This window comes from Babylonia areolata, chromosome 23 (assembly GCF_041734735.1).
Source record: "Babylonia areolata isolate BAREFJ2019XMU chromosome 23, ASM4173473v1, whole genome shotgun sequence".
In the NCBI taxonomy this organism is placed as follows: domain Eukaryota; kingdom Metazoa; phylum Mollusca; class Gastropoda; order Neogastropoda; family Buccinidae; genus Babylonia; species Babylonia areolata.
The window spans coordinates 25,379,853-25,451,941 of record NC_134898.1 but is presented as its reverse complement, the minus strand read 5'-3'; the positions used below and the strand labels follow the sequence as shown (position 1 = coordinate 25,451,941).

The window sequence follows — 72,089 nt, the reverse complement described above, 5'->3', positions numbered from 1 at the left end:
TGTTTGCATTTGCCGTGAAAGTGTAATGGACCCATAGACTTTGTTGTTCGCTCTGTCAGTCCTCTCGTCCACTGCTTTCTCTTCTCTTTCCTTTGTCACACTCTTTTTCTCTTCTGTCGGTCTGTCTGTCCCTCTGTTTGTCCTACTGTCTCCTATAGGCCTCCAGTCCTACTGTCTCCTATAGGCCTCCAGTCCTACTGTCTCCTATAGGCCTCCAGTCAAGTCCTACTGTCTCCTATAGGCCTCCAGTCCTACTGTCTCCTGTAGGCCTCCAGTCCTACTGTCTCCTATAGGCCTCCAGTCCTACTGTCTCCTATAGGCCTCCAGTCCTCCAGTCCTACTGTCTCCTATAGGCCTCCAGTCCTACTGTCTCCTATAGGCCTCCAGTCCTACTGTCTCCTGTAGGCCTCCAGTCCTACTGCCTCCTATAGGCCTCCAGTCCTACTGCCTCCTATAGGCCTCCAGTCCTACTGCCTCCTATAGGCCTCCATGCCTCCAGTCCTACTGTCTCCTATAGGCCTCCAGTCCTACTGTCTCCTATAGGCCTCCAGTCCTAGTCTCCTATAGGCCTCCAGTCCTGCTGTCTCCTGTAGGCCTCCAGTCCTACTGTCTCCTATAGGCCTCCAGTCCTACTGTCTCCTACAGGCCTCCAGTCCTACTGTCTCCTGTAGGCCTCCAGTCCTCCAGTCCTGCCTACTCCGTGTTTTGAATGATTGGCAGCAGTGAACAGAGTGTGATGATGAACAACAACAAAAAAAAAGTGAAAGTGAATCAGTATTTTATTTGAATAATGGTAGTTGTTCATACTTTGTTGTGAATGTTTATTTACACATGCATGTTACTATGGGAGACTTTCAGTGAAGGTTTTATACCACATTTTGGTATTGGCTTCCTTTTTTTTTTTTTTTTTTTCAAAGCGGAGTTAATGTATATAAACTAAAAGCATACCTAGGTAGCTGTTGTGATCATAGCAATGTTGTTGGATCTCAGTATTGTGCTGTTTCAAGATGAGTGGATTTGTTTTCATGAACAGCTTATACAGGATGTTGCTTGCATGAATAAATTGTGTGCATTGTTGTTTGTGTATATATGTGTGCGTTTGTATGCTTACATGTGTGCATACATACTTGCATCTATGTGTGAGTGTGCATGTGCGCACCTATCTGCTGTTGTTACTTATCTGTATTCATCTGGTAACTTGACGTATCATACAAAATTGTGTCTTTTTTTTACACAGTGTGTTTCATCGTAACCCGTGAATTTGTCTTGCAGTCTCATGTTATCATATAGCGTTCCTCAAGAGAGCAAAGGCAAAGGATGTCCGTGTGTTAACCCTTTCAGTGCCAAGCCTGTTTTATGCTCACTGACAACTAGTTGCCGAGGGAATCTTGGTTATGGAGGCTGAAATATTTATAGGTAGGTAGATAGAGAGAGAGAGAGAGAGAGCATGCAAACTACTAAATGGAAAAAGTATACATAACCTACACTTCCTGAAATGAAAATGAACACATGCTGTCCAATCATGAGAGTTTCCACTTGCATTTAATGATTTTGTGATAGGAAAATTCCAAGAATGAATCGGACAGATATTTCCATCCAGGACCTTTTCTCTCTTTTTTTCACACCAGAAGGGAAGGGAATTTCCACCCAAGGACACTCAAATAGTTAAACACACTGTATATAACTGTGGTGTGCTGACTAACTGGTAACAAATGAAAAGTGCAACTTTTGAGTCATGCTTGAGACACTTTTTTTTTTTTTTGTCTCTCTCTCTCTCCTATTTCTCTTGACCTTCAGTGGTGGCCAGAGTGCCAGTCTTTTTGGCTGAGACAATAAACTGAGGTCCCATGTGCAGTGTGCACTCAGCTTGTGTAAAAAGCCCCCATGGCAGCAAGAGAGTTGTCCCACGGAACAATCAGTAGAAAAATCCAGTTTGAAAGATAAACCTGTGTATATGGCCCAGAGATAGAAGGATGTCACTGTACTGTGTCACACACATGCCTTGTTTTGACAAGGAAGTTGTACAAACTGACTCATCAGTTACCTCAGTTACCATGTTTTGACAGGAAAGTTGTACAAACTGACACGTCAGTTACCTTGTTTTGACAGGAAAGTTGTACAAACTGACACGTCAGTTACCTTGTTTTGACAGGAAAGTTGTACAAACTGACACATCAGTTACCTTGTTTGGAGAGGAAAGTTGTACAAACTGACACGTCAGTTACCTTGTTTTGACAGGAAAGTTGTACAAACTGACACATCAGTTACCTTGTTTGGAGAGGAAAGTTGTACAAACTGACGCATCAGTTACCTTGTTTTGACATGAAAGTTGTACACACTGACACGTCAGTTACCTTGTTTGGAAAGGAAAGTTGTGCAGTTTGACACAAGGCAGCTTTTTAGAATGGGCACTGAGAATAAGAAAGGAAATGAATATAGCACAATTGACCATCGCCACCTTCAGCATGCTTGGCAGATGTGAAGAACTTGCACTGTTTTGTGTCTTTTTGCCGGCACTGTGTGAGAAATACGTCAGCCCACTGTCTGACTGTATGAACAAGCATGCCTGCTGTTACTGCAGGCCTGTATTTGTCCTGGAAAATTGATAAAATGGACAGGGTGTCCTGGAAAAACAGGTATCTGCTGAATGTCCCAGAAAATAAAAAATCTGACTAACATTTTTTTTTCTGAAGTATCTAGTGGGTACAAGTGTACCCTTAGATGGTTTTCCAGCCATTGCCTACACCGTTAAAGACTTATGGAAATGCTGCCGAATGTAACCGAAGCCATTTCATAAAAAGCTGGAACTGTCCGAATAGTACCAAAGCCATTTTGTGAAAGTCCACTCGATTTGCGTCACCGGCGAAGTAACTTTGGCAAGACCAATGCGCATGCGGGTGAGCACCGACTTTTTGAATGCGGACAACCTTTTGAAAGTGGAGGCGTATTTCCATGTTTATGACCATTGCTTCTGGCTGTCAGACAACGTGTGTTTGCTGAAATGTTTCTGAAAATAACACCCTGTCCCTGATTCTAATGTTTATTGTTCCTGAAAATAACACCCTGTCCCTGATTCGAATATGTGTTGTTCCTGAAAATAACACCCTGTCTCTGATTCTAATGTGTGTTGTTCCTGAAAATAACACCCTGTCCCTGATTCTAATTTGTGTTGTTCCTGAAAATAATGTGTGTTGTTCCTGAACAGCAAATTTGAGGGTAGGCATGCCTGTATGAAGCAGAGGGTTGTTGTCACTGGGTCAAAATGGACAATGGGTTTATATTTGTATTGTTCTTGTAGTTGTACCGACCTTACCCCCAGGGTGATCTGTGCTGTGTGTGCTTACAGTGATATGTTTGTACTTCTTGTTACTGTGACTGATCATGCTTGTGGACATTTCTGTGTTGATATTGTTATCATGATTGTACTTTTATAAGTTTGTACTCGGTCTGTATTTCGTTTAGTTGATTGAACAAATCGTTTTGGTTGTTGTTCCCTTTTTTTCTTCTTCAATTTTCCTTTAAAACACTTGCACAAACAACACTCGCACACACACAACCCTCACTTCATCAACTTACATCAGTGTGTATTTGTATGCATGTGTGCAGCTGAGGTTTTGATGGATTATGCCTTATTAAAGTTTGCATGTGCCATTTCTTTTGCAGTTGACAAGACCTATAATTGAATTTGGTAAACATTTATCTTGAAATAGTTTTTAAAAAAGTTGTTTTGACCGTTTCTGGAAGAGCAGCAGCACAAAATTTGAACTATCTGAAACAAAGCTGAAATGCGTGTATTCAAGCTGTTTAATTTTCACAGAAACTGATTGACCACAGATTTGTCCTAATGTAAAAATAGCTCATGAAGATTTGGAAACTGACTGATCACATACTTGGCCTTATGCAAAAATGGCACATGCAAATTTTGACTAGCATTTCACATGGAATATGGGATCACTATCAAACAGAACTCTGGCATATTGGAACTCTGGCTCATGAATACAAAAATCATTGAAGTGGACCACAAGCCTCTGTCAGCATAAATGAAAACATATTTGATCTACAGTGCCAGTAATCATTATCTCATCATATAAAAAAAATCTTTCATGTAAAATGTAAATATGTTCTATGTGCAGCATGAATATTAATATTTTTATGCTGAAGGATGTTGAACGTTATGTAAACTGAAAAAGTCAATGTTAAAGGAAAAAAGGATATCTTCTTGTTCATTTATGCTGTTTTGTCAGTGTGTGTATACACTTTTGATCAAACGTTTGTCATGAGAACAAATCAGTACATTGATTTTTACCTGACTAATCTGTTCAAAATAACTTCTTTTTTTCTTTTTTTACTGTTTTATTTGCTTTATGTTTCTACACATCAGATTTCCCCAGCAGAATATTATTTGATTGAGGTTGATCTTTGTTGTGAGTTTTGTGGATACATGTTTGTGTTACTGTGTTGGTAGCTGAAGAGTCTTTATTTCTGCATTATGATTGATTGCTTGCAAAGTGCCGGCCAGGGTTTTGTTATCATTGACTACAAGTGTGAGTCCAGATACACAGACATGCATACTGCTCTGTGTTGTGCACTTAGTATCAGTATCAGTATCAGTATCTCAAGGAGGTGTCACTGTGTTTGGACAAATCCATATACGCTACACCACATCTGCCAAGCAGATGCCTGACCAGCAGCGTAACCCAACGCGCTTAGTCAGGCCTTGAGAAAAAAAAAGATAAAAAATAAAATAATAAAATAAATAAATAAAATAAAATAAATAAATAAGAAAAATAGAATTAATTTTTTTTTTTTAAAATAACAACAAAAAAAAGGGGGGGGGGGAATAATTGATGTACACAGATGAGTATGTCACAGTGGTGTGTACTCGGCCCAACAGGATTGATGTACACACACGTGCACGCCGCAGTGCCATGTTCAGGAGTGTAATCCCAGCTGGATTGTAGGGGGCTTTTCACACAGCTCGCAGTGGAGTTCTGAATGTCGTATTAACTATTAAATGGCTAGAGTTGATTCAGGAATAAAACAGGTCTAATTTTTCTGAGCAACGAGGAATAAGATGGCCAGACTCTTCCTTTGATGTCTGTCCTTGTGGTTGGTTGTTTTGTTTTTTACTTGAAAGCTGGACCATACACATTGTCACACTGACGGACTGAAGGTTCACACACTTGCTGTGTCCATTGGTCCAGTTTTGTTTCGAGTCAAATTGATCCATGAAACGTGGCTAAAATTCCCTGTCTGTGTGGGCACACAGTGTACACGTGTGTGTCCTCTGTTCTGATCTTGAATTTGGGTCAAGGTCACTGTTCTATATATATATATACAGATTGTTTGTGATAGGGTTTTGGTACAGAGTATCTCATAGAACCTGTGTCATTAAAAAAAAACCTAGCTTTTGATTTATCTTTGTTTAACACAAGTCAGTTTTTTTGGCGTTGGTCTCTGAAAATCTGGAATGGACGGAGAAGAAAATGTATATTGAAAAAAAAAATGTCTGAAGATAATTAAAAAGGAAGAAATTTCTATGGAATAATCATTTTACAAAAATATTTGTTCCTTCATGTCTGCTTCATGCCTCATGAAATTGCCAGGTTTAGAGAGACTGTTTTTGTCATGACTTTTTTCTCCCTGTTTTTCAAAAACTCCTGTACGGTGTACTTTCCATTGAGCCCTGTCTTTGTCTGTCTGTTCCTTTTCCCAGAATTTGACATGCCCCCCCCCCCCTCCTCCATTCCTCAACCCTTCTTTCACCAACCCCCCACCCCCTCTTCCACCCTTCCTCTGCCACCCACCCCCATCCCACACCCCAATAGGCTTAGATCTTCAAATGTAGCATTTGGTCATATTCAGCAGAGAAGAAAAATTATTGAAGAGGTCACCTCGTACAGTGTTGACATGTATGTTTATACCATCTGTGCAGTCATGGACACCACCACGTTTTCCTTACGGGTATTACTCAAGGCAGGACAGTGGTGATGATGAACCAATGCCTGTATAACGCTGTCAGCCCAAGTGCAGGACTTAACAGCTACACACACACAAAAAAAAACAAAACAACAACAACAGAGTTGTTGCCTCAAATGTTATCAAGACCAGAGGTTATTTATCTCTTACTTTAAGACAGACTGCTTGAGGAATTACGGCCAGCTGTAAACATTGTATGTCATTGCATAATTTCCTGATAAGAGTTTAAATATGAATTGTTAATGTTTTAACTCTACGATTTTATTAACTTTTCAAAGGTGAAGTGTTTTGGGGGTTGTTGTTTTTGTTTTTTTTTGTTTTTTGTTTGTTTGTTTTTGTTGTTTTTTTTGGGGGGGGGGTTCAGCGTTTAAATACCAATGTGGTCTTGTATAATATTAAAGAAAAGTGAATGAAGAAATGTTTTCAGTTGAGTGAATGTGTTTCTTTCTGTCTCCTTCAGCCATGAAATGGCCCATTTGTGGTCATAGGCTATAATCAATATGATTTGATTTGACTCTCTCTCTGTCTCTCTCCCCCACCATGATAACTTGTGTGTGTGTGTGTGTGTGTATGTGTGCAATCTTATGTGCAAGGTTCCATACACAAAGTATGAAAGTACGAAAGAAAACATACCGGACATCAATGCCAAGCAAGTTTTACAGCTTCTCACAACCATGCACACAGTCAACAGCCCTTCAGTATCATTCACATGTGCGCACACACACTCATGCACACACACACACACACACATGCATACACACTCATGCACACACAGCACCACCTGTTCATGGAATGTGGGAAGAGCAAGGGAGATAAATTCCTATGGGTCTTGAGACGTTTTGTTTCCCTTGATCTGATGATTTTTAAAAAAAATTTTAAAATGTATTTTCTCCTTCTTTGACTGCACATTGTTCATGGTTATTTAAGGAAACAAACTGACCAGCACACTGATGTTCTCTTGGTCTGTTACCAAACGCAATGTTTTTGTCCTTTGTCTGGTCAGCCATGGAGGCTACATCAAAGCTAAAAATTAATGACAAGAAAAAAGAAAAAAAAACTGTCCACAAACCAAAACTTTAAATTGGAAAGTTTAGACCTATGTTGAGCATAAAACTCAAAACATGCCCTTACATGATCATTCTGAAACAAAGTGCTTTTTTCCCACTGCACCAAGTACACACGTTTTACTGCCCAGTAACACACACAATGGCAAGTATCATTGGCACAGCAATTCAGTGAGATATATTTTCAAAATCTTGTTCCAATCATAATGCACAGAAAGATAATAGAAAAATCAATTACTATGCAAACAATATCATTATGAACCTAACAATACTGCCCTACAGTGAACCAGTGTAGCACTATCAAACCAGTTTATGTAACCTGTTCAGTATTTGCTTATGAACAGTGCACTAATGAATACAGTGCACATGTACTATACTACTTCCTGCTGTTCTGCTTTTTGACTCACTTGTGTAAACGAAGTTAGTCTATGTTATAACCTGGTGTTCAGGTGTGTGTGTGTGTGTATTTATGTATGTATGTTTGTGGTAAACTTGAACATTGCCATTTTCTCTGGAATTTTTTTGTCTGCCAATATCAAATTTGGCTTAAAACACAGTAGGAACAAAATCTCCACGGTCATAACAGAAGGTTGTAAGTCTCCCAAATTAAGCCGTATTTCCTTATCATTAACGGTTTATTTTGTTGAGGCTTGTTCCAGAATCCGAAAACACCATATTACCACTTCCCAGTTGCCAGAACGTAGGCTATGCTTGGTCAAAAGACAGAATGGCCTCTTTATTGTTCACAATTAAAAGAAAAGAAATACAAATCCTGGACAGAACACATACAGTGACACTAACTACACCATTGACGTGTTTACTGCATATGAATATTCTAATGTGGACACTCAATTAACAAGAATGAACATAAAAGAGAAATTGAATCGACCATGTCATAGTTTCCCAGCGAGTGTAACATGGATCTCTGCAGATCTAGAGAAAATGACTAAATTTTGCAGTGTGCCAAAGGCGATGGCAATGTCTCCTTTACCGCGGACTTTAAAGGTTTTCTTAAATGCCTGAGATATACCAAAATAACATGATTTAAACAGCATTATCACCTCAAATTATGTAACTGATTCATCACGCTAAAAAACCATCATGATTTGATATTATTTTTTAATGTCATTTGTAGACTCAGGTTAGTGCTGCGTCCAAGACCGTTTCCTATCACCTGAACATGCTTGGTTTGAATCTGCTTTTTAACTTTTGTGGGTTTTTTTTACCCAGTGCCTTATAATATCACATACAGAACACATCTTAATGATTTAAACAGAAAAATTAAATCTTTAAAATTATTTTCTTTATTTATTCTTTTTTAAGTGTGTATCACAAGTGAGCCTTGAAGGTTGTGCCTCTCTTGTTTACTTTTTTTTCTAATCTTTCAGCAAGTGTGAAGGTTTCAATTTACACCTGGTATGCAGAATCTTTAGGGTTCAGTTATTTTTTTGTGTTTTTTTTTTCTCAAAATCTGTGTATATATTTTTCAACTCTTTAAAAGAATGCATTAACATAAGGACTTTACATTGTTAATTTGACATATAAGAATTATCTGTTTGCAACTGCATTAACATAGGGCTTTCGTTACTAATTTGACATTCAAAACTTATCTGTTTGCAATATCAAATTTGCACTTTGTCCATTGTCTTTTTTCCATCAGTATCATATAATATCAGTTTAATACTGAATGACAGTCTCTCACAATAGATGGCAGTATGTTTACGAGGTCTTTAAAGTTCTCCCCTAAACGATTCTGAGAACTGACAGTCCCATAGACTGAGGCACACTGTGTCTTTTTTCTGACCTTAATATTTTCATCTATCACTGCCATACACTGACTTGCAAATTTGAACACTGTATTTCTGTCACCAGTAAATTGTGGCTGTTTTAGACTGAACCACTATCATTTTATTGACTCACTTGTGTAAACAAAGTGAGTCTATGTTTTAACCCGGTGTTCGGTTGTCTGTGTGTGTGTGTGTGTGTCCGTGGTAAACTTTAACATTGACATTTTCTCTGCAAATACTTTGTCAGTTGACACCAAATTTGGCATAAAAATAGGAAAAATTCAGTTCTTTCCAATCATCTTGTTTAAAACAATATTGCACCTCTGGGATGGGGACAAATTTTTTTTTTAAAAGAAGCCAAATTATATGCAAACTGCATTTACTGTTATATTTATATATTTTTTTTATTCTCTAAACTTGGCACTTTGATCCGATATTCTGACACAACAAGAGCAGTCATTATTATCATTTTTTGTTCAAACAGGAACTTCTTTTGCTAAGCATGGAAGTTTTATTTATTTTGCAAACGTTTTGGTGCAGATAGTAAAAAAGGGAAATTAATCTGTAATTAATGCTAGGGGGCTTAATTTGCTTTAAACTGATCTTTCTCATCTTAAACATTACATTTTGAAATTATACTCAATACATAAAAAGCTTGTGTGTTTTACTCTCAGTGTACAGGGCTTTCACTATGTTCATTCGCCCAAGTAGTCTTTTTTGGAAAATACTAAAATCAATATACGACGAGTGGACTTTATAGATCTACTGGCTGAGCCCTGAAGGTCATGGGCAAAAATCAATTGCATACACATATTTATACACATTTAAAGCACATGCTCATATTCTTCACAAACGCCAACAACACCATTTTGTTTCAAGCTGTTGTCTTCAGTTTGTCTTTCCACTTGAAGTGATATAAGACGAAGAAAAAAAACAAACAAAAAAAACGTGGGGGTAGGGGTTGTGGGAGGGGGAGGGGTAAAACTGTGTGTATATGTGGAGGGTGAACAGGGAGAGACAATGCTAGGGTGAATGGAAAAGTTATAAACACCAACATCAAACACTATAACAAATGCCCTATAGGACTACGCAGCAAACCTTCTGCAATAACAAACAACATATTGGAATTGTTAATAATACATTCAAAAGAACTTTTGGTGAAGTCTGGCAAAAAACATTTTAGATTCTGACATTCGAATATTACATGGTTGCTAGAAATATGTTCTCCACATATGCATCTGACATCTTTGCTGAACTTAAGTTATAAAAGCGTTCAGTTTTATCCTGTTTGATAATGTATGAATCTTTGTTTCAAGTTGTTGACCTGCCCATTCAATCCTATATTCAAAGGACAATACACGATAACATGTGATGGAAAGTTGGAGAAGGAGACCGTTAAATATTTATTCAGAGAAAGATTTGTGAACGCCTCATCACTTACTGGATTATGCACCAAACTGCCATAAAAATATCTACAGAATCAGTCGCAGTTCACAGTTAAAAATTGTAAACCATGCGAGTACTTGTACTTGGCTCTACATGTTATTAGTTTAACAAAGAACTAAATTTTCATATCAACTTTAAAACCATAAAACTAGAATGAACATAAAAGAGAAATTGAACCGACCGTGTTGTACTACATTCCCAGCAGGTGTAACTAAACTTGTACATCTATCTAGATCTAGAGAAAACGGCTAAATGTTGCAGTGTGATTGCGGTGATCGCCACGTCTCCTTTACCCTGGACTTAAAAAAAGTAATTTTTTATTGCCCTTAAAGATTTTTTGAATGCCCAAGATACACCAGAATAATATGATTTAAACAGCGTTCTCACTGCGAATACCGCAATTGATTTATCGCCCTTTAAAAAAGTATGTTCAAATATTAAATTTTAGAACGTCAGTTAAGGAGCCACGATAGTGTAATGGGTAAAACAGTTTCTTCTCATCCAAACACACGGGGTTCGAATCTGGTTAAGACTTTTTTTCTTTTCTTTTTTTAACCCGAAGCTTTATAATAACAAATACAGAACGCATTTTAACGATTAGATTTTTTCTTTTTTTAAGTGTATCACAAGTGAGTCTTGAAGGCCTTGCCTCTCTTGTTTCTTTTGTTTTGTTTGTGTGTTTTTCAATGTGTCCTTTCAAGTTCAGTTTGACTTCCTTGATATTATGACCAGTTCACAAACCCAAGATACACCATCTCTTTCACCAGAATCTTTTAATACGCACTTAATTCTTTCTTAACAGTAGTGTTTTTGTAGCATCTTGGTTCTCTCATTACTTAAATCCACTGTCATCTAGTGTAATGCTGTTGTCTTTATAGCATCTTGGTTCTCTCATTACTTAAATCCACTGTCATCTCGTGTAATGCTGTTGTCTTTATAGCATCTTGGTTCTCTCATTACTTCAATCCACTGTCATCTACTGTAATATTTGTTGTCTTTATAGCATCTTGGTTCTCTCATTACTTCAATCCACTGTCATCTACTGTAATATTTGTTGTCTTTATAGCATCTTGGTTCTCTCATTACTTCAATCCACTGTCATCTACTGTAATATTTGTTGTCTTTATAGCATCTTGGTTCTCTCATTACTTAAATCCACTGTCATCTAGTGTAATATTTGTTGTCTTTATAGCATCTTGGTTCTCTCATTACTTAAATCCACTGTCATCTAGTGTAATGCTGTTGTCTTTGTAGCATCTTGGTTCTCTCATTACTTCAATCCACTGTCATCTCGTGTAATATTTGTTGTCTTTATAGCATCTTGGTTCTCTCATTACTTAAATCCACTGTCATCTAGTGTAATGCTGTTGTCTTTATAGCATCTTGGTTCTCTCATTACTTCAATCCACTGTCATCTAGTGTAATGCTGTTGTCTTTGTAGCATCTTGGTTCTCTCATTACTTAAATCTACTGTCATCTACTGTAATTTTGTTGTCTTTCCATAAACAGCTGAATACAATTTTTTTTTTCTGTCAGTGTTTCAGAACTTTACAAAAATGCCAATGCTTTCTCAAAATCAACAAAGATCAATGGATCTAACATGATAGCACTGAAAACAGTTTGTTACTGACATGAACAACAAAATGTGTATATAATGCACAAGCACCACATGCCAACAAAGTCATGTGAAGTCAGCAATAACACAGAAGCAGCACTGACTAAGAAAAAAGCGATATACACTGCCATGTATCAGTATATTTACAGCGCTGTGTTGCATCAGCGCTAAAATAACCATACTATTATTCTGCTGGTGCACACTACAACAAACCATGAACTAAGTACCCAAATCTGGTTACACCTTTTGAACTTGCATCAATCACACACACACACACACACACACTCCATCATCACCACAAACAGGAACAACAACCACCACAATAGTGGTAACAGGAAATGAAAATTTTAAAAGCTTCTGACTTTTGGTTTTAAAACATTAGCTAATAAAACACCATTATAATGCATGCCATTAGACAGCAGGAAAGGCGACTGTGGCCGAGAATACCAATTATGACGACCAAGACATAACAAGACAAGGCACGTTAAAATCAGGAAACTCAATGGGGGTACACAAAAATGTTACATACTTTATGCTTCTTACGCGAAACATGAAACGTGTGTGCCATTGTGCTCACAATCAACAGTGGCCATACCAACTGGCCATGTCTGTTATCTTACAGAAATCCAGGAGTTTGTGTCTCAAAGTTATTTGTCATTCTGTCTTGTGATGTTGTCTGCAGGATTGTGATGATATTAACATCTTCAGCATTATCATAAAAAAAAAATAGTGTCAGCATGACAATCATCATCACATGCACAAATATTGAGGGATCCTCTTAGTATTGTAATCTACTCAAAGCCATACACTCTCATATTCAATATGTAACCATGAATATTCCAGTTAATTGGAAGCATCCCTATTTTCAAATGGTGAGCCTTTGGATGGTCAGTATACAATGCCAAAAAGTACAATCAAAAAAAAAAAGAAAGAAAAATCCAGCAATGATTGCAATCTACAAATGAATAATTCAGTTCAGTACGTACATCAGAATATTTTTGTTTTTACCTGTTTAAAAAAAAATCAGTAAAATTGGCTATTTCATCATGTGTCAGCAACAGCAAACTGCCTGAATCCCTTTCCAACTTGCCACTATTCTTGTAAATCTGTGAACATCTGAGTATACTGACTGAGTCTGTTCCATCAAGTTTACTTTTTGTGATATTTACAGCATCATGTCTTGATAACCAGTTGTTAACAAACCTGGATATTTAAACTTGTAAAGAATGCCCGCAAAATTTTACAGGGAAACAAGTTGAAATATGATGAATGCAAACCATGTCAGAAGTTGAGCAATGGATGGAAGAGATTTCAACACAACATGGAAGCACCAGTGGACCAAGTTTCAGTTTCAGTTTTTCAAGGAGGCATCACTGCATTCTAACAAATCCTTATGCACTACACCACATCTGCTAGGCAGATGCCCGGCAACAGCATAACCCAACACGCCTAGTCAGGTCTTGAGTGCATGAATATAATATATTTGTGTATCTATCAGAGTGGATTTCTTCGACATAATTTTGCCAGAGGACAACACTAAAGTTGTGTTTTTATTCTGTGTACCAAGAGCATGATGCACATGGGACCTCAGGGTTTGTTCCTGACAGTGGTTAGGGTTGTTCCTGACAGTGGTCAGGTCAGGGTTTGTTCCTGACAGTGGTCAGGTCAGGGTTTGTTCCTGACAGTGGTCAGGGTTTGTTCCTGACAGGTTTGTTCCTGACAGTGGTCAGGGTTTGTTCCTGACAGTGGTTAGGGTTGTTCCTGACAGTGGTCAGGTCAGGGTTTGTTCCTGACAGTGGTCAGGGTTTGTTCCTGACAGGTTTGTTCCTGACAGTGGTGTCAGGGTTTGTTCCTGACAGTGGTCATGGTTTGTTCCTGACAGGTTTGTTCCTGACAGTGGTCAGGGTTTGTTCCTGACAGTGGTCAGGTCAGGGTTTGTTCCTGACAGTGGTCAGGTCAGGGTTTGTTTCTGACAGTGGTCAGGGTTTGTTCCTGACAGGTTTGTTCCTGACAGTGGTGTCAGGGTTTGTTCCTGACAGTGGTCATGGTTTGTTCGTGACAGTGGTCAGGGTTTGTTCCTGACAGGTTTGTTCCTGACAGTGGTCAGGGTTTGTTCCTGACAGTGGTCAGGGTTGTTCCTGACAGTGGTCAGGGTTTGTTCCTGACAGTGGTCAGGGTTTGTTCCTGACAGGTTTGTTCCTGACAGTGGTGTCAGGGTTTGTTCGTGACAGTGGTCAGGGTTTGTTCCTGACAGGTTTGTTCGTGACAGTGGTCAGGGTTTGTTCCTGACAGGTTTGTTCCTGACAGTGGTCAGGGTTTGTTCCTGACAGGTTTGTTCCTGACAGTGGTCAGGGTTTGTTCCTGACAGGTTTGTTCCTGACAGTGGTCAGGGTTTGTTCCTGACAGTGGTCAGGGTTGTTCCTGACAGTGGTCAGGGTTTGTTCCTGACAGGTTTGTTCCTGACAGTGGTCAGGGTTCGTTCCTGACAGGTTTGTTCCTGACAGTGGTGTCAGGGTTTGTTCCTGACAGTGGTCATGGTTTGTTCCTGACAGGTTTGTTCCTGACAGTGGTCAGGGTTTGTTCCTGACAGTGGTCAGGTCAGGGTTTGTTCCTGACAGTGGTCAGGGTTTGTTCCTGACAGTGGTCAGGGTTGTTCCTGACAGTGGTCAGGGTTTGTTCCTGACAGGTTTGTTCCTGACAGTGGTCAGGGTTCGTTCCTGACAGGTTTGTTCCTGACAGTGGTGTCAGGGTTTGTTCCTGACAGTGGTCATGGTTTGTTCCTGACAGGTTTGTTCCTGACAGTGGTCAGGGTTTGTTCCTGACAGTGGTCAGGTCAGGGTTTGTTCCTGACAGTGGTCAGGGTTTGTTCCTGACAGTGGTCGGGTACAGGGCTGAAACAACATCAAAGTGAAGGTTGGTTACAACCACTGGAAAGTGGTCAGGGTTTGTTCCTGACAGGTTTGTTCCTGACAGTGGTCAGGGTTTGTTCCTGACAGTGGTCAGGTCAGGGTCTGTTCCTGACAGTGATCAGGGTTGTTCCCAACAGTGGTCAGGTCAGGGTTTGTTCCTGACAGTGGTCAGGGTTGTTCCTGACAGTGGTCAGGTCAGGGTTTGTTCCTGACAGTGGTCAGGTCAGGGTTTGTTCCTGACAGTGGTCAGGGTTGTTCCCGACAGTGGTCAGGTCAGGGTTTGTTCCTGACAGTGGTCAGGGTTGTTCCCAACAGTGATCAGGTCAGGGTTTGTTCCTGACAGTGGTCAGGGTTTTTTCCTGACAGTGATCAGGTCAGGGTTTGTTCCTGACAGTGATCAGGTCAGGGTTTGTTCCTGACAGTGGTCAGGGTTTGTTCCTGACAGTGATCAGGTCAGGGTTTGTTCCTGACAGTGGTCAGGGTTGTTCCTGACAGTGGTCAGGTCAGGGTTTGTTCCTGAGAGTGGTCGGGTACTGGGCTGAAACAACATCAAAGTGAAGGTTGGTCACAACCACTGGAAAATAATGTCTACGTTCCGTGTACACCACCACCCAGTGTTAGGCTGGTGCCTGCCTGGCTGCCCCCTCCCCTCTGCCTACTCGTCTCTTCTTCTTCTTCTTGCACAGGGCCATATCAGGACTGTCAAACCATGCAAATGCCCTACCGCGTCAGCACAAAACTGTCACATCTACAAAAAATCACAAAGACAAACCCACAAAACACAGTTTATGACACAGTATCCCATAACTCCTTATGGCACATACTCCTCTTCTGTACACGTGGTTTTCGTATGTGTTGTATGTGTGGTTAACATTCAAGTTGTTTGTTTCTTTTATATCTTTTGTGATCATTGCATGTTTACACTACAATACAACACATCCTGATCAATCCAGATGGAAATAATGTGAGCAAAGAAAGGCACTTCACTCACACCACACAGTCTCATGTGTATGACTGATTATTACATGCATGGTTTAAGAAAATACTGAAGCAAACTGAATTTAAAAAATGGAATAAGTAGAATACTATAATTATTGTGTTCCAAATTGTTTCATTAATTTACCAAGGATGTATAGGGCATCCAGTTTGTAACAAATGTGTTATGTGTCATATTCGACACAGAGGTGTGAATTTTCATTTCATATTTTAAGTCACTGAACAGTGGTATGACATAAATAATAATCATATTTATGGTAATAATAATAATAACAACAACAATAACAATAAGAATAACAACAAGAATAATAAAAACAACAGCACTACTACTACTACTACTACTACTACTGATAATAATAATAACAACAGTAATAATAATAATGTCTCTCTAAGAGTTCAGGGTGTTTTACATGAAAGAAAAAAGTTACAAATTACATCAACCAAGTATGACCACTCTGTCTCCCCCACTAACCCCCCAACCCCAACCCCACAATTCCCCTCACATACAAAGTGAGTGGAGAGGCACGGGGCGGTGTTGGAAAAGTAGGAGACCAAGAGTGCTCACAGACAGGTTGTGAAAAGATGTGTCTTTAGTGAAGAGTGAAGGACACAGAGAGAGTGAGATGAACGGTTACGATGTGGAAGGTTGTTCCAGATACAAGGAGCAGCAAAGAAAAGAGAGCGTCGACCATAGGTTCTTGTACTGACAGGAGGAGTTTTCAGAAGGTAGCAGTCACAGTCATTATCTATTTTACATTTGAATATATATAACAAACTGAGCTAGTATCAATACAATGTCAGAAGGAGCAGCAAAGAAAAGAGAGCGTCGACCATAGGTTCTTGTACTGACAGGAGTTTTTAGAAGGTAGCAGTCACAGTCATTATCTATTTTACATTTGAATATTAAAAAAACTAAGCCAGTATCAATACAATGCCAGAAGGAGCAGCAAAGAAAAGAGAGCGTCGACCATAGGTTCTTGTACTGACAGGAGTTTTTAGAAGGTAGCAGTCACAGTCATTATCTATTTTACATTTGAATATTAAAAAAACTAAGCCAGTATCAATACAATGCCAGAAGGAGCAGCAAAGAAAAGAGAGCGTCGACCATAGGTTCTTGTACTGACAGGAGTTTTCAGAAGGTAGCAGTCACAGTCATTATCTATTTTACATTTGAATATTAAAAAAAACTAAGCCAGTATCAATACAATGCCAGAAGGAGCAGCAAAGAAAAGAGAGCGTCGACCATAGGTTCTTGTACTGACAGGAGGAGTTTTCAGAAGGTAGCAGTCACAGTCATTATCTATTTTACATTTGAATATTAAAAAAACTAAGCCAGTATCAATACAATGCCAGAAGGAGCAGCAAAGAAAAGAGAGTGTCGACCATAGGTTCTTGTACTGACAGGAGGAGTTTTCAGAAGGTAGCAGTCACAGTCATTATCTATTTTACATTTGAATATATATTAAAAAAAAAACTGAGCCAGTATCAATACAATGCCAGAAGGAGCAGCAAAGAAAAGAGAGTGTCGACCATAGGTTCTTGTACTGACAGGAGTTTTCAGAAGGTAGCAGTCACAGTCATTATCTATTTTACATTTGAATATATATTAAAAAAACAACTGAGCCAGTATCAATACAATGTCAGAAGGAGCAGCAAAGAAAAGAGAGCGTCGACCATAGGTTCTTGTACTGACAGGAGTTTTCAGAAGGTAGCAGTCACAGTCATTATCTATTTTACATTTGAATATATATAACTAACTGAGCCAGTATCAATACAATGTCAGAAGGAGCAGCAAAGAAAAGACAGTGTCGACCATAGGTTCTTGTACTGATAGGAGTTTTCAGAAGGTAGCAGTCAAGAATCTTTTTCTTTCTTTCTTTTTTTTTTTTTTTTTTTTTTTTTTTTGCGCATCTGAATATAATAAAACTGAATGAGTAGCAATGTGAAGCTAGATTCTCATGTACTGTTTATGTGTTGTACACCACAAATTAATTACTCTTACAGTACAGTTCAGTTCAGTTCAGTTACTCAAGGAGATGTCACTGTGTTCTGACAAATCCATATACCCTACACAACATCTGCTGTCGTAGGAGGTGATGAAGTACATCTGCTGAAGAGAGGCATGTATTGTCCACTGACCGCTAGATCAGTCCCCAGTACAGTGGTCAAGGCTTTCAGTGTGGGGAAGTGTTTGTGAAAAGTCAATCAGTGTCAGCCTCAGGGTTGTTCAATCCCCCCAACGGGTGCGATGGTCAAATGGTTAGAACCTGTGTGTGTAGCCATCATTGTTCCTGCTTCGGCTTGACGTCATTTTTACTTTCAACTCATAATCAGACAGTTTCATTTTCAAGACTGCTTCGGCTTGACGTCATTTTTACTACGAACTGATAATCAGGCAGCTTCAGTTTCCAGACCGTTTCGAAGCACATGGAGTGATCCTTACATGCTTCCTCACATCTCATCAGCGTTTACAACAATAACAACAACATCAACAAATCGTAAGTCATGGTGGCGATCATTTTTTTGCCTCTATGTGATCATAGTTGGCGGCTGGTTCCTGCTTGTCGTTGCCTTTCTTGCTGTTCCCTCTGGCGGAGTTCCTCCCCTTCGGTCCTCCCTCAGACTTCCACTGCAGGCTGTCCTTGTCCCGCTGGAGGAGATCATAGTCTTCTGACTCATTCTCATTCTGCCTCACTACATCCGGTTCCGTGTAGATGGGTCCTGAAAAGTCAAATGTTCTGTCTGGCTTGGGGAGAAGGTTAACCGCTGGAGGGTCCGGAGGAGGGGTGACCGGGGGTGGGGCAGAGAGTGGGGGTGGTGGGGCGGATGGTGGAGCTGGGGGCGAGTCGGGGTCTTCGTCAGGGAAGTCGTACGGCTCTTGAAAGGAAGACTTGGGCTGGTTAGGCTCCGAGTACATGTTAACTGAAGAGTATGCGATGTCCCCTTTGATCTCCTTTGATGTGCTGTCTGCATGGTTTCGTCTCCTGGCGACACAAAAGAATCTCTGTATGTATGTATGTGTGTGTTGTGTATTGTGTGTTGTGTGTTGTGTGTGTGTGTGTGTGTGTGTGTGGTGTGTTGTGTGTTGTGTGTTGTGTGTGTGTGTGTGTTCGTACGTGTGTTTTGCTTGTTTATGGAGGGTTCTGGATGACAGACATCACCAGACAAGGCAGTAAAAAATTTGTTTAAAGAAAAAAAGACAAAAGAAAGACCCACCAAAAAAAAAAAGAAAAAAAACCACCATGTTTACATCATCCCTGTAAGTATCACCTCTAAAACTAGCTAATGCACATCTCTAAAGAACGCAATGTTGGATGACAGCCACTGAGTTAGACATCCACCAAAACAATCAATCCTGTGCCTTGTATAAATAAATTGGCAAATTTCATCTCAAAATCATTGTAAAACCAATATCGGCAAAGCAAAGTTTCAGTTTCTGAAGGAGGTGTCACAGCGTCTGGACAAATCCATATACGCTACACCACATCTGCTAGGCAGATGCCTGACCAGCAGCACACAACTGTGAGTGCATGCATTTATATTTGTGAACTTATCAGAATGGGTTTCTTCTACACAATTTTGCCGGAGAACAATACTTTTGTTGTCATGGGTTCTTTTTCTGTTCGCCAACTGAGTGCTACTCACAGGACCTCAGTTTATCGTCTCGTCTGAATGACTAGACACTCAACTTAATTTTCCAATCAAACTTGGGAGAAACGGTGAGAGCGTGAATCAAACCCAAACCCTCACAGACAAACACTGTACTGGGAGATAACCGCCTTAAAAATCTGTCACCTTCTGTCGTACTTCTAAACCATGAAAAAGGGAGGACGAGAATGTGAAGGGTGGACAGAAATACATTGTTCATTCTTTCCATAGTCAAGAAACTTACCTTTTCCTAATGCAAATTATGACAACGGCGACCACGGATACCCGACACAATGATTCCAGCAATTATGATGCCCAAGATGCCGCCGAGGCCCATACCTGTGCATGGAGACAACAGTCAGACACACAGACCATATCACATGCTGAATAATGCATTTGTGGTCCTCACATAAACAGCCAATCATATACTAACTTACATATGTAAAAGCCCCATATCCCTGACCTGAAATCATCTTCAGTGTCGACAGTTTTCAGCAGTCCATTGCTAATATATATTTGTTTGGCTTGTATTTTTCAAATCTTTGTTAAATAGTGCAGTTGGTTTACTGTAAAAGTTGTTTATTTTTCATTATAAAGATGTTCTACTGTGATCTTTTTTAACAAAACTTCACCAAATCATCTCACTAACACACACACACACACACACACACACACTTGCATATCCACACACCTGTATAGAGACTTTTTTTGCCCTTCCTCAATTTTCTTTCATACCCAGATCTGATATCACTTATAGTGAAAAGACAGAAGAACGAACAAACAAACGAACATGTTGAGTTCTTCTTTGTTCCAGTTGCACTGTTCATCAGGAAAGGTCCCTTTTTGACTCACTTGTGTAAACAAAGTCTATGTTTTAACCTGGCGTTCGCTTGTCTGTGTGTGTGTCTGTGTGTGTGTGTGTGTGTGTGTGTGTGGTGTGTGTGTGTCTGTGTCTGTGTCTGTGTCTCCATGGTAAACTTTAACATTGCCATTTTCTCTGCAGATACTTTGTCATCTGACAACCAAATTTGGCAGAAAAATAGGAAAAATTCAGTTCTTTCCAGTCATCTTGTTTAAAACAATATTGCACCTCTGGGATGGGCACAACAAAAGAAAGAAAGAAAGAAGCTGAATTATATCCAAACTGAATTTACTGTTATATTTATAATTTTTTTTATTCTCTAAACTTGGCACTTTGATCTGATATTCTGACACAACAACAAGAGCAGCCATTTTTATCATTTTCTGTTCAAACAGGAACTTCTTTTGCTAAGCAAGGAAGTTATATTTCTGGTGCAAGTCTTTGTTGCTGATAGTAAAAAAGGGAAATTAATCTGTAATTAATGCTAGGGGGGTTGATTTGCTTTAAACTGATCTTTCTCATCTTAAACATTACATTCTGAAATTATACTGAATACATAAAAAGCTTGTGTGTCTTATTCTCAGTGTACAGGGCTTTCACTATGTTCTTTCGCCCAAGTGGTCTTTTTCAGAAAATACTAAAATCAATACTACGAGTGGACTTTATAGATCTATTGGCTGAGCCCTGAAGGTCATGGGCAAAAGTCAATTGCATACACATATTTATACACATTCAAAGCGCGTGCTCATATTCTTCGCGAACGCGAATGACGCCATTTTGTTTCAAGTTGCTGACCTGCCCGTTTAATCCTATATTCAATCGACAATACACGATAAAATGTGATGGAAAGTTGGAGAAGGAGACCATTAAATATTTATTCAAAGAAAGATTTGTGAACACCTCATCACTTACTGGATTATGCACCAAACTGCCATAAAAATATCAACAAAATCAGTCAGAATTCACAGATTAAAATAATAAACCATGAGAGTTAATACCCTTGATGAAACGTAAAAATTTCCAGTTTAAACTTTTCTCAAAATGAAGTCCTTTTCACTTCATACGACGTTTAGGAGTACTTGTACTTGGCTCTACATGTTATTAGTTTAACAAAATACTCAATTTTCATATCAACTTTAAAACTATAAAACTAGAATGAAAATAAAAGAGAAATTAAATCGACAGTGTCATACATTCCCAGCGGGTGTAATTAAACTTGTATATCTATCTAGATCTAGAGAAAGTGGCTAAATGTTGCAGTGTGATTGCAGCGATAGCCATGTCTCCTTTACCGAGAACATAAAAGGAATTTCTAATTGCCCTTAAAGATTTTTTGAATGCCCAAGATACACCAGAATAATATGATTTAAACAGTGTTCTCACTGCGAATACCGCAATCAATTTATCGCCCTTTAAAAAAGCATGTATAAATGTTAAATTTTTGAATGTCAGTTAAGGAGCCACGATAGCGTATTGGGTAAGACAGTTTCTTCTCACCCAAATATGCAGGGTTTGAATCTGCCATCAGGACTTTTTTTTTCTTTTTTTTTTTTTTTTTTTTTAACCCAAAACTTTATACTAACAAATACAGAACACATTTTAATGATTAGATTTTTTTTTTTATAAGTGTATCACAAGTGAGTTTTGAAGGCCTTGCCTCTCTTGTCTTAAGTTATTATGACATAATAATTATGTGGTGAGTTCTTTCAAGAGACAGCAGTCATAAATGACTTGTTCCTTGAAGTAACGAACACTATGTATGCCTGTGTGTGCATGTGTGTGTGTGTGAGTGAGAGAGAGAGAGAGTATTTACATGTGTGTGTGTGTGTGTGTGTGTGTGTGTGTGCGTGTATGCTTGTTTCTGTGTGTGTGTGTGTGTGTGAGAGAGAGACAGAGAGAGAGAGTATGTACATGCGTGTGTGTATGCTTGTCTCTGTGTGTGCATGCATGTATGTGTGTGTGTGAGAGAGAGAGAGAGAGAGAGAGAGAGATGGATGGATGGATGGATGGGTGGTTTATTCATATCATGAATGGGGTAAACAGTGTACAACAATATAGTATCTGCATTTGATTAATAATCATAATCTTAATCCTAATGAGTTCAGCAATCATGAAGTCATTACCGATCGCAACTGGAATGCCTTGTATAAATAAATTGAAAAATTCCTTACAGTCCTTTCATTACAAGAAGCCATAAGTAAGCTTAACCGTAGTTGACTTGGATACCTATAGAATTTTGACGGAATATATCGTGTTCTCACATCAGTCAATACTGGACAATATAAAACAAAATGCAACTCATCTTCTTTTCCAGTTTTGCATAATGGACAAACTAAATCTTTTTCGGTATGCTTACTATAACGTAATCGATGTTGAGCAATTTCAGAGATACCAAATCTAAACTTAGTCATGACAAATTTCAAGTGTCTATCTAAATCCATTCGCAGGTACAATTTCATATCATGAACAGTACAAAACGCTCGATATATTTCAAATCTATCGCTATTTTTAATATGAGAGTCCCACTCTTGCCATCTGCATACAATTAATCTGTCTTTAAACTCATTTATAAACGATCTAACATCTTGAACCCCTTGATTTTCCCATACATATCCAAAACCAAACTGAAACAATTTACAACGGACATTCGAAACCCAATTTCTCTTATTTCTTGCATCTAGGTCAAGTAACATTTTATAAGCTCTACGTGGCAACCTATATTCCTCCAACCTAGTCAATTTCAGCCAGTAACGGATACAGCGTATAATACAGTTTATGTAAATAGGATATCTATTGGTTTCACCATAAATTAAATCATTGGGCGTTCGTGTGTCAACCCCTAAAAATTTCTTCAGAGCAAGTAAGTGAACTTTTTCACATTGACGGCATGCATCGTCAAGGCCCCATAGTTCTGAACCATACTGAACAATTGGCTGAATTTGATAATCAAACAGTTTCAATAATAAATCTAAGTTGTTATTTTTAAGTAGATTAAGTTTTTTCATTATACCCAGTGAAGCATTCTTTGCTTTACTCGTAAGATCATCACATGCTGCTGTGAAACTAAGTCTAGTAGAGAAGATTATACCTAAACATTTATAAGCATTTACAACAGGCATCACAGCGTTATTAAATGTCCACCTTTCTCTTTGTGCTAGATAACCACCTTTCCTAAACACAATTATATTGCTTTTATTCAAATTAACGTTCAGATCAAGGGAAAAAGCTGCCCGCTGTAAGCTATTCAATTGTGTTTGCAGTCCTACTATAGTTTCTGATAACAGTGCAACATCATCTGCTAATAGCAAAATAAAAAGTTCAAAATAATCAGTTGTAAACAGAGCGCCATGTTTGCCATTTTCAATAACTTCTACTGCTAGTTCGTTTATGAAAAGAGAAAACAAAATTGGGCTACACACGTCACCCTGCTTTACACCATATGTACACTTAATATAATCAGTCAGTTTAAACCCGCACCGTATTTTAACTTTAACATTATTGTACATACTTTTAATACAGTTATATAACTTGCCTTTTATTCCCTTTTTTGCTAATACTGCCCAAAGAATCTTCCTGTTAATAGAATCGAAAGCTTTCTCGAAATCAATAAAAGCAACATATAACTTCCTGTTCAAAGGAAACTGTTTTTGTACCATAGCCAACAAAGTAAACATATGATCAATCGTTGAATAATTTCTTTTGAATCCGGCTCGATGTTCACCAGTTATGTTGTTTTCTTCAGCCCACTCTTGTAAACAGTGGTTAATGACTGTACTGTAAATTTTACTGCTAACATCATTTAAAGTAATACCTCTGTAATTATTAGGGTCGATGACATCACCCTTTTGTACAAAGGAAGCACAATACCTAGAGAGGGAGAGAGAAAGTATGTGTGTGTGTGTGTGTGTGTGTGTGTGTGTGTGTGTGTGTGTGTGTGTGTGTGTGTGTGTGTGTGTGTGTGTGTGTGTGTGTTTGTCTGTCTGTCTGTCTGTGTCTGTGTGTTTGTCTGAGTCTGTAAGTGTGAGTGTGCGTGCGTGTGTGTGTGTGTTTGTCCCTGTATGTGTGTGTGTGTGTGTGTGTGTGTGTTTGTGTGTGTATGCTTGTCTGTGTGTATGTGTATGTTTTTTTGTTTGTTTTTGTTTGTTGTTTTTTTGGGGTTTTTTGTCTTCTCAAATTAGATTTTATTTGTGTTGTTCAGTTAATATTTATTTAAATGGTTGTGAAAATGTCAGTACAACAAACAGTTAATCTGACAATAAATGGTTTCAGTCAGTGTGTCTGTGTGTGTATGCTTGTCTGTGTGTGTGTGTGTGTGTGTGTGTGTGTGTGTGTGTGTGTGTGTGTGTGTATGTGTGTGTATGTGTGTGTTTAGTGTGTGTGTTTGTGTGTGAGTGTGTGTATGCTTGTGTGTGCGTGCGTGTGAGTGTGTGAATGTCTGTGTGTGCATGTGAGAGAGAGAGACAGAGAGAGAGAGACACACACACACACACAAGAAGACAGAGGGGGAGAGAGACAGAGAGAGGGTGGTAAGACTGAGAAAGAAGAGACAAATGGAGAGGAGGAAGACGGGAAGACAAACAAGAAGAACAAAAACAACAAGGGCATGACAGACAAACCCAGGTGTGGCTGTGTACGGGGGGACTCAGACTCGGAATGAGCGATGTTGGAATAATGTCACTGAAACAGTGCAAGTGATGATGGGGCAGCTGAAGAAAAACATGAGGCAAAGCCTTAAAGACTTACTTGTGCTTCACGCTTTATCCTGTAAAGGAATCATTAGGAGGTTATTAAGAGATTTTAAAAATGGTTGAAAAGTGCTCTGTATTAAATATGATGGATAAGCTTGGGAGAAGAAAAAAGAAAAGAAAAGAAAAAAATGTAATGTTTAAGATGAGAAAGATCAGTTTAAAGCAAAGAGTAATTTCCCTTTTTTACTATCTGCACCAAAACGTTTGCAAAATAAATAAAACTTCCATGCTTAGCAAAAGAAGTTCCTGTTTGAACAAAAATGATAATAATGACTGCTCTTGTTGTTGGGTCAGAATATCAGATCAAAGTGCCAAGTTTAGAGAATACAAAAAATATAAATATAACAGTAAATGCAGTTTGCATATAATTAGACTTCATTTTGTGCGTGTGTGTGTGTGTGTCCATCCCAGAGGTGCAATATTGTTTTAAACAAGATGACTGGAAAGAACTGAATTTTTCCTATTTTTATGCCTAATTTGGTGTCAACTGACAAAGTATTTGCAGAGAAAATGTCAATGTTAAAGTTTACCACGGACACACAGACACACACACACACACACACACACAGACAACCGAACACCGGGTTAAAACACAGACTCACTTTGTTTACACAAGTGAGTCAAAAAAAAAGGGGGAAGGGTGTGGGTGGTGGGGTGGTGGGGAGGTGGGAGGGTGGGGTGGGGGCAGAGGGGGGCAAGAAGAAAAAGAAAAGCCAGTGTGGCAGCAGATAAGACAAAACTCTAAAACCTTTGTCTTCCTCCTGTTCCTCTCCATTTTCGTCACCACCGTCCACGTCCACTGGGGCAATGTCCTCGCATGATACGATGACAGTGTTTCCCCCGTCTGCAGCACGCATTACGTCACATTCCTTTGACGTCATGAAGGGCCATCTATAGCATCATCACACCAATTCCTCCTCCTCCTCCTCCTCCTCATCATCATCATCATCTGTTTACTGACAGCGTTTGGTTGTCGCATTTTCCACATGCACTCGCCACACACAATCGTCACAGTATGTGTGCACTCATCACATACAGTAACCACACTGTATATTCACTTTGCCACGCACACAGTCATACTGTGTGTACGCTTGGCACACACAGTCATCACATTGTATGTACACTGGTCACACTAAGTCATCATATTGTGTGTACACTGGTCACACTCAGTCATCATATTGTGTGTACACTTGCAACACTCATCACATTGTATGTACACTTTCCACACACAGTCATCATATTGTATCTACACTTTCCACGGTTGTTAGGGGGTGCACGGGAGGGGTAGTACCTCTAGAGGGGGAGCTTGTCACGCTCTTCCGGGAGTGGTTCATCCTCTGTTGGTCCCCACCGGCACCCAGCTCTCACCTATGGATCCTAGAAGCTGCTAGCATGCGGCAGTGCCCAACCCCCCGGCAACGGCTTTGACAGGCTGGCTAAACTAGGTGAGGGTAGCCGACGTGTCTCAAACCCTCGGTGAGTTAGGGCTTGTCTACCCAAGCATGTGAAGACTGGATCCGGCGGACTCTGCGGAAGAAACCTTCATGGTTCAACGGAGAGGAAGGCGATTGCAGCAGAGGACTGTGGAGTGCTGAGGGCAGGATGAGGCACATAGGACATCCTGGTCATCCACTGCATCTGTTTCCATCTCCAGTCGTCTTGCCACTGGATACAGACGGTCTTGGACAAGAGAGTGAGGTTGACGGTGCGCAACTCCTCCTCACTATAAACAAAGTCATCGCGCAAGTCATCAGTCATCCTTCATCCCATACCATCATTTTCCCCAAGCCCTGTGGTGACAGGCGAGCGACAAAGCGACAGGTGTGGGTACACTGGCAGTCGTAGCCGCAGACCTGCACACAGGTGGCTCAGGCCATAGGGTCGTTTTTCACCGACTGGAGCAGCGGTGGAGATCGGCAGCCCCCTGAGCGACTGAGCAGCCCTCTTCAGGACAGCACTGCTCACCTCCATGGCATGAGGAAGGGGCTAGAAAAGGTGCCCTAAACATTGCCTGCTCCACACCACCCTAGTCAGCATACCGCGGCTGACGGGGACCCTACTCAAGCGGTCGACACACAAAGGAAAGAAAGAAGAAAACAAGGAGCACCCCACTGACCATTGCCACATGGAATGTGCATACGCTTCTGGACAGAGGCGACTCAGCCAGACCACAGAGACGCAGAGCACTCATTGTGAGTGAATTAGCCAGGTACAACATCGACATTGCTGCCTTAAGTGAAACCAGACTGGCAGAAGAGGGCGAACTCTGTGAGCGAGGCGCAGGCTACACCTTCTTTTGGAGTGGTCACGGACCTGAGGAGAAACGTGAGGCTGGAGTTGGCTTTGCAGTGAAGACAACCCTCGTTGGCAAGCTGGCTGGTCCCCCGAAAGGAGTGAACAACGCCTGATGACGATGAAACTCCCTATATGCAACGGGAAGAAGTTTACCACCATTGTCAGCACCTACACACCCACCATGACCAACCCGGATGAGATCAAGGACAAGTTTTACAAGGACCTGAACGCTGTCATCACCACTGTTCCCAACGCAGACAAGCTCATCATTCTTGGTGACTTTAACACGAGAGTTGGTTGTGACAGCACCTCCTGGGAAGGCGTGATTGGGAAGTATGGGGTTGGTAACTGTAATAGCAATGGCCAACTACTTCTCCAGACATGTGCCGAGCACGACCTTCTTATCACAAACGCCATCTTCTGCCTCCCTACCCATAACAGGACGTCATGGATGCATCCTCGCTCTGGGCATTGGCATCTCATTGACTTTGTCATTGGCAGGAAGAGGGACAGGCAGGACGTACGAGTCATGAGGACCATGTGCAGCGCCGAGTGCTGGACAGACCACCGCCTTATTGTCTCCAAGTTCAACCTCCACAACCAGCCCAAGAGACGGCCTCAGGGCATGAAAGCACCCAAACACCTGAATGTCAACAAGCTGGAGCTAAGCAACATCAAGCAGAGCTTTGCTGACACCCCGGAGGAACGCCTTGAGTCCACCGTGCTGGACAACCAAAATGTGGAGGCAGCATGGGGCGTACTGCATGAGACGGTGTACAACACTGCCATGGAGTGCCTGGGGCCTTCTGTCAGGAAGCGCAAAGACTGGTTTGATGAGAACTGCACTGAGATCAAGCAGCTGCTAGAAGACAAATGCCAAGCCTACAGAGCCCACATTGAAGATCCCAAGTCACAGTCAAAGAAAGACATACTGAAGAGCGCACGCAGCACCATCCAGCTGAAGCTGCAGCAGATGCAGGATTCCTGGTTGAGCAACAAAGCTGATGAGATCCAGGGCTTTGCAGACAGGAACGACATGAAGAACTTCTATAATGGCCTGAAAGAAGTCAACGGTCCCACCACCTCCGGATCTGCTCCACTCCTCAGTGCTGATGGTTCTACCCTGATCACTGACAAGGATGGGATCCTTGAGAGATGGGCTGAACACTTTGACAGCGTACTGAACCGCCCATCCACCATCAATAATGAAGCCATCGACTGACTCCCCCAGGTGCCAGTCAGTGAGTCGTTGGATGCCATTCCAACTTTGGAGGAGACCCAGAGAGCTATCTGTCTGCTATCTAATGGCAAAGCCTCTGGCTCAGACTCCATTCCAGCTGAGGTCTAAAAAGAAGGTGGTATGGCGCTGACTGAGAAGCTTCAACAGCTGTTCCAGCTCATCTGGCAGCATGAGGCAGTTCCACAGGACTTCAAAGACGCTTCCATCATACACCTGTACAAGTGCAAAGGAAATCATCAGGCCTGTGAAAACCATCGTGGAATATCCCTGCTTTCTGTCGCAGACAAGACTCTGGCCAGAGTGCTACTCAACCGTCTCATAGCGCACCTTGAGCAAGGTCTCCTACCAGAGAGCCAATGTGGCTTCCAGAAAGAACGCGGGACTATCGACATGGTGTTTGCTGCCAGGCAGCTCCAGGAGAAGTGTCAGGAACAGAACGCCGACCTTTACTCCACCTATGTCGATCTGACCAAGGCCTTCAATACTGTTAGCAGAGATGGCCTTTGGAGAATCATGGCGAAGTACGGATGTCCCAGAAAGTTCATCACCATCATACGGCAACTACACGATGGGATGCTGGCCCGAGTCCAAGACAACGGAGAGACTTCAGAACCATTCCCTGTCTCCAACAGAGTCAAGCAAGGGTGTGTTTTTGCCCCCACCCTGTTCAGTCTCATGTTTTCAGCCATGCTGACAGATGCCTTCAGAGACGCTGACATAGGCATTGGCATCAGGTACCGCACAGATGGCTCACTCTTCAACCTCAGGAGGCTTCAAGCAAAAACCAAGGTGAGGACAGATACCGTCAACGACTTCCTGTTTGCTGATGACTGCGCTCTCAACGCTGCCTCCGAAGCTGACATGCAACACAGTGTCGACAAGTTGTCTGCTGCCTGTGACAACTTTGGCCACACAATGAGCACAAAGAAGACTGAGGTGATGCACCAGCCAGCTCCAGGAAAGCCTTACATTGAACCAAACATCTTCATCAATGGGCAACGACTGAACGCGGTGGACAAGTTCACATACCTGGGCAGTACACTCTCTCGCACAGTTGTCATCGACGACGAGGTGAATGCCAGACTCGCCAAAGCCAGCACTGCCTTCGGCAGACTCCATAAAAACGTTTGGAACAGGAGAGGCATCACCCTGGAGACGAAGCTCAAAGTATACAAGGCCATAGTTCTCACCACACTGCTCCATGGATGTGAATCATGGACAGTCTACAAACACCACACCAAAAAGCTAAACCACTTCCACACCACCAGCCTCAGAAGACTTCTCAGTATAAAGTGGTAAGAGAAGATCCCTGACACAGAGGCACTCACTCGTGCAAACTTGCCCAGCATCTACACCATCTTGATGCAGGCCATGTAGTTCGCATGCCAGACCACCGGCTCCCCAAGAAACTGCTGTACGGCGAACTCCAACAAGGCAAGCGCTCCCATGGAGGCCAAAAGAAGCGCTTCAAAGACACTCTGAAAGCTTCTTTGAAGGCCTTCAACATCAGCCATGACACATGGGAGCTGAATGCAATGGACAGACCAAAGTGGCGTTCAGCTGTCCACAAAGGCGCCAAATCCTGTGAGGCCAACAGAATTACTGCAGCAGAGCAACACAGACAGGCCAGGAAAAGCAGTGCCAGCAAGTCCCCGACAGCCGCCACCATCCCCTGTCCACACTGCGTCAGAACCTTCTGGGCGCGGATTGGCCTGACCAGTCATCTGCGCACCCAAAGAGCCCAACCCCCCACCCCTAGGATGACTAGATGGTCCTCGTTGATCCCGACGGACGAACCACACACTTTCCACACACACAGTCATCACATTGTATGTACACTTTGCGACACACAGTCATCATATTGTATGTACACTTTCCACACACAGTCATCATATTGTATGTACACTTTCCACACACAGTCATCACATTGTATGTACACTTTCCACACAGAGTCATCACATTGTATGTACACTTTCCACACACAGTCATCATATTGTATGTACACTCTGCCACACACACAGTCATCACATTGTATGTACACTTTCCACACACAGTCATCACATTGTATGTACACTTTCCACACACAGTCATCACATTGTATGTACACTTTGCCACACACAGTCATCATATTGTATGAACACTTTCCACACACACAGTCATCACACTGTATGTACACTTTCCACACACAGTCATCATATTGTATGTGCACTTTCCACACACAGTCATAACATTGTGCATACACTTTCCACACACAGTCATCATATTGTATGTACACTTTCAACACACACAGTCATCACATTGTATGTACACTCTGCCACACACAGTCATCACATTGTATGTACACTTTCCACACACACAGTCATCACATTGTATGTACACTTTCCACACACACAGTCATCACATTGTATGTACACTTTGCCACACACAGTCATCACATTGTATGTACACTTTCCACACACAGTCATCACATTGTATGTACACTTTCCACACACAGTCATCACATTGTATGTACACTTTCCACACACAGTCATCACATTGTATGTACATTTGCCACACACAGTCATCACATTGTATGTACACTTTCCACACACACAGTCATCACATTGTATGTACACTTTCCACACACACAGTCATCACACTGTATGTACACTCTGCCACACACACAGTCATCACACTGTATGTACATGTCTGCCACACACACAGTCATCACATTGTATGTACACTTTGCCACACACAGTCATCACATTGTATGTACACTTTGCCACACACACAGTCATCACACTGTATGTACACTTTGTCATCACATATGCCACACACAGTCATCATATTGTACACTTTCCACACACAGTCATCACATTGTATGTACACTTTGCCACACAGAGTCATCACATTGTATGTAACTTGCCATCATAAGCCTCAGTCAGTCAACACTGACCATGGATAAGTAAGATACACTCCCACAGACTTATAAATAATGTATTCACAAGTCTGTGGTACACTCCCCGCATACAGTCATCGCATTGTGTGCACACTTACCACGTAATCACATTGTGTGTACACTCATTAAGTTCAATCATCACGTTGCGTGCACACTTACCACGTAATCACATTGTGTGCACACTCGTTAAGTTCAATCATCACATTGTGTGCACACTTACCACGTAATCACATTGTGTGCACACTCGTTAAGTTCAGTCATCATGTTGCATGCACACTGAGCACATAATCACATTGCGCGTACACTCATTAAGTTCAGTCATCATGTTACATGCACACTGAGCACATAATCACAATGTGTGTACACTCGTTAAGTTCAGTCACACACAGCTGCTGTGTGTACACTAGTCAAGTTCAGTCACACACGGCCGCTGTGTGTACACTCGTTAAGTTCAGTCACACACAGCTGCTGTGTGTACACTAGTCAAGTTCAGTCACACACGGCCGCTGTGTGTACACTCGTTAAGTTCAGTCACACACGGCCGCTGTGTGTACACTCATTAAGTTCAGTCACACACGGCCGCTGTGTGTACACTAGTCAAGTTCAGTCACACACGGCCGCTGTGTGTACACTAGTCAAGTTCAGTCACACACGGCCGCTGTGTATACACTAGTCAAGTTCAGTCACACACGGCCGCTGTGTGTACACTAGTCAAGTTCAGTCACACACGACCGCTGTGTGTACACTAGTCAAGTTCAGTCACACACTAGTCAAGTTCAGTCACACACGGCCACTGTGTGTACACTTGCCACATACAGTCATGACGATGTATACCAGTCACACACAGTCAGTCATCACACCAGTGTGCAGCCTGAGTCACTCTATCTCACCTTCCAAACGTTCTTCCACCTGCATCCACAGGGCTGTGGGAAAGGCGTCAGCACGGACCGTGAGCTCCAGCACCACCTCCTCTTCACCGCTGTGCAATTTCTCTAAACTGTAGTAGGCATACAGGCCCTCACACTTCAGGTCTTTCACCGTCTGGCCATCCACGGACATCTGTAACAAATAATTTCATGTATGGATTTTCCTCTCACCACCTCTCCATGAAAGCTTCAAATATCCCACCTAGCTGCCACTAACAAACACGTACCTACCCCCATAACATGTAATGTGTAACTAAGGACAATACTTGATATGACAACAACAATAATAACAAAAACAAAAAAACACACATACAAAAACCTTGCACCTGCCTGTTTTGCTCTGAACATAAAAAAAATTACACTTTATAATGTAGGCCAATTTGTTGGATTTCTTCAATATTTTCAGTAATATGTGCTTTAGATTCCCACTGGAACTGATAAATTTGATTATGTAGTGATCGAGAATTTTAATGTTTACAGTCAAAACGCAAATCTGGCACCGAAAAAAAAAAAAATTGCAAGGTGAGTTGAAAATGGAAGCATGGTTCCATGTGCATAAAGCACCATGATTCCATGTGCATAAAGCAGCATGATCATGATTCCATGTGCATAAAGCAACGTGATTCCATGTGCATACGAAGCATGATTCCATGTGCATACGCAGCGTGATTCCATGTCTGTGTGTGTGAAGCGCTTCTACTGGAATCATTCCTAAGTGTGTGGCGAGCACATCAGACTTGAATCACACACAAACTCTGTGAGAAAAGAAAGCGCATTGCCATTGTTAACTTTGACAGGCCAGCAAAAGTGTGTTGGAGAAAGAGAGGGAGCATGGGAAGGCAGTGGAGTGTATTGGAGAAAGAGAGGAAAAAAAAAAGTTTGCAAGGTGAGTTGAAAATGGAAGCATGGTTCCATGTGCATAAAGCAGCATGGTTCCATGTACATAAAGCAGCATGATCATGATTCCATGTGCATAAAGCAACGTGATTCCATGTGCATACGCAGCATGATTCCATGCGCATAAGCACACATCACTGACCGAATGTTAAAAGTGTTGTCTGTGTGTGTGAAGCGCTTCTACTGCAATCGTTCCTAAGTGTGTGGCGAGCACATCAGACTTGAATCACAAACAAACTCTGTGAGAAAAGAAAGCGCATTGCCATTGTTAACTTTGACAGGCCAGCAAAAGTGTGTTGGAGAAAGAGAGGGAGCATGGGAAGGCAGTGGAGTGTGTTGGAGAAAGAGAGGGAGTATGGGAAGGCAGTGCAGTGTGTTGGAGAAAGAGAGGGAGCATGGGAAGGCAGTGGAGTGTGTTGGAGAAAGAGAGGGAGTATGGGAAGGCAGTGCAGTGTGTTGGAGAAAGAGAGGGAGCATGGGAAGGCAGTGTGTTGGAGAAAGAGAGGGAGTATGGGAAGGCAGTGCAGTGTGTTGGAGAAAGAGAGGGAGCATGGGAAGGCAGTGGAGTGTGTTGGAGAAAGAGAGGGAGCATGGGAAGGCAGTGAGTATGCATCAAAACATTTCGGAGAAAGAACATGCAACAGGAATAAACAGGATTTTCCAGAAATTCCTGGCGGCTTTGCAGAGAATGTGACTCCGTACAACACCATCATCATGACCGGCAGTTTGTAAATTCTTGCACACGGCAAACAATTAGTTTTTTTTCTAAACTGATGCCATGCTGGCAAATGGCATTGCTGAAACAGTGACTTCTGCCTGTCCCGTACATAATCTCACTTTCCATTTGTCAGGGTAAAGCAGTACGTATACGCATATGTATGTAAGCATCTCTTTGTTCAGATGAATATCTTCACACACACATGCACACATTTGCATACAAGCAAGCAAGCAAGCACACACACACACACACACACACACACACAAACACACACACATGCACACATACAAAAGCATGCATGCACACACACACATACAGGCACACGCACACACACAACACTTATAGCTGTACACACACACACACACACTTATAGCTGTACACACACACACACACACACACACACACACACACACACACACACACACAAACACACAAACACTTATAGTTGTACACACACACACACAAACACAAGCTGAAAGAAAAAGAGAGAGAGAGGGAGACAGAGACAGAGACAGAGAACAAACGAACAAATCTTTTTAATGAGGGAAGTGGAATAAGCATGTATATGCTTTTTTACATCCAGCCCTCAGGCCAAAGAGAAATGAAATCAAAATGTTCACAAGATAACAAAAGGTTATAGAAAAGCATACATGAAATTCAAATACACTCAATTGCACAATAGCATTTACAAGTACATAATCATGATACCTGCATTCACGACAATAATGTATATGAATATAGTAATGAGACATGCAGCCATCAGGATAAAGGAAAAAAACAAATCAAAACAAATCACAAAAATAACTGAGAGAAAAAGAGAGAGAGATAGAGTACCCTACCAATCACACACACACACACACACACACACAAACACACACACAAAACAAAATACACGCACACACACACACACAGACACACACACACACACACACTCACACACACTCACACACACACACACACACACACACGCACACACACACACACACACACACAAATCCCCACCCCCACAAAACCACTCTCTCCACTCTTCCCCCACCGACCTTCAGACTGACACCCGGCTGACAGACATGGCTGGCGAAGTGCTGCAAGCGGATGTCCAAGGCCTTGACATCGAGGGCTTTGGAGGGAGTCAACTTGCACCGACAGCGGGAGGCGGCGCTGGGCACGCGGCTGCGGTTCAGGACCAAGAAAACAGAGTGGCCGGTGGTTTTGCCCTTAGTGCACATCTCCACCACCTTCGTGTCCGCTGGGCGCACTGCACCAACATACAGCGTAAGGCTGACAAGTGTTGTAAGGCCGACATTATCCACATCAATCAATCCAGCACATGGAGGGGTGTTGTAAGGCTGACGACTGGCACAATTGCCAAATGGTTAAAGCGTTGAACTTTCAATCTGGGGGTCCCGGCTTCGAATCTAGCTAACGGCACCTGGTGGGTAAAGGGTGGAGATTTTTCAGATCTCCCAAGTCAACATATGTGCAGACCTGCTAGTGCCTGAACCCCTTTCGTGTGTATATGCAAGCAGAAGATCAAATATGCCTTCAGGTTCATCATTCATAAAATTGAAAACCTAATTTTAAGAAATGATAATGTCATAGTCACAGAGAAATATCATCATGGAAAAAGTGGATTCAGACCTTTCCTTTCCCGGCTCTTCGAAGAAAAAAACCAAAGAAACTACAACACAAAAACAAGTGTTGTTGTTGTTGTTCTTCTTCTTCTTCTGCGTTTGTGGGCTCCAACTCCCACGTTCACTCATATGCACACTAGTGGGCTTTTACGTGTATGACTGTTTTTACCCCACCACATAGGCAGCCATACTCCACTTTCAGGGGTGTACATGCTGGATATGTTCTTGTTTCCATAACCCATCGAACGCTGACATGGATTACAGGATCTTTAATCTGCATATCTGATCTTCTGCTTGCATATACACACAAAGGGGGTTCAGGCACTGGCAGGTCTGCACATACGTTGACCTGGGAGACCAGAAAAATCTCCACCTTTTTACACACCAGGTGCCGACACCAACATTAGAACCCGGTACCCTCAGATTGAAAGTTCAACACTTTAACGGCTCGGCTATTGCGCCCATCAAGTGTTGTTCATTTAATTTTTATTATCTTGTTGGTGTTTAACCACTCTGTCTTGCTTATAAATATCAGCCAACAAGATAACATGAAAGGAACAGTACTTTTTTCCCCTCAAAGAATAGAAGTAAATGTCGCAACTTGGACCATCATGTTGACGAGCGCCATAGCCGAATGGTAACGGCGCCTGGTGGGTAAAGGGTGGAGATTTTTACGATCTCCCAGGTCAACATATGTGCAGACCTGCCAGTGCCTGAACCCCCTTCGTGTGTATACACAAGCATAAGATCAAATACGCACGTTAAAGATCCTGTAATCCATGTCAGCATTCGGTGGGTTATGGAAACAAGAACTTACCCAGCATGCACACCCCCGAAAGTGGAGTATGGCTGCCTAAATGGCGGGGTAAAAATGGTCATACACGTAAAAAGCCCACTCGCGCATATACGAGTGAACGTGGGAGTTGAAGCCCACGAATGCAGAAGAACAAGAAGAAGAGGACCATCATGTAGAGGGTTCTTCTTGGCACCAGCAGTGATGTGTGTGAGCCACGCATCATGTAAATTGTGTCACCAGTGAAGTGTGTGTGTGTGCCTGTTATAACGTAAATTATGTCAGCAAAGAAGTGCATGTGCCTGATATGTAAACTGTGTGTGCCTGTTATAATGTAAATTATGTCAGCAAAGAAGTGCATGTGCCTGATATGTAAACTGTGTGTGCCTGTTATAATGTAAATTATGTCAGCAAAGAAGTGCATGTGCCTGATATGTAAACTGTGTGTGCCTGTTATAATGTAAATTATGTCAGCAAAGAAGTGCATGTGCCTGATATGTAAACCTCATCAGTGGTGTATATCCCACATCTTCTTCTTCCTCATTAGCGACCACAATCATCATTTTGATTATTCTGTGAATTGTAGAGGGGAAGTCTGATCTAGAAAAAAAATTAAATAAAATAAAAAACAGATCCACGACCGTTAAGCACCTCTTGTTCAGCCAGGGTAGCCTGGGCCCTGGAAAAAAAAAGTGCTGCCCTACTGAAGTTGAAATTTGGAGGCAATGGCCGTCAATGGTCTTGGCCTCCACTACATCAACAGGTAAACTGTTCCAATCCCTGACGGTCCTTGGGAGGAATGAAGTGTGAAGGTACTGGGTTTGACACTGTGGGGGCTTGAAGTGCTGGCCACGACCACGTTGCTGTCGTGGTGGAGCAGGAACTAATTTCCACTTGATGTAGTCAGTGTGGACCAGGTTGTGGTGGATTTTGTAACGACTAGGCCACTTGAGATTCTCTTTCATGTCTGAGGGGCTGGAGGTGTGTCTGTAGCGCCTCATTACAAAGCAGGCTGCTCTCCACTGGATGGCCTCAAGTTAAATGTACTCTCTTTGAGTCAACTTCAAAACATTATCACCACTATCTCTTTGAGTCAACTTCAAAACATTATCACCACTATCTCTTTGAGTCATTTTCAAAACATTATCACCACTATCTCTTTGAGTCAACTTCAAAACAGTATCACCACTACCAATGCAACTACTGTTACCATAAGTGTTATTATGAGAATAATAAGAACTGAAATGTAGACTTGTATAATTATATGTAATACAAATACTTGACTATGCACTGTAATGAACTGATCTCTCTCTCTCTCTCTCTCTCTCTCAAGCACAAACACTGACACCACACACACACACGCATGCACGCACACGCAAACACACACACACACAGTTGATACACACATGCACGCATGCACACGCAAACACACACACACAACACACACACCGACAACAAACTTACCAGGCTTGCAGATTTTCTGGAAAGACACAAACGCCGAGGAATCTTCTTCCTTCTCCCCTCCTTCCCCTGTCGCTGTGAAGGAGATGTGCTGCACTTCCGTGTACTTCTTGATCTGATTCTTGCCGCTGACTTTCTCCAGCACGTCAAACACAGCAGCATCCAGCTGGGTCACGCTGTCCACCTTGCCACGTAGACACTGGACGCCAAGAAAGCCGTCAGCTTGGAAGGAGTCGCATCTGTGTTCCTTGGAACTGCGAGCGATTAGCAGGTCATTGACAATGAAGCCCTGGTTGTCGTCTTTGCACTGGCAGATCTCAGCATCACTGCTGGAAGGGAGTGAACGGTTGTGACACAGCTCAATGTGGTTCTTGTGCCGCTGTTTGTCATCACAGTCATCTGTTTCATACAGAAGCAGAATAACTTGTGTAAATAAGTGATAGCTGGCAAGCATAAGTGAGCGTGGGGAACAGGGTTAAGCTTAGTTCACCAACGCCTAATCAATCAATCGGGAATGAAAAAAAAAAGAGATAAAATGAACAAATAAGACCAAGAAGCAGTCAACACACAAACCCTAAACACACGCGTGCGCGTCAGCGAACGAATGCAGGAATCTCATAACTACTGTGAGGCATTTAAATGTGTGAACCACAAAAATTAATCACTACAACATAAACTATCGTATTTTGTTCTGCATCAGCAACAGAATCAAATACAACAACGATAGAAATAATAACAATGATGATGATGATGATTATAACAACAATATTATTAATGATAATGATATTAATGATAATAATAATAAATACAGTGCCTTTCTTTGTTGCATTGCACAAATTTCATCGTTCTCTCAAAGAGAATGACAATAGGGAATTCCCGATATTCTGATTCCAGGACTCGTTACCTCAACTCGAGTTCCAGTTGTGAGTAAATTCTACATCCGCAAATGACATCATGTTCGATATGAATACCTAAATTTTTGTGTGATATATCATATCATATCATATCAAGGCGTGCAGGCCTGACGAGGCCTTTTGCCCGCTTGATGTGGGGAAGAAAAAGAGAGTCCCCACATATGTCTTATGCATTTTTCAACATTGAGTGCGTGTGTGTGTGTGTGTGTGTGTGTGTCACAGTGCATGATATATATGAATTCACGCGCACACACACACACACACACGCGCGCGCGCGCACGCGTTCTATCACTCACTGCGACCCTACCAATGTCAGACGTTTGTCCAGACCCACTGCAGAAGCTCAAAAGACACCCGCAGATAAGCACAGCCGTCCACCGCGGAGCCATAACGACCAGGAATGATCGTTTTCTGGAGGGGACGCTTACAATGCTGTTCTGTCCGGGTCTCAATTTATTGCCCTTCCTCCGAAAGGTGGAATCCTGGGGTCTTCCTCGTTCTGAAAAAGAAAGCAGACGACACACTCAGAGAAAGCGCGTATCATTGGTCGAAACAATTTATGTGTTTGTCTCTTGCTTTGTGGTTGGTCTGCGAAACACTTCCAGTTTCGTGAGAACAAAGGTGTTCTTGTTTGCACATTTGCTAGCTGGTGCACGTTTGCACCTCTTCTATTTTTCTCGAAAAACGGGGTCAGAGATGTGACGCTGAGATCGCACAGGTGCACGGGATCATGACAGATGTGTCATATGGGCGTGTGCTGAGGGTGTGTTGGGTCTGGCGTTGTGTGTATCAATGAGTGCGCGCGCGCGCCGCGTGCTCTTCAGGGAGGGCTGGGGAGAATGTGTCAGTGTGTGTGTGTGTGTGTGTGTGTGTGTGTGTGTGTGTGTGCACTGTAAATTATATGTGCCACTAGAGAGAAAGTTTCAGTTTCTCAAGGACTCAAGGCGTCCCTGAGTTCGGGCAAATCCATATACGCTACGCGACCGTCGGACCTCATCTCAATGCTAGGCAGAAGTCAGACGAGCAACACAACCATTCAAACGCGCTTAGTCAGGCCTTGAGCACATGCATATATATTTGTGTACCTATCATATTGGGTCTCTTCAACAAAATTTTGCCAGATGTCAAGATTCCGTCCCGGCGTTGCCATGCCACTGGGCCGGTTCTTTTTCAGTGCGCCACTTCAGTGAAGTGCGCGTTTAGTGCAGTGCACACGCCGGGACCTCGGTTTATTGTCTCATCCAAATGACTATAGACGAACGCTCAGTAATGATGTTAGATTTTCCAGTCAAACTTAGGAGAATGGGAGAGAGCGGGATTCGAACCCGGACCAGGCATCAGGGACACCTGTCAGTATTGGCAGACGGATGAGCGTCTTAATCATTCTGCCACCTTCCTCCTCTGTATTGTCCGTATATTCTGTGTAGCATATATGGGATTTGCGGAGTGAACTAAAGAGACGGAGTGGGCCGAGTAGAAGGGGGCGACTGAGGGAAGTGGGAGGGTGAGAGGGGGGGGGGGGCATTCGGCCGGGTCTTTTCGATCATACTGAATTGCCCAACATCCTGGAGATGAAAGAAATGACCCGGCCCTGTGGCATCATGGCTTTTGGCAGAACAAACCGACAACTCTTTCCCTCCAAATGATGTCAGACATAATATATTCTGGAAAACTGCATGGTTCTTTTGTTCTCACTGTCGTCCCTGTACCCTTCACTCCCACTCGCTGACACCACACCCCCAACTGTTTTTTACACGTGTAATGAACACACACACACACACACACACACACACACTGCTGCGTAAATACATTTTAACATACCGTATGTACATAACATCTGCTCCGGCTCCGTCTACACATACGCACACATAAGCACACACAAACACATACGTCAGTGACTGCATGCCAATGCACACACACACACACACACACACACACACACACACACACACACATACGCGCGCGCGTGCGATCAAACATACAAGCACACCGGCACAAATACATATTAACGCACCTGCACTGTGTATATGTGTACACATACATATGTATACACACGTAGTCAGCGGTTAAGCACACCACACTCAAAGAAGTGGACCTGCCACAACTGAACTTATTGCTGAGGGAAGAGGTGATTTTGAAAGAGACGACTGAGGGAGTCCGAATGACGGAGGTTATGAGGGACAGCCGGGAACTTGTTCCACGTCGTTGGCGGCGACTTGAAAAGAAAACGATATGTCCGACCGTGCCGAGCCTGATTTCCGACGTGAGGCACAGCCGCATCTCGGAGAAGTCCGTCAGTTGACTGAGTATCAATAGATATGGAGAAGTTCACTTCGGAAAGATACTTTGGTCCAGATCCATCACTGACTGCAGAAAATGTCAGAGTGGATAGCTTTTAGTCAATTCCGGTCAGAAATGGTCAACCAGGGGAGAGACTGAAGGAGAGGAGAAACAGAAGCTCTGCAAATGAGTTTCGCGGCGTTATTCTGAATTCGTCGACTGAAGTCTGTCTAACTTGTATATTTGTCAGTCGGGAATAACACTGAGCTAAGCGGTGCCATGACGGATGCAGAAGGGGAAACGGAGGGGGTTGGGAGATAGCAACAGTGAGGGTGCAAACAGTGCCGGATGATTCAACTGAGAGCGGAGAAGTTCGACATTTCCGACACGGCTCCGGTCGACACACACTCACTGACAGTTAAGTGGTTCCGTCAAATCAGTTCAAACTGAGAGAGACTGAGAGAGAGAGAGATTCGGGAGAGACTGAGAGAGATTTAGTGGAGCTGACACGACAATTACACCGCTGTGACACGACATGACATTGGAACACGACATGACACTGGAACATGGCATGTGACATTGAGGTGTGAAATAACGTTGTGACACGATATTGACACCGTGACATGACATGACACTGAGTCGGAGGGATACACAATAACATTCAGTGCAACACCACGTCATTGATGACACCGGGACTGCAACACGACAGTGACACTGCAACACTGAAGACTCGGCCGGACATGACACTGCAACACGTGCCAGTGTGACATGACACTGATTCAATGGACACGACATGATACCGAACCGGAACTGACATGACACTGCAACACGACATGACACTGATTCAATGGAGATGACATGATACCGAACAGGAACTGACATGACACTGGAACAGATATGACACTGGGAGCATTGATGAGACACTGACCGGGACCGAAAACAAGGCACTAAGTTCTTTCGTATTACAGAGGGTGATCAGCAAGTACCGTGCTTTTTTTTACACTCAGCCCGGCCTCCGTCGGCACCATAACTATAGAGACAAAGAGTGAGCAAAACGAGAAAAAAAATTTAAAAAAATAAAAACACATGGTGAGACCTGCCGACAGTCTCTGTGTACCTGCAAGTCTGACACATCGAGAACACTGAGATAAAAAAAAAAATGTTTGCAGTCATTCGTAGGGGGAAGGGAAAGGGGGGGAGCTAGAAATGGATTATTAAGATCCAAAACAGCTCTGATAAATAAATAAAAAATTAATTAAAAAGGGGGAAAAAAAGTAAGAAAAAATCGGCGTCCTTGACGGCGACCGATTTTCCAAACAGTGCCAAAAAATATGACATCTCCATTCACCACAAACATACGAAACATTTTGTTTTCCTGTCTGAAGACTGATTGGACTGGGCTGAATTCAGTCTTTTCACCGGAACCAGCTTAATTAGCTCAGATAGTGACGTTCTATTTGTGTAGAAATGGATAATTAATTATAGTAATATCACTGACAACAACAACAACGATAGTATAACACTGACTTAAAGAATGTACAGCCTAAATGAAGGTTCTCCGAATTATGAAACTGTCTCACTCACCTTCGCACTATATTTGACAGACGTGCTGGCGATCTTACCGGCTGTGGACTGAGAGCAATATTCAGGTAAATACAGGGTTATATAGTTCTGCCTTGACAAGAAAACAACAAACATACTCTAGAAAACGAACACACGCTCGAGCTGGTCGAAATCAGTCTGCCAAACGCAAAGAGCGTCAGTCGAGCGCGTTTCCCGCCCCCCTCGCTTTCCCTCTCGCCGACGAGAACGATTTCTGAAAAATCGGGAATTTCCGATGACGTAAAATTACTAGTTTGGAACGGTGTAAAGGAGCCGAGCACACCTCCCAAGATCCGCTCCGATGCGAAGTGGGCGTCAGCTTCGTGTTTTTAGCGTGGATGAACCAGGTCAGCACGTTCGCGCTTCATTCTTCTTGTCTTCTTCACTGTGTCAAATTTACTTCCAAAGGAATAAATATATAAAATAAATCTTGCATCATATGATTCTAATCAGAGTACATATGACAGTTACCTAGCGCGCGCGCGCGCACACACACACACACACACACACACACACACGGCACAGCACACACACACACACACACACACACACACACACACAGAGAAACATACAGAGGCACGCGCCGCGCACGCCGGCACTCATGCACACACACACACACACACACACACACACACACACACACACATACACACACACACTGACACACACATACACACAAAGAGCCACCACTGATCACTTACCTCACCTGCATTCCGACTGTCTGAATCCCCCGGTCATTCAGTCCCCTCCACGCCGGACTTATAAATGTATATAAGTCTGTGTTTCCTTCCCATGCGCACTTCAGTTGCAGTTTCTTCAATGACCAACTACTGCCTCTTTGTCACAGGCTTTCTCAGTTCCCTCCCCACTCATCCCCATCTCTCCCTCCCTTCTACTTCCACCTATTTTTTCCATTGTTCTTGAAAAACAGACCACAGACTGCCAGACACACATAGACACCCATGTGAGACACACACACACACACAGACACACAGAGGGATATACTGTATTTCATTGTGTTTTGATTTACTCGTATTTCCTGTTGCTCACTGTCTGCTTCGTTGGCTTTTGACGGATCCTCTTTAGGGTGAAAGCTGAAGGAAAAAAAAAAAGCAATGTTACTTGCTTATCTGTTTGCCTTGATAATATAGTTTTTACCTTGTCTTGCCACACACACACACACACACACACACACACACATGCGCGCGTGCGCGTGCGCGCGAACGCACGCACACAGGCTAACGCACGCATACAAGAATAATGGGCCAAGATACCGAATACATTTGGCGGTATCTGTGGGAGCTGGACTATTGTTGCTGAAGTTTGAGAAAGAGTTATCATTGCTGCACACACACACACACACACACACACACACAGAGAGAGAGAGAGAGAGCATTATAATGAATTGTTTATTCATGACAGGCCAAGGCCCCTATATGAAGTGGAGTGTTACAAAATATTCTATCGAGCATAGTAAATATGCAGATCAAAACTGACATTCATACACATACATACACTACATCGTGAACATAGGTAGGTATATTGTAGCTGTGATTTAAAAGGTTCGATACAAAACCATAGTGAGGTTTATTCAAAGCACACTTTGACTGGCAGGTGCTGAAACGGATGAACAGAACAACGTTCTCAATAACAGTCTTTTAACAGTTATTAAAAAAATAATAACAATAAAAAAGGGTGGTGGTGGTGGTAGACAGGTGCGCTTTGTTTGTGCGTGCGTGTGCGTGCACGCGCACGCGTATGTGTGTGCGAGAGAGAAAGAGAGAGAGAGAGCTGTCATTGTGCGTAACTTGGGGTCACAAGCAACAAGTTCAGCAGTAGGTTGTTGGTTTTACCACAACCCCTCTCCCTTTCTTCCCCCCCACACCCCCCCAAACACACCACCCCCCCCCACCACCCACCCACCCCCCGTCCAGTCTCTCTCTCTCTCTGCTGTCGGTTTCAGGATTGGACATAGGTTGCACTGAGACAATTATCATTATTATCTATGTACCAAGTTGTTCACGGGAGAAAGCCGTCAAGTCTGTTCCGCTGATGCTTCAATGACACATATTGATATTGGATGTTTTGTGGCGTTCCATTTCAAGAAATTCCACCATTCACTTTTCAGGACAGGAGCAACAAGAACTGTGACGTATTGTAAACGTCACCGGTCGGGTGATAGATTGCGTCATTCCTGAGTTTCTGCGAGGAATGACGTGTTGGTGTTGATAATAGCTTGCTGGTCCATCGGTGACGGGAAAGCAGGCTGTCGTTTGAGAAACTTGGAGGAAAAGTAGACCGTCTGCCAATAATGAAACAGTCCAGTCTTGTAAATGTACACAGATTGACTGTCAAATATGGACGACGAACGACAGACAGATGAACAAATTAGGAAAGGACTTTAATATCGATCCTTTTGGACATCTATCTGTCGGAGAGTCAATTTTTGAAAAGTTCTATTCACTCCCAGTTTCAAACGAAGTGATTCTGAGTTTCGCATACGAATGGTGGACGTCCCACCAATAATTCAACTCAGTGCACGTGCCTATATTTTTGTAGCCCGACTGTAAGAAGCAGGCCCGCACATTGACGGAGATTGAAAATCACAGCAGTTTGTGACACTGAACCACAGCACCACCCTACTAGATCTGTGTGTTCTGAACCGAACTGAACCGGTCACCATGAATCCTTCGATGGTGGTGGAAGTGAGACGGGGGAGTTTCCACCATAAGATCTCGCTGGAGTGTCCCCTCTGTCACTATCAGTTCCGCTCGCCCAAGATCCTGCCCTGCTACCACTCCTTTTGTGAGGCATGTCTGTACTCCGTGGTGGCTAGCTCCAGCGTCAAGACTCCCGCTGGCACTCGCTTCTTCGCCTGCCCCATCTGCAGAGCCAAGACGGAGATCCAGAAGGGTGGCGTTCATACCCTACAGGTGCGTGCGTGCGTGTGCGTTTGTGTGCATGTGTTAGTGTGCGTATATGTGTGTGTGCGTCTCTTTTTCTTTATTTTTTTCCAAAGGGTTTTAGTGTGTGGGGAGAGGGGGGGGGGGGGGGGGGGGGGAGGTGGGGGGGGGGGCATAGTTCACTGGCTGGAGTGACGATGTTGCTCGCATGGGATGGTTTTGGAGATTTTCACACGTGGTTGTGATTTTTGTGTTGTTATTATTTTTTTTTTTTTTTTTCCCCTTGCAGAGAAGGTTATATTTGTCAAGAAACATGCATGTAATCACATTTCACATTTGGGTAAACAATATAACAAAATACATTGTTTGATTCCAACAAAAAAAAAACCACCAATGAAGCATTACACCGTAGAATCTGCTTCAAGGAAAAACACATCAACACTGGCCCTCGCTTCACTGAAGTTATATCATTCATCTAACTGCAAGGTTTTTGTTTTTGCATCTCCCCAATCCCAACAAACACCCACACACAGTGAGGCCCACACACACACACATACTCTTTAACGTATAATCCCTCGGTCAATATACCACAAAACTAGCAACATACTCTCCTTCTGAGACATCGAGGGAACACCGATATTAATCCAGTTTAAAACAGGTTCTTAGAATGTACAAACAATCATGAAGAAAAAACAACAATATTATCAATTATTATTGTTATGAAAACATCAAAACCTGTTAAATAATATTGTGTATACTCTAAGCTAGCCATCTGTCCGATCATTATGTTATTCTCTTTCTCTCTTACATACACAGAGTAGCAAACAGCCAGACACAAACACGCACACACCCCTCCCCCCCCCCCCCCCCCCCCCCCCGAACACACACATATGCACATTCGCTCGCTCTCGCACACTCTCGCGCGCACATCCACACACGCAGACATTGGCAAACGAAATGGGCTACACACAAACACTTGAATGTTGGCATAATGGCACCAAAGCATTTGATATTTCAATTCAGCACTGATACATAAATGGCAACTGAGGTATAGCATGTGGTGTTGCAGAAATTCGCCTGTCGCCGGTATGTCTGTACGTGTGGTTGGCAGTGTTGTATACAAAAATGAAATACACTAAAGTAGAAATAAGACAGCAATGATATTGGCAGCAAAAAACTAGTTTCTTTAACCATTCTTATATATTCCGATGTACCATATTAATCATTTAAACCGCTTATTATTCCCATGTACGGGAACCACTTCTGTTCAAATTTGTTATAGCGCATTTCCATTCTGGACACATATTTTTCAGTGCGGTAGTTGTACTGTACTTCCTTCATGAATGCTGATATTGTTGGTCTGATTTTATTGATTCTGCTTTTGTATATAAAAAATTTAGCCCATAATATAATCAGGTTGAGTACTTCGTCTGTTTTCGTTTTGTCGTCAGTTCCAAACAAAACAAGTTCAGTATTAAATGATAATCTCTCACACCCTTGGCATTTATCTTTCAATAATGTTTCCACTTCTAACCAGTAAGACTGTATATAGTTGCATTCCCACAGATAATGATGTATAGTATCTTTTTCAATATTGCAAAAGTTGCATTTTTCACTTTCTGTCAATCCCATTCTTCTAAGAATACTATTTGTGACTAGAATTCTAAAGCAAATTCGAATTTGGAACCATTTTAGTTTGATTTCTTTCGTCTTCTTAATTAACTCTAAAGCAGTTTTCCAATCTATTACAACATCCAGTTTTTTCTCCCAATTAACGAACGGTTTTATGTCATATATTTCTATTTTTTCAAGCAAAATATTATAATATGTTCTTGATCCTTTTGTAACTCTACATATCATGTCTAATGCTTTTGTGTTCTGGTTACATTCGTTGTTGATTATTACTATCCTTTCCTTTTTAATGTATTGCTTTATTGCTTGTGTACAACTTTGATAGTGTAAGTAGTTAACCCTTATGTTCCATTTTTTACAGAATTGTTCATGGCTCAGAAAGCCTCCGTCTTCACTTAATACATCTCTTACTAAATACACATTCTTTTTTGCCCAGTCATTGAAACAAAAATCAACGTTACCTACTTTAAATTTGTCATTATAAAATATAGGTTCTGATACAAGTTCTTTGTAGTTTTGTAATTTTACGTGGTTGTTGAATTGATCAAATGCTACGAATACATCTTTCCAGAAGTGGTTACATTTACTTTTGATAAATCTTTTGGCTCCGTAACAGTTTAATTTAATTATTTCTGGACATTGTTTAAGTAGTATTTGCCTCCACGTTTGGGTTCCTGTGTATAATTTCCTTACCCATGACAATTTTAAGGACTTAACGAAAGTTATTATATCCGGTATTCCTATACCTCCTTGCTCAATGTTTTGCACCGAATACTGTCTTTTGATTTTGTCTGTTTTTTTGTCCCATACAAACTCATAGCACATTTTTTGCAGTCTTTTCAGTTCGTTTTCTGGCGGGTTGGGCAGTAAAATCCATAAGTAAGTTAATTTTGTAAGTATTAAGGATTTTAGTACTGCCACTCTACCCAAAGGCGTACATATTCTTTTTGCCCACGTTTTGAATAGATGAATGACATCAACAAATTTATCTGCAATATTAATTTTTGTTATGTCTGATATTTCGTTAGTAAACCAAATTCCCAATATTTTGAACTTTGTTGGATTCCATTGCATCTCTTTGTGAACTAAGTATCTTTCAGGCGAATTTTTCTTTTTTCCTAACCAAACATTTGTTGTTTTTTCAAAGTTAAGTCTTAGGCCTGAAATATCTTCAAATTCGTTTAGTGTTTCAAACAACCTTTCGTATGAGCATCTGTCTCCTTCTAATGTGAATGTTGTATCGTCTGCAAACTGATTTATTTTAAATTCTGTGTCGGATATTTTTATACCTTTTATTTTTTCGTCGTCACGAATTTTGCATGCAAGTATCTCTGAACATAGGACAAACAAATAAGGCGATATCGGGTCTCCCTGACGACACCCTCTATTTATATCAAAGTGTTGGGATACCTTTCCATTAACTAATACATAAGACTTTATATCATTATAAAAAGAGGCTACCCAGTTGCATATATCCTTCCCAAATCCAAATTCTTTCAGTACATTTTTCATGAACCCCCAATTAATCGAGTCAAAAGCTTTTTCAAAATCTATCGATACGAGCAGTCCTGGTAGGTTCTTTTTTTTCCAGGTAATGAATCATATCATACATAGATCTTAAATTATCCCCAATATATCTTCCTGGTATGAACCCCGTTTGATCTTCATTTATCAGTTTTGGTAAGACAGCTTTGATTCGATTTGCAATGCATGCTGTTCCAATTTTATAGGTGACATTTAAAAGAGTAATTGGTCTCCAGTTTTTTAAGAATTCCCTAGGCTTATCTGCTTTAGGTAGACATACTATTACCCCTTCCCTTTGTGTTATAGACATTCTTCCTTTGTAAAATCCTTCATTAATAGAACGATTGTGTTGTTATTTTTGTTGTTGTATTTTATTCATGTCACGGCGATGTGCCTTGAGCAGTTATGAAATGTGCAATAGAAATAAACTATCATTATGATCATGATGATGATGATGATGATAAACTATCATTATTTTCGTGATGATGATGATAAACAATCATCATTATCGTGATGATGATTATCATTATCATAATGTGCATCGAATCAATATCAGCTGCGACTATGATAGGCAACTGAGCAAGTTAGCCTACTTACTGGTACTGACAGCCCACAGTGCTGGCTGCGGCTCAGTCACCAAGCTGTGTGGGCTTGCTGGAACTCGGCTGAAGTGTGTAAGCTTAGTGGTTCGTATGTTGTTCATGAAACAGGAGCGGAAGAGGGAAGTGTATATCCGTTTTCTTAGCCTTCTTCTTCTTCTTCCTCCTCTTCTTCTTCTGTTCTTGTATTGCCATTGTGTCAACGATGACAGCGATGGTACTGCCCCCTTCCGTAGCTGTCGCTCTACACAGTAACAGTTTGTATTGTATTGTATTGTATTGTATTGAACAACTCTTTGTCACAACAGATTTCTCTGGTGAAACTCGGGCTGTTCTCTGTCCCCTGTCCCCAGGGAGAGCGCGTCTCTACACTGAGAGTGCAACCCTTTTTTTTTCTTTTTTTTTTTTTTTGGTAGTTTTTCTGCCTGCAATTTTATTTGACAGTTTCCTATTGAGGTGGATTTTTCTACAGAATTTTGCCAGGGGCAACCTTTTTGTTGCCGTGGGTTCTTTTACGTGCGCTAAGTGCATCATGCACACGGGACCTTGTTTATCATCTCATCCGAATGACAGTTCATGGGATGGAGCATTTGTGTGAATTCGCAGCACGCATTTTGCTGTTGGGTCGAGTCTGTGTTCTCCACTCCAATGTATTATCCTCTGGAGATTTGAGTTGGCCCTTATTTTTTTTTTTCCTGATATATGTACTAGGCCGCTATGCATTGTCCCACAGTTTTGGTCAAGCGTTGTCGTCAAAATGTTCACAGGGACGGTAGATTTAGATACTTCTACCCTGTTATATAACTTCAACAACAACAGTAATAATAATGATGAAAAAAATAATGATAATGATAACTTGATGACAACAACAATGATAAATGATAATGATGATGATGATAGTTTCAGTTTCAGTTTCTCAAGGAGGCGTCACTGCATTCGACAAATCCATATATGCTACATCACATCTGCTGGGGCACGAGATGACTCCGTGACCAGCAGCATCACCCAAAGTCACCACTTAGTCAGGCGCTGAGTGCATGCACATATTAAATTTGTGTACCTATCAGAGTGGATTTCTTCCACAGATTTATGCCAGAGGACAACCATTTTGTTGCCACACTTTTTCAGAGCTACTACTACTACTGCTACCAATGATAATAACGATACTATGTCATGGTGGCAGGCCAGCTTCTTGTACTACTACTGCTACTACTACTACAAATGATAATAATAATAATAATAACGATACTATGTCATTGTTGCAGACCGGGCCAGCTTCTTGTACTACTGCTACTACAAATGCTAATAATAATAATAACAACAACAACAACACTATGCCATGGTGGCATACCAACTTCATGGTCTACTACTACAAATGAAAATAATTACAAAAAAAAAGATAATAATAATGATAACGATACCATGTCATAGTGGCAAACCAACTTCGTGTGCTACTACGACTACTACTACTACTACTACTGACAATAATAATGATAATAACAACAAGCAGTAATGATGATAAACTAATACTATATTATGATGACAGTTATAATAATGATAATGATAATACTAACAATAACGATACCATGATACCATGTCATGGTGGTGGGCGCTGCAGACCAACTTCGTGCTGGCGGCCCAGATCATCCGGCAGAATTGTGGCCACGCCAAGCCGCGCTGCGCCGTGTGCACGGCCCGCCGTAAGCCCACCGAGGAGCCCGTGCTGGCCAGCATCAAGTGCTGGGAGTGCGACAAGTTCCTGTGCACCCGCTGCCTGGTGGTGCACCGCTCGCTGCTCAAGTTCCACACCCTCATCCACCTCTCCCAGGCTGGGCCCGTCACGGTAATTTACGAATGGAGTTGAGCTCAGTTGAAGTTTGTGTTAGGGGTATCCATGAAACTGAACGAGTATTGCAAAAAGCGCCAAAACCTACAATGTAGGCTCAATATATGCAGGGCTGCGATGCATGGTGGGAGGTCGGACACCCACTGACACAGGCTGCACATTGGTCACTTGGCCACCAGCACCGCGTGAGCGGCGATCCTCGCTCACGGGCAGCCCATCGCGAAGCTTTCCCTTGTTATACAAAGCTCGGTAGAAGAGAAAGTATTGCAAACACCCATATGTGTAAGCCATTGCACAATAGTGCAGAAATTGTAATTTTATGTAGTTACACTTGGGTGGCTGGGAACTCGGAATGAGGGGCCTGGGAGTAATGCCACTAAAACGGTGCAAATGATGGGATACCCTCCCCCCCAACAACTCCCCCCCCCCCCGGCCCCATCCTCCAAAAGAAACAAAATAAAACACAAAAAATTGCAGTGCCTGCGCTTCTTACCCACCAGGTGATCCGGAACACGTACTGCGGGAAGCACCCGGACGAGCAGCTGCGTTTCTACTGTCTGAAGTGTGAGGAAACCATCTGCAGGGACTGCCGGATGACCACCCACGCCGAGGGCCACAAGACCGTGGACATGGTTGACCTCGAGCAGACCGCCAAGGAACTCGTGTCCAAGGTAAGTAAGTGCCAGTCTGTTTCAGTAGTCAGTGGTGACACCGCGTTCTCTGGCACCGTCACGGACGACCGGCAGTAGTGGTGATGGTGATGGTGGAGTTAGCAGCAACAACAGCACAGTGGTAGCTGCAGCAGCAACAACAACAACAACAAAACAAAAACAAAAAAAAAGGGAGGGGGGCGGGGATAACAGAGTACAGTAGCAGCAACCTTATCAGCATCACCAGCAGAAAAAAGCAACAGCAACGGTAATAGAAGTAGTAATAGTCGTAGCAGTAATAGTAGAGGCCCAGCGCTCATCTTATATCACAAATTGACAGAAGCTTACATTTGAGCCAACAGCAAAGTGAGAGCTGTATGATCAATGGTTTCTCCATTACAATGGGAATTCATTTACAGCTTAGTCTTTTGTGAAGGATTATGCCTAGGAGGCAAGATTGCACTGGCTGTTAGCGCTGCAGCCTTGGGGGCGAGTTGGCCTTTGGGAACCATCCCAGCGCCGACTGTTATAATCCTTTTAGCAGAGAGAGTGGGGATGTAACTTAGGCAAGACAATCTCCACTAGCCCAGATAGTTGGGACAGCAGTTGTCTCCTCTGCTGTTCTGAAGGTCAGAGTCGGACACGACTGACTGTCATACAGTAGTAGTAGCAGCAGCTACTACAATTAAAAAAAAAGGAAAAAAAAGCAACAACAACAGCAGCAGCAACACCAAAAACGATAACAACAACAACAACAAGACGGCTGCAACAGTAGCAACACCAACACAATAACAACGACAACAACAACACGGCTGCAACAGTAGCAACACCAACACAATAACAACGACAACAACAACACGGCTGCAACAGTAGCAACACCAACACAATAACAACGACAACAACAACACGGCTGCAACAGTAGCAACACCAACACCGTGAATAACAACGAGAACAACAACACGGCTGCAACAGCAGCAACACCAACACAACAACAACGAGAACAACAACACGGCTGCAATAGTAGCAACACCAACACAATAACAACGACATCAACAACACGGCTGCAACAGTAGCAAAACCAACACCGTGAATAACAACGACAACAACAACACGGCTGCAACAGCAGCAACACCAACACAATAACAACGACAACAACAATACGGCTGCAACAGTAGCAACACCAACACAATAACAACGACGACAACAACACGGCTGCAACAGTAGCAACACCAACACAATAACAACGACGACAACAACACGGCTGCAACAGTAGCAACACCAACACAATAACAACGACAACAACAACACGGCTGCAACAGTAGCAACACCAACACAATAACAACAACACGGCTGCAACAGTAGCAACACCAACACAATAACAACGACAACAACAACACGGCTGCAACAGTAGCAACACCAACACAATAACAACGACAACAACAACACGGCTGCAACAGTAGCAACACCAACACAATAACAACAACAACACGGCTGCAACAGTAGCAACACCAATACAATAACAAGGACAACAACAACACGGCTGCAACAGTAGCAACACCAACACAATAACAACAACACTGCTGCAACAGTAGCAACACCAACACAATAACAACACATGGTGCGGTGAAAGGTAGAGGAGGAGGAGTGAAATGATGTTTAATGGTAGGTTTGTAGTGATGACGACAGAAGTGGTTACACTAACAGAAGTACTACAGGGATGTGCGTTCTTGGTTCTGCCCATAGCAGTGGTTGCAATTTGAAGTAGCAGTGGGAGCAACCGCAGGGAGGGGAGTGGGGGTAGTGGGGTACATTTATCTTACAGCTTAAAAAAATATGAAGGCAGACATCAGTTTAAAAAAAAGAGAAGATTATGATAATTTTTTTTTTAAGTGTCTTTCATGACATTGGTGAACAAGTTTGTTGGCGCTGTGGCATAGGGGCTGTAGTGATATATTGGTGTCAGAAACGTTTTTTAATGGACAAAGGCACACAACGTCAAGACAATGCAACATAGCTATGCCCGTCAGCATGCATATATATCTAGTGGTGAGTGGAATGTCCATGGTAACAGACCAAGAAACTGATCCTTAAAAAATGTCCCGAGTACATTTAAATACTCTTTAATGGACATGCCCCCACAACAACAAAGACATGATTAATACGCCACTCTTGAAAAAAAACGTATGTTGGAGTTTGTTTGATTATCAATCTTTTGTTTCCTTTGAATTTGTTTGATCATCAGTCATTTGTTTTCTTTATTCTTGTTGTCGTTTTATTTCTCCACCAGTGTGTTCGTTGGTAGACTGAAGACAGATCCATGGATTCGGGGGGTGGGTTCATTGACTGACAGCCAGACTGACTGAGTGCCCTATTGACTGACTGTTAACTGACCGACTGACTGATTGATTGATTGACTACTGACTGCCACTCGATGTGTGGGTACCGCGGCCTGTGTGGTGAAGGTGGACGAGGTAATCGTGGAGAACTTCATCCCAGTGCTGGAGACCAACACCCAGTTCTTCAAGAAGGAGCTGGAGGAGAAGCTGGTCATCAAGGCCAAACTGGCCGACGCCATTGCTAAACGGGAAAAGGTCAGAGGTCGTTGCCGCTGTCTGCCTCGGGCTTTAGCATTCTTTAGCATCTGTTTGTTTGTTTGTTTGTTTTTTGTAACTGACAGCCTGGACGACTGAACAGGACTAAGTCAGCGTTGAAAAAAAATCTTGTAAAATGAAAAGAACACAAACGAACACACACAACGCAATGCAGCACAACACAAAATTCCGTAAATACCGAACCCACAGAATATGAAAAAGAAAACAAAGCCCAGCAACGTGGAAGAGAAAATGAGATATTGTACAGTCGTGTTTATGCACATAAACCTAGGGCATTCCATTCTGTCTTCATTTTCTTCTCCTTTTTTTATCTTCACATGTGTAAACAAAGTAAATCTCATGTGGTAACCCTGTTCCGGTTGACCATGTGTGTGTGTGCGCGTGCGCGCGCACGTGTGTGGTAAACTGTAAGATTTTCTCTGGAAAGACCTGTTCAACATAACTGAACTCAGCTCCAGACGATGGTAAAGATGGAACAGTTCTTTTTCAGGTGTTGGTGAAGATGGTACTTTTTTTTTCTCAGATGCTGGTGAAAATGGCACGGTTCTGTCTCAGATTCTAGTAATTATTTCCAAGCACTACTTTGTTTTAGATGTTGGTGAAGGTGGCACTGTTATGTTTCAGATATTGCTAAAGATGACACAGTTCCTTTGTTCCTGAAGATGGCACACTTGTTTTTCAGATGCTGGCAAAGGTGACAGCTTTTTTCCGGATGCGTACCTGAAAACGGTACCATTCTGTTTCAGATGCTGGTCAAGATGGCATAGTTCTGTTTCAGATGTCCCTGAAGGTGGCACGGTTCTGTTTCAAACGCTGGTCAAGATGGCACGATTCTGTTTCAGATACCGGTCAAGATGGCACAGTGCTGTTTCAGACTCTGGCCAAGATGGCACGGTTCTGTTTCAGATACTGAAGATGGCACAGTTCTGTTTCAGATACTGGTGAAGATGGCACTGTTCTGTTTCAGATACCGGTCACGATGGCACAGTTCTGTTTCAGATGCTGGTCAAGATGGCATAGTTATGTTTCAGACACTGGTCAAGATGGCACAGTTCTGTTTCAGACGCTGGTCAAGATGGCATAGTTCTGTTTCAGACGCTGGTCAAAATGGCATAGTTCTGTTTCAGATCAAATGAGATGCTGAAGATGGCACACAGTTCTGTTTCAGATGTTGCTGCCAAAGATGGCTGGCACAGTTCTATATTTCAGATGTTGTCGGAGATTGGCGCAGTTCTGGGTTCCGTCCAGATTGTGCCATTCTTTTCAAGATGCTGTCATCGCAGACCGATGACAACAAATTATTGTTTCAGATTTTGCTGAGGATCGTGCAGGAGGCGGCCAGGGAAGCCCAGGCCCAACTGGACGACCAGCTGAACAGGATGCAGGAAGAGAGCAGGAAATACCAGGACAGCCTGTCCAGGATGCGTAGTGAGACTGAGTACAACGAGATGGTCATTGAGAGCGGCTGTGAGGCAGACATCATGCAGGTGTGTCATGTGTGTGTGTGTGTGTGTGTGTGTGTGCGTATGTGTGTGAGTGTGTGTTTGTGTGTGTGTGAGTGTGCGTATGTGTTTGTGTGTGTGTGTGTGTGTGTTTGCGTATGTGTTTGTGAATGTGTGCGGCATGTTCAAGTTGTGTGTGTGTGTGTGTGTGTGTGTACGTGTGTGTTCGTGTATGTGTGCAGTATGTGAGACAGAGTGTGTTGTGTAGTGTGTGTAAGAACAAGTGTGTGTGTGAGAGAGAGTGAATGTGTGTGTTAATTTGTATGTGTGTGAGTCTTGAATACGTGTGAATGTAAGAGAATGCATCTGTGTGTGTGCGTGCGCGCGCGCGCGTACGCATATGTGAGAAATCTAGTGTTCGCGCGCATGCGTGAGTATGTTTGAGAGAGAAAAAGTGTGTGTGTGGCCGCGACTTCATGTTTGTGTGTGTGAGAGAGAAAGTGAGAGAACGCGTAGAGAGAAAAAGTTTGTTTGCGTGTGTGCATACATAAATACATATATATATATATATATATATATATATATATATATATATATATATATAATTATTTAGCATATGCATGTGTGTGTGTGTGTTGTGCATGTGAAATGTGTGTGTGTGCAAATGTCATGCTACACTACATTTCACCAACAACAGCCTCCTTGTACGAGTAACCTGTATTGCACTGTGTTGAGATGTGCTGTATAATACAACTTGCACTACTACCACTAATTCAAATTCACACGCCGGTAAAGAAACACTGAATCAAACAAAGGAACATGTTTCAGCGCAATGACCCAAACAAACACCACCACCACCACCTCCGGCTGCTAAGCCGGAAGTAAAAGAAAGTACGAAAGGATGAAAGACTTAGAAAGGCAGGACAAGAAAACACAAGGCCAAGTCTTTATTAACGAGGTTACTTGATGAGCAAGGAGCATGCTTTTTTTTTTTTTTTTTTTTTTTTTCAAGCTCTCAAAGAAAAAGAGCGAGACAAACAGACAAACATTCAAACACAAACTGTTAAACAGACCGCTACTGACTTGCATGCCCCCCACTCCCAAACCCAATGACCCCACCCCCACCCCTATGCAGGCAGCCATGAACGTGATGCCGTACGCCGAAGACAAGTCCCCTCAGGCGTGCCTGGTGAACATCGTCAGCCTCGAACAAGACCTGATCTGGGAGCACAAGGACGCCGTTCCTCCCCTTAACACCCCCGGGAAGGACGAGGCCTGGACCTACAACCTCAAGGAGTGGAAGAACTTCGCTGACCAGTACCTGGGCAGAGTCAGCCTACAAAGGAAGAAGCTGACCCTGTCCCTCACCCAGGCCGGGGAGGAATCCAATCTGGTCAAGTGCTTCCGTAAAATCGGCCTCTTGGTGGACGCTTACAGGAAGAACTATCACAAGATCGCTTCGTAGGACACTGTGACATCATTGTACAAAGTAGACTTGCAAAAGAAGTCAAAGGACAGAAACAGGAAATAAAAGGGTGGAGGAAGAAAAGAAGAAAACTGCAGAAGTGAGAAGTTGATGATGGTGATTGTGGGCTGCCTGTACTCTGCAAAAGCACAGAAGTTTTAGTACTTTTTAAACAGTAAGAAATGTAGGTAAAAGTTTTATTTCACACACGCGCGCGCGCACGCACACACACACACACACACACACACACACACACACACACACACACACACACACACACACACACACACACACACGCACGCACGCACGCACGCACACACGCACACACAGATACACACACACAGATAGATAAATAAATAGCCTACACACACACAAAGACACATCGGCATTGTACACGCATAATGCTGAAAATTAATTTGTGTGCGTGGGTAATTGTACATACGACAGAAGCACTGTTATGTGCAAGAATGAAGCAAGTGAGCCAACTGTAAGCACACACCAGCAGTACTCCTGAAGAGTAGACCGGGCGTGCCGCAATGAATACGGACTTCTAAAAGGGTTCTTTTAAGAACGAATTTTCACACAGCACAAGATATTCAACTGATCTTCAATGTGCAATTCTTAGCAGCGAATAAATCTGATAGTCAATCTAAAGTGTTTTAATGTTTCTTCCCCGATCGCTGAGTTGAGATTATGCCGTGTGTGTGTGTGTGTGTGTGTGTGTGTGTGTGTGTGTGTGTGTGTGTGTGTGTGACTGAGTGTGTGTGTGTGTGTGTGACTGAGTGTGTGTGTGTCTGCACGGCGTGCTTGCGGCGCGCCGCGTGCGCGTATGTGTAGTGTGAGTGTGTCAGAGAGAGTGACATAGATAAAAAAAATAAAAATTAAAATAAAATAAAAAATTTAAGATACAGAAACGTTTATTCACACACTCATTTATTGTAAGTGCCATCAAAATAATCATGGACATTAAACTGAGACAAACAAAACACTACCGCCCCCCCCCCCCCCGCCCCCCCCCACTTAAAAAAACAACAACAAAAAAACAGAAAAACGATAGTGACAAACAAGATATAATGTATATTCATTTTTCCCGAGTATAAGCAGGAAAACTTTGTACTCATATTGTGTATTTAGTGTGGGTGTATAATCTGATGACAAAGGAGAATTAAAATTTTTGTTCTCTTGTCTTGTTCTTGTCAGTGATGCGTGTTTTCAAAGGGAGCTTGCCGATACTCCCCCGTGTCAATACTCCCCCGTATATGTGTGTGTGTGTGTGTGTGTGTGTGTGTGTGTGTGTGTGTGTTGTTGTTGTTGTTGTTGTTGTTGTTGTCTTCTTCTTCTTCGTCTTCAGTTTAGCGTCTTTTAGCCATGAGTGTTATTAGACAAAGATAGGGGGAAAGACGGCTACTGGTGAGGGAAAAGTAACTGTCCACGCATGTGAGTTAGTGTGTGTGTGTGTGTCAGTGTGTGTGTGTGTGTGTTAAATTGGTGAAATTTTGTTTGAAAAATGAGATTACAATATAACATACTTAGAACGAAATGCTAATGATAACAGTAAGCGAACTTGACTAATCAACAAAGAATTGAATCGATATGATTAAGCATTAATAAGCAATATAATGTAATGTGATTAGCAACATATAGCCAGGGAAAAAAAGATATCAACTAATTGTATGATTTATTTAAGGCATATGGTTTTGAGGGGTGGGGTTATGCGTCAGTGTTTGCATGGATTGTTCATGTTTTTGATTCTTTTTATTGATTGTTTTCATACACACACACACACACACACACACACACACACACACACACACACACACACACACACACAGATGGAGAGAGAGAGAGAGCGTTTTGCCGCTGTAAGATTTAGCACGGATAATTCATGTTATATAATTTGTCATACATAAAAATTAATAAGGAAGGAAATTATTCAGTTAAAAAAAGATATTTTCACACAATCACCTGCGGACGCTTCACAAAGACCAAAAAGAAAAAAAAAAGAGCACACATTTTCCTCCAAAGAATGGGGGAGCGAAATTATTGAGTGTGATTCCCTCCCCCCATCTCTCCCCACTCAAGCCCCGTCCTGCTGTCCCTCCACACGTCTCCCTCCCATCCTACTTTCCCCACCCACCCCCCGTCCTACTGTCCCTCCACACGTCTCCCTCCCCCCCATCTCTCCTCACCCACCCCCCGTCCTGCTGTCCCTCCACACGTCTCCCTCCCATCCTACTTTCCCCACCCACCCCCCGTCCTGCTGTCCCTCCACACGTCTCCCTCCCATCCTACTCTCCCCACCCACCCCCCGTCCTGCTGTCCCTCCACACGTCTCCCTCCCATCCTACTCTCCCCACCCACCCCCCGTCCTACTGTCCCTCCACACGTCTCCCTCCCATCCTACTCTCCCCACCCACCCCCCGTCCTACTGTCCCTCCACACGTCTCCCTCCCATCCTACTCTCCCCACCCACCCCCCGTCCTACTGTCCCTCCACACGTCTCCCTCCCATCCTACTTTCCCCACCCACCCCCCGTCCTACTGTCCCTCCACACGTCTCCCTCCCATCCTACTTTCCCCACCCACCCCCCGTCCTACTGTCCCTCCACACGTCTCCCTCCCATCCTACTTTCCCCACCCACCCCCCGTCCTACTGTCCCTCCACACGTCTCCCTCCCATCCTACTTTCCCCACCCACCCCCCGTCCTACTGTCCCTCCACACGTCTCCCTCCCATCCTACTTTCCCCACCCACCCCCCGTCCTACTGTCCCTCTACACGTCTCCCTCCCATCCTACTCTCCCTGCCACCCCCCGTCCTACTGTCCCTCCACACGTCTCCCTCCCATCCTACTCTCCCCACCCAGGCCCCGTCCTACTGTCCCTCCACACGTCTCCCTCCCATCCTACTCTCCCCACCCACCCCCAGTCCTACTGTCCCTCCACACGTCTCCCTCCCATCCTACTTTCCCCACCCACCCCCCGTCCTACTGTCCCTCCACACGTCTCCCTCCCATCCTACTTTCCCCACCCACCCCCCGTCCTACTGGCCCTCCACACGTCTCCCTCCCATCCTACTTTCCCCACCCACCCCCCGTCCTACTGTCCCTCCACACGTCTCCCTCCCATCCTACTTTCCCCACCCACCCCCCGTCCTACTGTCCCTCTACACGTCTCCCTCCCATCCTACTCTCCCTGCCACCCCCCGTCCTACTGTCCCTCCACACGTCTCCCTCCCATCCTACTCTCCCCACCCAGGCCCCGTCCTACTGTCCCTCCACACGTCTCCCTCCCATCCTACTCTCCCCACCCACCCCCAGTCCTACTGTCCCTCCACACGTCTCCCTCCCATCCTACTCTCCCCACCCACCCCCCGTCCTACTGTCCCTCCACACGTCTCCCTCCCATCCTACTCTCCCCACCCACCCCCCGTCCTACTGTCCCTCCACACGTCTCCCTCCCATCCTACTTTCCCCACCCACCCCCCGTCCTACTGTCCCTCCACACGTCTCCCTCCCATCCTACTTTCCCCACCCACCCCCCGTCCTACTGTCCCTCTACACGTCTCCCTCCCATCCTACTCTCCCTGCCACCCCCCGTCCTACTGTCCCTCCACACGTCTCCCTCCCATCCTACTCTCCCCACCCAGGCCCCGTCCTACTGTCCCTCCACACGTCTCCCTCCCATCCTACTCTCCCCACCCACCCCCAGTCCTACTGTCCCTCCACACGTCTCCCTCCCATCCTACTCTCCCCACCCACCCCCCGTCCTGCTGTCCCTCCACACGTCTCCCTCCCATCCTACTTTCCCCACCCACCCCCCGTCCTGCTGTCCCTCCACACGTCTCCCTCCCATCCTACTTTCCCCACCCACCCCCTGTCCTACTGTCCCTCCACACGTCTCCCTCCCATCCTACTTTCCCCACCCACCCCCTGTCCTACTGTCCCTCCACACGTCTTCCTCCCCCCATCTCTCCTCACCCACCCCCCGTCCTACTGTCCCTCCACACGTCTCCCTCCCATCCGACTCTCCCTGCCACCCCCATCTCTTCCCCAGTCCTACTCTCCCTGCCCCCTCCCCATATCATCTCGCCCCCGTCCTGATCCTCCCTCAGTATCTCCCCCTGGCCTACTGTCCTATCCCCCCCCCCTCAGCCCCCCCTGCCCTCTCTCCCTCCACCCATCCTAACCCCCGTCCTAATTCTTCTCCCATCCCTCCATCTCCCTTGTCATACTCTCCCTTTCCCATCCCATCTCCCCGCCTGTCCAACTCTCCCATCACCCCATCTCCACCCTGTCCTACTCCCCCTTCCAACTTTCCCTCAACACCCCCCCCCCCCGTCCTACTTTCCCACTCCCCCCTTCTCCCACTCTTACATCCCCCCACCCCCACCCCGTCCTACTCTCCCTCCCTCCTTTCTTACTCTCCTTTTCCCCCATCTCCCACATGGTCCTACTCTCCCTCCTCCATCTCCCCACCTCTCCTACTCTCCCATCCCATCTCCCCCCCCTGTCCTACTCTCCAATTGCCCCATCTCCTCCTGTCCTACTCTCCCTCAACCCATCTCCATCTCCCCCATCATCCCCCCTGTCCTATTCTCCCTTCTCCTCCCGTTACCCTGAGCCCGACTTCCCCTCCACTGCCCATCCCCCTACCCTTTGTAGCAACCCTCCATTTGACACAATCACCTGCACACGCTTCTGAAAAAAAAGGGGGGGGGGGGCATAAGATCTGCAAAGAAGAGAATTATTGATGTGATCCCCTCCCACCTTTCTACTCCCCATGTCCTACTCTCCCACCCCCATCTCACCCCTCTGTCCTGCTCTCCCTTCCATCCCCATCTCCTCCACAGTCCTACTCTCCAACCCCCCATCTCGCCCTCGTCCTTTTCTCCCTCAGTCCTGTTCTCCCTCCTCCATCTCCCCACCTCTCCTGCTCTCCCGTCCCACCTTCTCTCCCCTGTCCTACTAACTGCCCCATCTCCTCTTGTCCTGCTCTCCCTAAACCATCTCCCATCTCCCCCCCCCCCGTCCTACTCTCCCTCCCCCATCTCTTTCCTCGTACTATACTCCCCCCACCATCATCCCACTCTCCCTTTCCCCATCCCCCCGTCCTACTCTCCCTCCCCCGTCTCCTACTCTCCCTCCCCATGCCCCCCCTCTACCACTTTCTCCCCCTCCCCCCAGATGCCCCCCCCCCTGTTCCCCTCTCCTTTCCTCCCATCTCCCCCCTTGCCCACTCTCCCCCTATCTCCCCCCCCCCTGTCCCTGCCATATACCCCTGTCCCCCATCTCCCCCGTCCTCAGTACTCACCCACCCCACAGCCCCCTGTCCTACCCCTCATAACCCCCTGTCTTACTCTCGCACCCCCCCCCCCCCAATTCCCACCCAGTACTACTCTCCCCGCTCCCACCCCCCAAAACCCCCCACCCCCAATCTTCTCCCTCCCCCTTCCTACTATCTCGTTCGCACACCCTCCTACTCCCATTACCCCCAATCTGACTTCCCCTCCACTGCCCTACCTCCTACCCCCTGCAGTAACCATAATCACCTGCGGATGCTTCACAAAAAACAGAAAGAATAAAGAGCACACATTTTCCTTTCAAGAATGGGAGAGTAGAAGTATTGGGTGTGATCATCTTCTGGGCTTTCGCCACACAATGGGCAAGGAGAAGTTGCAAAGTCTGAATCAAACCATCTTCTGCTGGCATTCAGTCCAAGTGCTCTCAATCTGAGCTTCGCAAAGCAGATTTTATACCATCTATTTGTTACGATCTTAATATATTTCTCAGTTTGAAAAATTGATTCAAATGAATAGAACCATTTATACCTATCATTGTTTTCTATTTTTGCGTGGCAGTTTTGTTTGCAACATGCTATAAGTCTATCTTTAAATTCCGATACAAAGCCGCTCTCGTGCCCTAATCCTTGGCACATCCAAACAAGACCGAATCCATGTTCAGTTAGTGTTTTCTTGATGTGGAATACCCAGTTCTGTTTGCCCTTCTCCTCTTGCAGCAGCAGCATCTTGTATGCTTGTCTACACAAACGTGATGTTGGCAGTCTTGTTAGTTTGAGCCAATATTTAACAACTGATCTAATATGTAATGGGTACCTGTTGGTTTCGCCATACATTATAGTGCTTAATGAGTGTAATGGGACACCAAGAAAGAGGTTCATTGCAAATGTATGTACCTTTTGGTTATTTGGCATGAGTCCCCATATTTCCGCTCCATAGTTCAAGGCTGGTTCAATTAATAAAGTTTGCATGACGAAAAGTTTCCAGAAAACTGTGCGTCATTCGAACGCAGTCTCCTGAGTGATTTTATAATTTGGATTGCACATTTTTTTCCCTTTTCTTTTTGCTTCATCCCACGCAGACATCAAAAACTCAATTTTGTTGTGAAAAACATTCCTAAATATTTAAATGTATTGGTTACTTTTATTTCCCAATCACCATAGCACCATTTCATGAGTCGAAAGATGACCTCCGTTGCGGAAAACTATAAAATTGGTCTTATCGAGATTTACTCTTAGTTGTAGTCTGTTTCTTGCTTAAGGGCATTTAAATGATTTTGTAACCCTATGGGTGTGCCAGACAAGAGAACAACATCATCAGCAAATAGCATTAGGAACAATTCTCGGTCGTTGCGCCAGGTATCATTTGTATTCCACTGTGTCCGTCTACCCTTCTTTGATAACTCCAATGCCAATTCATTGATGAAAAAGGAAAACAGCTGTGGGCTTAGCATATAACCTTGTTTAACCCCTCGTGAGTGAAAAATGTCTGAATAAATACCTTTGTCACGAACACATACAAGTACAGAATCGTAGAAGCTTTTAACGGCCATCAGTGTAAAACTTTCCATGTACCCCGCTTTTTCGAGAGAGAGAGAGAGCGTTCCCCCGACACGCACCGAGTCGTGATGAGAGCCGCGTCTATGTCCGTGTAATACGGCCCGTGTAACTATAACTACAATACAAGGCAGTAGCGAGCCCACACAATAGCGGGCCCCAATACACGTCGGTTGTAAGAAGCGGAGAACACATAACACATTGATCATTCCACTGGCACTGACAACCCATCTCGGCTTTGATCAAGCAAAAAGCATTATCAGTCACAACTGTTTACATACATGTGTATCAGTTTGTTTGTTTTTTTGCTTTTTTTTTTTTTGGTTTGTTTGTTTGTGTGGGTTTTTTTTTTCTTTTGTTTTTTAAATAAATCTTTTTGAGAGGGAGTATCGATCGATTCGGGGGAGTATCGACAGGGGGGAGTATTGACACGGGCCGGGGAGTATCGACACGGGGGAGTATCGACACGGGCGGGGGAGTATCGACACCGGCGGGGGAGTATCGACACAGGGTAGTATCGACGGACTGGACACGGGGGAGTATCGACACGGGGGAGTATCGACACGGGCGGGGGAGTATCGACACGGGAGAGTATCGACTCGGGGGACTGAGTATCGGGCTGACCGGACCCCGTTTTCAAAGGCGGCGTGGTTATTAGTCAGAAAGACCACGATCATCTCGACTGAATATGCTGGTACGGTAGTAATCTTGTCGATTGCAATCTTTAGCCTATTTCGTGAATTAGAACGATATTATATGAAATAAGATCAAGGTGTATGCATCTCTTGGCCCAGAAATGTGTATCTGTTCTTCGCGAAAAAAAAGAAAGAAAAAAAGCCGGGGCTAATTTTGCTTGAGATCAAGTTTTCGATCGTATTAAGCACGGGAGACTACTCTAACGGTCTCCCGGAAGCTCGGTGAAAACATGGCTCTCCTTGGGCAGGTGGCTAGAGGTTGGAGTTCCATTCTCACAAAATTTCAGCTTGAAGGTATTGATTTTTGTCATTCGTGTCAGTGCCAACTACAGCTGTTTGGTGCGTACATGGCATGTCTGTTGTGTATTTTGCAAAGATTGCATGTGTCATATTGTCGGACGCAAACCGATAATGATTGATCAGAGTACGCACGCGAACAATACAGTATATTCCACACGCAGTATACTTCTTTTTATGCACAAACACACATTATCTAAACGTCTTGATATGAACGTCAGTAATGGAATTTGCACACACACACACACAGAGGAATACCCACCCACCCTCCTCTCCTGAGCGCACATGAATGCATGCGCAAGCGACTGTGCATACACTAGGACCACACGCGCACATTCCCCCATGCGCGCACATGCAAGCTTACGCACGCAAAATTCTACGTGCAGACACTAGTATCACAGAGAGTAACCTGCACATCAATTGGCACATTAACACAGGGCGTCCACGACCTGAGAACAAGCATCAAGCGACCAAACTTGACATCACTGGAAGCAACAGGCTATGTCATGAAGAGGCCACTCATTGAGGTATTTTCAGTATCGCTGGCCAACTTCTGAGTATAGTCTACAAAGACAGAAAACATGTACCTGACAAAAACATGTTTTTAAGCCCTGACATAGTATAATCAGCAGGGCAAATGAATAAGCAACAGCAAAAAGGATGCCCTTACATTAGGCAGGGGTGGGTCCTTGTTTACTCTCATCAAAGCGTTCTATTATTTCTGACGAAAAGTAGTGTCCTGTCAGTAATAGCCACAACCCCTCCCCCCCACCCCCAGTCACCCCCCCTCCACCCCCCACCTCTCTTTTATTCCCCTTTGCTGTTAAAGTTTCTGTTATGACAACAGCTGGAGTACTGGCTCTTGTTAACACCTACAAATCCAGATTAAGGTCCATGATGGGACAAGGAAGCTGGAGGTTTTTTATTCTTTCTTTAATTTTTTTTAAAGGCTGAAAAACTGTTCAGTACTTGATGAAGTTGGCTGGGGAAACCTGAAGTAGAAGAAGAGGGGGAACAGTTACTGTCAGCTTGAGATATACATACTAACATAGGAGATTATAACATCCTCCAATGTTGACCTTATTTTCTTATTCTTTTTATGTTTTTTTAAACCTTTTTTTGTTTGTTTGTTTGTCTTATTTTTCTATTTTGATGTGTGCTGATTTTTTTTTCTTGTAACTAGCATTTATAATAGAAAGATTATAAATTCAAGAATAAAGATATTAATTCTGCACATATTTGATAAATATTGTTTCACAGCAGACTTGTCATTTGGTGGCTGTACAAGCTTTCCATCATCCAGACCAACCTATATTGTGGTTCGTCTGTCAGGATCGACGAGGACCATCTAGTCATCCTGGAGGTGGGTGGGTTGGGCTCTGTGGGTGCGCAGATGACTGGTCAGGCCAATCCGCACCCGGAAGGGTTCTGACGCAGTGTGGACAGGGGATGGTGGCGGCTGTCGGGGACTTGCTGGCACTGCTTTCCTGGCCTGTCTGCGTTGCTCTGCTGCAGCGATTCTATTGGCCTCACGGGATTTGGCGCCTTTGTGGACAGCTGACGCCACTTTGGTCAGTCCATTGCATTCAGCTCCCATGTGTCGTGGCTGATGTTGAAGGCCTTCAGAGAAGCTTTCAGAGTGTCTTTGAAGCGCTTCTTTTGGCCTCCATGGGAGTGCTTGCCATGTTGGAGTTCGCTGTACAGCAGTTTCTTGGGGAGCTGGTTGTCTGGCATGTGAACTACATGGCCTGCCCAGCACAGCTGGGCCTGCATCAAGATGGTGTAGATGCTGGGCAAGTTTGCACGAGTGAGCACCTCTGTGTCAGGGATCTTTTCTTGCCACTTTATGCTGAGAAGTTTTCTAAGGCTGGTGGTGTGGAAGTGGTTCAGCTTATTGGCGTGGCGTTTGTAGACCGTCCATGATTCACATCCATAGAGCAGTGTGGTGAGAACTATGGCCTTGTATACTTTGAGCTCCAGGGTGATGCCTCTCCTGTTCCAAACGTTCTTATGGAGTCTGCTGAAGGCAGCGCTGGCTTTGGCGAGTCTGGCATTCACCTCATCATCGATAACAACTGTGCGAGAGAGTGTACTGCCCAGGTATGTGAACTTGTCCACCACGTTCAGTCGTTGCCTGTTGATGAAGATGTTTGGTTCAATGTAAGGCTTTCCTGGAGCTGGCTGGTGCATCACCTCAGTCTTCTTTGTGCTGATTGTGAGGCCAAAGTTGTCACAGGCAGCAGAGAACTTGTCGACGCTGTGTTGCATGTCAGCTTCGGAGGCAGCGTTGAGAGCGCAGTCATCAGCAAACAGGAAGTTGTTGACGGTGTCTGTCCTCACCTTGGTTTTTGCTTGAAGCCTCCTGAGGTTGAAGAGTGAGCCATCTGTGCGGTACCTGATGCCAATGCCTGCGTCAGCGTCTCTGAAGGCATCTGTCAGCATGGCTGAAAACGTGAGACTGAACAGGGTGGGGGCAAAAACACACCCTTGCTTGACTCCGTTGGAGACAGGGAATGGTTCTGAAGTCTCTGAAGACACCTGGGGGAGTCGGTCGATGGCTTCATCATTGATGGCGGAAGGGCAGTTCAGTACGCTGTCAGAGTGTTCAGCCCATCTCTCAAGGATCCCGCCTTTGTCAGTGATCAGGGTAGAACCATCAGCACTGAGGAGTGGAGCAGATCCGGAGGTGGTGGGACCATAGACTTCTTTCAGGCCGTTATAGAAGTTCTTAATGTCGTTCCTGTCTGCAAACCCCTGGATCTCATCAGCTTTGTTGCTTAACCAGGAATCCTGCATCTGCCGCAGCTTCAGCTGGATGGTGCTGCGTGCACTCTTCAGTATGTCATTCTTTGACTGTGACTTGGGATCTTCAATGTGGGCTCTGTAGGCTTGGCGTTTGTCTTCTAGCAGCTGCTTGATCTCAGTGCAGTTCTCATCAAACCAGTCTTTGTGCTTCCTGACAGAAGGCCCCAGGCACTCCATGGCAGTGTTGTACACCGTCTCATGCAGTGCACCCCATGCTCCCTCCACATTCTGGTTGTCCAGCACGGTGGACTCAAGGCGTTCCTCCAGGGTGTCAGCAAAGCTCTGCTTGATGTTGCCTAGCTCCAGCTTGTTGACATTCAGGCGTTTGGGTGCTTTCATGCCCTGAGGCCGTCTCTTGGGCTGGATGCGGAGGTTGAGCTTGGAGACGATAAGGTGGTGGTCTGTCCAGTACTCAGCGCCGCACATGGCCCTCGTGACTCGTACGTCCTGCCTGTCCCTCTTCCTGACGATGACAAAGTCGATGAGATCCCAATGCCCAGAGTGAGGATGCATCCATGACGTCCTGTTACGGGTAGGGAGGCAGAAGATGGTGTTTGTGATAAGAAGGTCGTGCTCAGCACATGTCAGGAGAAGTAGTTGGCCATTGCTGTTACAGTTACCAACCCCATGCTTCCCAATCACGCCTTCCCAGGAGGTGCTGTCACAACCAGCTCTCGCATTAAAGTAATCAAGAATGATGAGCTTGTCTGTGTTGGGAACAGTGGTGATGACAGCGTTCAGGTCCTCGTAGAACTTGTCCTTGATCTCATCCGGGTTGGTCATGGTGGGCGCGTAGGCACTGACAATGGTGGTAAACTTCTTCCCATTGCATATAGGGAGTTTCATTGTCATCAGGTGATCATTCACTCCTTTCAGGGGGCCAGCCAGCTTGCCAACGAGGGTTGTCTTCACTGCAAAGCCAACTCCAGCCTCATGTCTCTCCTCAGGTCCGCGACCACTCCAAAAGAAGGTGTCGCCTGCGCCTCGCTCACAGAGTTCGCCTTCTTCTGCCAGTCTGGTCTCATTTAAGGCAGTGATGTCAATGTTGTACCTGGCTAATTCACTCGCAATGAGTGCTGTGCGTCTCTGTGGTCTGGCTGAGTCGCCTCTGTCCAGAAGCGTATGCACATTCCATGTGGCAATGGTCAGTGGGGTGCTCCTTGTTTTCTTCTTTCTTTCCTTTGTGTGTTGACCGCTTGAGTTGGGTCCCCGTCAGCCGTGGTATGCTGACTAGGGTGGTGTGGAGCAGGCAATGTTTAGGGCACCTTTTCTAGCCCCTTCCTCATGCCATGGAGGTGAGCAGTGCTGTCCTGAAGAGGGCTGCTCAGTCGCTCAGGGGGCTGCCGATCTCCACCGCTGCTCCAGTCGGTGAAAAACGACTGCCAGTGTACCCACACCTGTTGTTTCGTCGCTCGCCTGTCGCCACAGGGCTTGGGGAAAATGATGGCATGGGATGAAGGATGACTGATGACTTGCGCGATGACTGTGTTTATAGTGAGGAGGAGTTACGCACCGTTGACCTCACTCTCTTGTCCGAGACCGTCTGTATCCAGTGGCAAGATGAGGTCAAGACGAATGGAGATGGAAACGGATGCAGTGGATGACCAGGATGTCCTATGTGCCTCATCCTGCCCTCAGCACTCCACAGTGCTCTGCTGCAACTGCCTTCCTCTCCGTTGAACCATGAAGGTTTCTTCCGCAGAGTCCGCCGGATCCAGTCGCAGAGTCCGCCGGATCCAGTCATCACATGCTTGGGAAGACAAGCCCTAACTCACCAAGGGTTTGAGACCCGTCGGCTACCCTCACCTAGTTTAGCCAGCCTGTTAAAGCCCAGGGGTTGGGCGCTGCCGCATGCTAGCAGCTTCTAGGACCCATAGGTGAGAGCTGGGTGCCGGTGGGGACCAACAGAGGATGAACCACTCCCGGAAGAGCGTGACAAGCCCCCCCTCTAGAGGCACTACCCCTCCCGTGCACCCCCCTAACCCCCAGGTTACTGTATGTATATTAACAACAGTGAAAACAAAAGATATATGATGCTAACAAGCAGTGTTATGCATTATCACAAAAGTAGATACAAAAGCTTGGTAACAGTTTAAAGGTCTCCTTCCCCACAACCCCCCACACCCCTCCAACACACACACCCTTTTTTTTTTTCGTCCTTAGCTGCTGCATCTGCACTGAGTGTTCCTGTGAGATCGTATCGTTCACCTCATGACACCAAAGCAAGGCGTGCTCGGGAGCTGAGGCCCCGCAGAAATTATATGCTAGAGGAAGAGGTGGAGCAGCACAGGAAATCTCTTCGGGACAGAAATGAAGCAGCCACTGATGAGGTTGAAGTTCCAAAGGATTTCAGGTAAGGTGTAATCAAGGTATGGTTATTTGTATTGTAATAATCATTCTTTGTCTGTAAATAGAAGAAATGTTGTTGTTTTTTGCTTTTTTTCTTTTTGCTTTTTTTTTTTTTTTTTTTTTTTGCTGATCAGTCATGCATTGTCCCCAAGGTGCAGATAAGAACATGCACAGAGATTTCACTGCATAGCATTGAAACCACTGGCTCATAGCACCATGTCCACCACACTATATATGGATAGATAGATCTATAGGTATACTTGTATCTATAGATTAATAGATGGAAAGACAGACACATGAATGAATTAATAGCTAGAAAGACAAATAAATGAATAATCCGGCTGAATAAGTCAGCATTTAATCAAGTGTGATAATCATAATGTCATGGCTTCAGTTCCCGCTGTTTCAAGAACAGGCTGAATTTCACATGGACCATTGCAGATGTCCATTTAATTACACACATGTTCAGAGTCGTGATTTACCAGTCCCGGAGTCCATTTTTCTGTCACTTACAAAATACTGGTCGGTACTGGATGCAAGATCCGTGCCTACATCCTTATCCCATGAACAGAGAAAACCAGTAAACAAACAAAACAAACAAAAGCACTGGCTGTGGGAGTGCAAATGTAACCAAATGATATTACATAACAGTATTCTGAATGTTTGGTTTAGAACAGGGATGGGAATTGTCTTTGAAAGTGCAGGTTTCCGATGATGTGAATGACCAGAAATGAATTGTCAACAGGATAAAACAAAACACACATGCATGCACACACAAAGTTATTCTCTACTGGTGAAAACCTGCTGGAACCATGTCAACAAATTGAAACCGGGGTCTGACCATAGAAAATGCTAAATACAGCTTGTGCAAAACAAAAGAACATTACAATAGCAGATGGTTAACCAGTCCAATATACTATGTTTAGATGTCATAAAAACCAAATTTTCTTCAAAAGTGACTTGCATTTGTTGTAATGCAATTACCTCCATGCATCTCACCTATGAATAGGAACAGCTAAAAACATTTTTATTTCATTCATTTACCAAATCTGCAGTTTACTCTGCTTCCATTTGAAACATTATTATATATATGACAATCAACATATGTTTGAAATACTTCATAGTTTAATTAGAAGGCTCATTGGCTCTCAGTTGTTATTTTGCTGGCTGAGTAGTTTGTTGTTTTATTTTATTCAGACTTTTTTTTGATGTGTGATGCAAATTGAGGAGAGAACAGGGAAGGTAGTGACAACTTGAGTCATGAATGGGGTGGAGAAAGGGATGGATTTTACATTTTATATGAAAATCACAATTGTGGATAGACATCAGACTAAAGAAGAAACACACACTCACCTCATTGCAACATACTACCATCAGTTCACACACACACACACACACACACAGAGGAAATGATTTACAGTGCACATTTCCCCTTTCACTCACTGCCAAACACCCACACACATAACCATCACACAACCAAGATCAAGGGAGCAAATTTTTCTTGCCATGCCAACATCTTTTCAGGTGTGCTGAGCGAAACAAAGTGTGTAGTATCTAAATTTACAGTGTATGTCAACACAACATTAGCACTCTTGTGTCATTTGACACGGGTTGTACATCAGGTTAAATGCAGATGCTTCTCTTCATTGAGTAGCTTGGACAAGCAACC

General features: G+C 43.7%; 2 protein-coding genes across 2 annotated transcripts in view; one reads left to right on the top strand and one right to left on the bottom strand.

Annotated features, from left to right (window-relative positions):
* Positions 1-17,256: 17,256 nt before the first annotated feature.
* Positions 17,257-42,936, bottom strand: LOC143298320 (uncharacterized). The gene is made up of 8 exons (XM_076611156.1): positions 42,732-42,936; positions 39,175-39,366; positions 37,957-38,352; positions 35,109-35,323; positions 32,418-32,586; positions 25,803-25,898; positions 19,689-19,783; positions 17,257-18,780 (listed from the first exon to the last, which is right to left on the bottom strand). The coding sequence occupies exons 2-7, from the start codon at positions 39,254-39,256 to the stop codon at positions 19,695-19,697; spliced, it is 1,047 nt and encodes a 348-aa protein (XP_076467271.1). The 5' UTR covers positions 39,257-39,366; positions 42,732-42,936; the 3' UTR covers positions 17,257-18,780; positions 19,689-19,694.
* Positions 42,937-65,177: 22,241 nt separating this feature from the next.
* LOC143297794 (large ribosomal subunit protein bL19m-like) overlaps positions 65,178-72,089 on the top strand; it is a 12,338-nt gene continuing 5,426 nt past the window's right edge. The window contains exons 1-2 of the mRNA XM_076610290.1: positions 65,178-65,263; positions 70,235-70,424. Coding sequence (XP_076466405.1) covers positions 65,200-65,263; positions 70,235-70,424 — 254 coding nt within the window. The 5' untranslated portion in view covers positions 65,178-65,199. The remainder of the gene's footprint in view (positions 65,264-70,234; positions 70,425-72,089) is intronic.

What these genes read in the sequence shown, in the direction of transcription:
- LOC143298320 (XM_076611156.1), bottom strand. Translation starts at nt 39,256, where the DNA reads ATGGCTCCGCGGTGGACGGCTGTGCTTATCTGCGGGTGTCTTTTGAGC. An exon ending in CCAGAAAATCTGCAAGCCTG is followed by an intron (nt 35,324 to 37,956) that starts GTAAGTTTGTTG and finishes ATGTTGGTGCAG; the next exon opens with TGCGCCCAGCGGACACGAAG. An exon ending in GGAACAGGAGGAAGACAAAG is followed by an intron (nt 19,784 to 25,802) that starts GTTTTAGAGTTT and finishes CTCCATGCACAG; the next exon opens with GTATGGGCCTCGGCGGCATC.